We start from the raw sequence: 72,089 nt of genomic DNA, 5'->3' as shown, positions 1-72,089 counted from the left end.
CCTACGCTCCCATGATTCCTCCAGCACTAACGGCAGCTGATACTACGACGTGCAATGAGACCTGTGGGGGGGAGGCGTGTGGGGGCGGCTCTCCCGGACAGGTAACAGTTAGTCCAACTCAAGCGGTGAAAGGGGACATCAACTTCACCCTGGCAGGAGGTCTTCTCACTGGGGTCTTTACGACTGGGCAGGTTCGTCACATCATCATCATCATCATCATCATCATCACCATCATTATTATCATCATCATCATCATCATCATCATCATCATCATCATCATCATCATCATCATCATCGTCATCACCACATCACAGTCTTGAGTACTAATTAGGTTCATAAAGCGGCAAAATATTCACCATCATCATCATCATCATCATCATCATCATCCCACCTCCTTTCCCACCTACATATCGATGAGATGGGAGAAAGAAAGCCAGGTTAAGTTGTGTAACCCCGGTCTGTCTGGCCGAGCAGACCCATCAAACGCAGGCAAGCAATCACCTCTGCAGGACCGCCCCTTGCTATGAATCGATCTTGCGTTGCAGCAGACAGCGCCTCGCCACAACAGGGTGTGGGAAAGAGTGTGGATGTTTGGTTACCTGATGGACGCCGCATTTGCGTCTCCACTAATTTAATAGGTGCATCATAGTAGGCTCCACATCACCCCGCCATTTGGTTATATGGTTACCACTCATCATTATAAACAGTTCTCTGGGTTACAGGAAACCATTATGATTGTCACTCAGTGTAGAGCCACCTGAAGTGGAAAGAAGAGTAATGAAAAGTGACAGGAACAATGGGAGAAATGGGAAGAGAGGAGGGGAGACAGAAGAAGAATCAGAAAGGCGAAGGATGAAGAAGACAGCATTACATAAAGTGAGTGGATGATGGTTGCCAGTACCTACCACCAGAACAGGATAGTGGAAAAACTAATCAACAGCATGTCCAGTGAAACAAGCCACACGTCCATTTTGCAGACTGAGAGAACACCATTTCTCAGGTTATTCTTGCTAGGACCACTTTATTTCAGAGTAAAAATAAATAAATTAATTAATTAATAAAAACAAAATAGATACCAATGCACCAGTCCTGAATGCTATGAAAACCAACAACCGAGACGTTACTGTCCTAACCTTCACGGCTTCCTACAGGTGTTCCAGGTGGAGGTGGGAGCGACGGGAACATGGCTGGTGGAATGGGGTGACCAGACACAGGTCGAAGTCAACGGCACAGAACACATGTACAAATATCCTGGGGAGTTTACGATTAAGGGTGAGTAAGTTGCCGTTGTTGTGGCGTAAGGTTCGTGTGAATGTGATCCCAGTGGAGTGCAGGTTAAGGATGCCCCAATACTGCAGTTAACAATCCTACTTTTACAGGGACAGAAAGACCTGGGAGACGATTGCATTTCCAGCAGTGGTGTTGCCAGGTCTCCAGAGATGCAGGGAGGAGGCACATGGTGTGGCCAAGCCTTTTTATTGCCCACACATTAAATAATAGAAATAGGGGGCTAGTGGGAGGGTCAAAGTCTGACTGCGAGGCCAGGGCCCCACCACGCCCCTCCGTAGCTACGCCAGTTGGTACGAGGGAGCAGCGCGTAACCCCCGCTCTTAATAGGAGGTACAACATGTCCTCAGTATTTTGATAAAGCCTGCTGTGCACCTCCACTAGTCGAATGAGAGGTACACAGTGTTTTGTTACATTTTTATCATATATTAGATACATCCTGCACGATCCCTGTTCACGTGAGGGGCCGGCTTTGCGCGTGTGTGTGTGTGTGTGTGTGTGTGTGTGTGTGTGTGTGTGTGTGTGTGTGTGTGTGTGTGTGTGTGTGTGTGTGTGTGTGTGTGTGTGTGTGTGTGTGTGTGTTTTGATACATTTGTAGCCAAACTTGGTGGAGGGTTTGAGGGTCAGCCAAGAAGTAAACCTACCGTTTCCTAGAACAACAGGTCAAAGGGCAAGGTCACAGGAGAATGTCAACTTCAACCCAAGTTTAACATGATTTAGGCCAAACTAGAGCAGACACTAATTCCTCTACCTTCCTTTCCACCCAGCCAGCCTCGAGGTGCTCCCCCACGTAGTAGTTTATATGGTGGTGAGTGTGGTGAGCGCCCCCAACGCCTCCTTGGAATGCCCCATGAACGTGACCGTGGGACAGGACCCCCCAGGTATATGCTGCCTTTGTTTTAACCTAGCATCCATACTCCTCCTTCATTTCGGCTGATGGCCAGGTGAAGTCAGATTGGAGGGTAAGGCTAGGTAAAGTTAGGTTAGGTTAGATTAGGTTAGGTTGGACTGGGTTGGGTTAGGTTAGGTTAAGTTAGGTTAGGTTTGATTAGATTAGGTTAGGTTAGGTTTGGTTTGGTTAGATTAGGTTAGGTTAGGTTTAGTTTGGTTAGGTTTAGTTTGGTTAGGTTTAGTTTGGTTAGGTTAGCTTAGGTTAGGTTTGATTAGGTTAGGTTAGGTTTGACTATAGTGCTTTAACTCTAACCTGGTTAAGATCCCTAGCCGATTTGTTGGTCAGATGAAGTTGATTTGGCAACAATGTGTTTCTTTTCACCTAGCAAAATATCCCAGCCTCTTTCGAGTTCGATTGATGGCCAGGTGTAGTCAGACTGAAGAGTTGATTTGACTGCGGTGCGTTGGCGCTAGCCTGGCAAAGATCCCAGGCCTCTTTCGGCTAAGTTAATGACAAAGTCAGCAATGTTCAAACTGTTCCCCACACCACACTGGAATTGGAACTCGCGTCCTCTCAGGCATCATGTCACTCCTCTAACCACTTGACCAGCCCTACCCTTTCTATCTTTCTCTCTCTCTTCAGGGCGGTGCAGCCTGATCACGTCATCACAAGGAGGAGACTTTACCCTCAACATCTCTGACATCGAACCTGGCACATCCGACCTTACCTTCAGTATTCCAGGTGAGATGATGATGCTGATTACTAATGACAATGATGGTAATTCTAATGGTGATAAAAAAATCAACCAGAGGCCCCCCCAAGCGGGGAATCACACCAGCCGCGACCCGATACATATCTAGCGTGGCACGGAATATGACCTTGACCTTGACCTACTTTCATCAATGTCGAACTCGTCCGAGATTTTCATCCCTACTGCACACCTGTAAAATTTTGTGATGATATCTTGAGCGGTTGCGAGGTTATCATGTTAACAGACACACACACAGACACACAAACTGAAAACAATACCAGCTTCTCTATCGCGGCTGGTAATAATAAAGACCACGATGCTGATAACCAGGGTTCTGATAACGCTCCTAATTAAATCCAAGCTTCTTTCCAGCTGAGCATCTCCACCACTACGGCTACCAAGTGACAGGCACAGGCACAGTGGGATCCTGGCCTGTGACAGTGGGCAAGGCTGTGTTACTAACCGGAAAAGGGACCCAGGCTGGCTATGTGAGCAGTGTGTGGACCAGCACATCCAAACCTGGCTGGATCGCTGTTTATGTGAGTGCGATTATTGTTTGTGTGAGTGTGATCGTTGTGTGTGAGTGTGATTGCTGCGTGTGTGAGTGCGATTGCTGTTTGTGTGAGTGCAATCGCTGTTCATGTTAGTGTGATTGCTGTGTGTGTGAGTGCGATTGCTGTGTGTGTAAGTGCAATTGTTGTGTGTGTGTGTGCGATCGCTGTGTGTGTGTGTGTGCAATCGCTGTGTGTGTGAGCGTGATCGTCGTATTTGGGGAGCGTGACCCTCCCAGTGATTCTTGGGGGGGGGGGTCAGTCTCCCTCTCAAAATAAAAACCATCAGAAATAGGGGAAAATGAGCATATGGGTTTCAACAAAATAGACATACATATCGCATACATATCTCTGAATGCATAGGAAAAAACTGCACATTTACATTATTATTATTATTATTATTATTATTATTATTATTATTATTATCAACACAGACTCTGACACCTAACTGCGACTCCGGATCCTTCTGTTCAACGGGGCTCGTGTGCGGCTCCTGTAGCCCAGTCCACCTGGCCCACACCTGCACCTCCACTAGCTTCCTCTGTCCTAGTCTCGGAACCTGCAAGTCGACAACTTGCGCTACAGGTGAGAATCATCCATCCATCAATCCATCCTTCCATCCTTCCATCCGTCCGTCCGTCCATCCATCTATCCATCCATCTATCTACCCATTTGTTCTTCATTCATCCATACATCTATCTATCCGTCCATCTATCCATCCAACCATTCATCCATCCGTCAGACAAATTTACTCAGTTTATAGGGGGCTTTCGAACTAGAGGGGTGGGGGGAGATCAGTTGTTCCTCTACGTTCCAACTTTTTTTTTTTTTTTGCGACCTCTGACGTATGGCCTTGTTATCGGTAGCGCGGATGTAACTACACACACACACACACACACACACACACACACACACACACACACACACACACACACACACACACACACGTTGGCCCATACGCTGCACAATGCCTCTTTCATTCTGCTGGGATATGTCTTTAGTCCTGAGGGAAAAGTTCATTCAGCGTTATCAGTATCCTGCATCATCATTTATTCACTTCATACTCTCATTATTACTCCCACACCATCAGGTTGAGCCGTTCCATAGGGGAGTTTCTAGTGGGGCGCTATTTACAGACTACCCTATCCCACACAGGCACAGTCCCCACCACGTCCTATAGCTACCGACTCATAACCAGCTTCTACGTGAGCCAGTCTGACTCTGCTCTTCACCCGCTGGAGGGGACGGACGCCAAGGTGAACCAGGGAGAGATGCTTGCCATTGGTTGTCTTTCCTTGGCCGACTGTCAGGATGGCGACGTGGCAGAGGTATGGAATTCTATATATATTCCTTTCCCTTTAACTTGGCCCAGATTTTCGTCCTCTTACAGCTTGTTTCACGTACCTCGGTGGCAAGACATTACTACGACTCGACACTCTTTTCATAGCACCTGTTTGTGACTGGCATCATATTCCAGCGTCAGTCTACTGTTACGACTCAGCATTCAAGAAGGGGAGATGGAGATTTTAGGCCAAGTTAGAGTATAAAATGAACATAGATTTTTTTTTTCCCTTTAATTTGTCTCTCTCTTGTGTTAATAGCTCTAGTAATTTGCTCCTGCTAACGCCAAATCTCTCGTTACAGTTCATTGAGAGAAGCAGACATTACTACGGCTCAGCATCCTTTCCACAGCACTTCTTCGTGACTATCCCCGTATTCTAGTGTCCATTATCTGCTTGTTACAGTTCAATATTCAAGATGGGAGAGACAATTTTACGTCAAGTTAAAATGAACGGGGTATAGCATCCTATTCCAGTATCAAGCTAAAAGAAAAAAACACAGTTGCAGCTGTTCTATCATCTCTCTAAATCAAACTAAAAAGAGCTAAATTTACAGCTGTGTTCTTCTTCTTTCTCAGTCTACCTAATAAAAGAGGCTAGATCTACAGCTATATTCCATCCTCGCTAACGAAAGCTATAAAATACGCGAAATGGCAAGTATGTTGTATCTTGTCTCTAATTCTAGCGAATGAGACGCTAAATCTGCAGCTATGTTTTATCGTCTCAAAGTCTAGTTTTAAAAATACAAGTAAAATTTGCAAATATGCCCTATCTTCTCTCAACATCAAGACGTACACACACACACACACACACACACACACACACACACACACACACACACTACAATAATCTCTGCCTTTCATCCACAGCTGAATACCAGAGACGCTCATTCTTCAGAGACACCCACCTACATCCTTACCCTCGTAGATGGCAGCATTGTAGTCACGAACTCATCTATACCAAAGTAAGATTATTATTATAAATCCTACTTCCCTGTGGAAAGTTTTCTTCTTTTTTTTTTTGTCATTATTATTATTATTATCGCTGATTTTAAAATTTCGAAATTTCAAAGGCTATTTGGCTTAGAGCCTTCAAACTTTGTTAACTTAATGGGACAGCTGTCTGCTTCTTTAGCCAAATTTGGTGTAAATCCGTCAACCGGATCTCGAGATATTTTCCAGAACAAAGAAGAGTGAGTCGGCCACGCTATCTCAAGAATCGCGTAAGCCAGGAAGCAGAAATTTTACTACAATATAGCCTTAAGGCGGACGCAGTGCGGAATGGAGTATGGTTTCAAACGGTTGATTATTCTGTGAGATAAGAAATTAGGACTTTTCCGGGTATTCCGTATGTCATCTAATTTTCCATGAAGAATTAAAACTAGAGTCATCAAACTTGGTGGACTTATAGACTATGGTGACTTAAGGTGACATGCACACGATCAGTGACCTTGGCCTCCAGGTCCCTTTATAGCTAGTCTTATTGTGGGACTACAGGGAGAACCAGAGGCCGTGGGAGGTTTTTCTTTATCAATATTGTCCTTACACAATTTTACGGTGCTCTACTTATTGTTATTATTTTTATTATATTATCCATCCATCCATCCATCATCCAATCCTATGTTGCCCCATGAGAAGCGTAGGAGCCCGGGGCTAGGCAAGTGGGTCCTGACATTTAAGATTATTATTAGTAGTAGTAGTATTAGTATTATTACTATTACTATTATTATTATTATTTTCATTATTATTGTTATTATTATTATTATTATTATTATTATTATTATTATTATTATTATTATTATTATCAGTAGTCATCCACTTCCTCCTCCTCATCATCATCATCATTATTCATCTTAATTTACCCATTTCTAATTATTCTTGTATCATTTACTGAAGTGGGGAGCGGAGGGCAGTGAAATGGCAAGGGACAGGGCGACATGGTGGTGATTTGTTTGTGGCCCTTACAGGATTAGAAAGATAGACAGACATACAGAAAGATACATAGATAGAGTTTTTGTTTATTTATTTGTTTATTTCACAGCGTATTAGCAGACGTGATGGTGAGAGAACATGATGTGGTGGACATGGGATATGATTTGCTGTGTCAGGTGGCCTCCTCCATCCCCACAACAGAGGTGCCCCAGCCCTTCACAGCAGACACAGCCATCTACGCACTCACTGGCAACTACACTATTGCGTATTCGGTGAGGAGAGAGAGAGAGAGAGAGAGAGAGAGAGAGAGAGAGAGAATTAATGCAACCAAATCCATAATGATGACGATGATGATGGTAATGATTTTGTGTGTGTGTGTGTGTGTGTGTGTGTGTGTGTGTGTGTGTGTGTGTGTGTGTGTGTGTGTGTGTGTGTGTGTGTGTGTGAAATACGAGCGAAGAATAACAATAACGATGATGATCAATATTCTCTCTCTCTCTCTCTCTCTCTCTCTCTCTCTCTCTCTCTCTCTCTCTCTCTCTCTCTCTCTCTCTCTCTCTCTCTCTCTCTCTAACAGATGGAGAGCACACTTTTCGGCGCAGGTGACAGGTGGAGTCAGGTGGCCCAGGTGATGTGCCAGGAGGTGATAGAAACCCCAGGTGTGCAGGTGTCAGATCTTTGGGTACCCCTTCTCATCCCCACCCCCTTCACCGTAACGTTCACCAAGGTACTGTGCAGTGGTATTTGTTGTATCTTTAGGGTACTGTGCCAAGGTCTTTGTTATATGGCTAGGGTACTGTGCAGTGGTCTTTGTTATATAGCTAGGGTACTGTGTTTTGTCCTTGCTACATCACTACGGTACTGTGCATTAGCCTTGTTATATCACTACGGTACTGTGCTTTGTCCTTTTTTTTTCCCGAATCATCCGTGGCATCAGAAGCACCGTAACACTTCTCCCTCAGCGATTTGTTTTGCATATCATACCTTAACATCCTTTTGTATATATTTTGTACAGTTTTCAGCCTGAAGGAGTGTTGTGGTGTTGATGTGGACATGACTGAAAGTGGTGAAGAAATACATTGAGATGATCCGGCCATTTGGAGAGGATAGAGAATGAGAGACTGGCTAAAGGAGAGTATGTGACTGACGTGGTAGGGAAGAGGAGGAGGGGCAGACCAAGGATGAGATGGAGGGATAGGCTGGAGAGATGTATGAGAGAGGAGGGTGTCGGCTAGAGGGAAGGAAGCCAAACTGCTGAGGACTGAGTGGCGTGGAGGCGATCTATATGTGACCACCTCTTACGGGATTAAGGCGTCTGGCAATAGATAGACAGATAAATTTGACAGACATAATTGCCATCAGTAACACAAAAGAGCTTATCTAGGTGCAATGTGGAAAATAAATCGCTAAGGGACGAGCGCTACGGAACCCTGGAAGTAGCTTAAAATGTGACCTCTTTTTTCATCTTTGCAGGGAGCTCCAGTCTTCTCAAGTCTGGACACCGGCGAGGAACAGTTCTATGTCTACTACGACTGTGAGTGTTTTGATAATTTTGATGGAGAGAGAGAGAGAGAGAGAAATCTTTATTGTGCAATGGATGGATTGTTTCAACTTATTAATGTGGACTCACTAGACTTTCAAATCATTATTATGTAATGAATAATGGAGAATGAAATCTTTTCAGTCCTAGAGATTCTTCAGTAATTCTCAATAAACCTTGCTCCACCTCTCTTGAGACCCTCTTGAGCCCCACCCCCAGGAGATGGAAAAGGAATATGATCCAAGTCACGAAGAAGTGCTGTGGACAGGATACGGGGTCACAGTTTTGTCTTATTCCGTCACTTAGCAGTATGAAATGAACCGAAAAAAAGGGACGAAAATCTGGGCCAAGGTAAGGCAAAGAAAACGACTTCGTGCTGAGAGGGGTAACTTGTCCATTTTCTCCCAAACAGACTCGATGGGGAAGGTATGGAGTGTGAACCTAACGTATGCTACAACTGGCAACTTTACTCTCAGTGGGATCGCTACCAACGCACTCAGTGGCGAGGTGAGTGAGTGTGTGAGTTACCGTGAGAAAGAGGCGACATGAGTAGAGTGAGTGAATGAGTGAATGAGTGAGTGAGAGACAATCTAATTCACCCTAACCTAACCAATGTAAATCTAGTTCAACCTATTCTAATCAGCACTAACCAAATCCAACAGTATTAACCCAGCCTAACTAATACTCTCTCTCTCTCTCTCTCTCTCTCTCCTGCAGGTGGCCTACAACGCAAGCATTCACGTGGTGCCTGTAGTGACGGACAATTGGGTCGTCACAGCCCTCTGCCCCTGCCTTTCTGTGACGGAGGGGTTCAATGTGACGCTCCATCTCCCTGCAGCTCCCAATCCACCCTTCACAGCTCACCTCAAAGCACTATATGAGAGCGGAGAGCTGTTTCGTAGGTCTCTTGGAGGTATAGTCTGCTCCTCTCGTACTTTTCATTCTCTCTCTCTCTCTCTCTCTCTCTCTTTCTCCCTCTTCTAGCCCAATCTAAACCTAGCCAATAATAATCCAACCTAAGCTGACCTCATCCTACCCAACCCATCCCAACTCAATCCATCCCAACCCAACCCAACCCCACCCATCCAGACCTAGCCAAACCCAATCTAACCCCGACCTCCCTCAGCCCCTGTGGACTTGGACTTCGGGACGTCAGAACATGGAGGGACCGCGGAAGACCTCACCCAGACCTTGCACACGGCCATCCTCACCCCGGGTATCTACACACTCATCTTCCACCTTGCTAATCAAGTCTCCCATACCACCGCCACAACACAGGTAGGCCCGTTTCTATCTGTCTATCTATATGTCTGTCTGTCTGTCTATCTGTAGCCAGGCACCTTAATCCCGCAAGGGGTGACCACAAACAAATCGCCCTCATGTCCCCCTGTCCCCTTCTTCCTCACCAATCATTTCCCTTACACCACCGTCACAAGACTGGTAGGCCCGTTTCTATCTATCTATCTATCTAACTATTTATGTCTATCTATTTATTTCTCTCTCTCTAGTCTGACGCCTTAATCACGTAAGGGGTGGCCACAAACAAATCACCTCCATGTCGCCCTGTCCCCTGCCATTTCGTTGCCCTCCCCCCAACTTACACCCCCATCTCTCATATACCTCTCTACTCCATCCCTCCATCCTTCCTTCCTTTTTTTTTTTTTTTTTTTTTTTTTTTGACAGAAAACCATGTATAATACGCCAAAGCAGGACTGAAGAGGAAGCCTTCACGTGGTGGCTTTGATATGACCGGCGAGGGAGTTGCCCAGATATCTCAAGTCCCACACGGTTATAACCAAGTCCCTTAGTTCCATCCCTATCTCCCAAAAGGTGAATTGTGAACTGTGGTAGAATGGCGGACTGTGGCATCATTGTGTAGTAGCAGCAGTAGTAGTAGTAGTAGTAGTAGTATCGGTGCCACCACGTGAAGGCGTCCTCTCCAGGTATCGATATGTCATAAGATGAAATAGACATACACTCTCTCTCTCTCTCTCTCTCTCCCCATATCCTGCACATCCCTTCCATCTCTCTTTTTCCTTTCCGTTCCCCTCATCCCTCCTTCTCCTTCCTCTCTTACCCTTCCTTCTACTTTCTCCAACGCCTCCTTTTGCTCCCTCTCTTCCTTTCTTCTTCACGCACTTTCTTTTCCTCATCCTTCTCTTTCTCCTCCTTCTTTCTCCCTCTCTTCTTTTCATCCCTCTTCCTCTTCTTCCTCCTCTCACCCCTCCTCCCCTTCCCCCTTTTACAGGTACAGGTAAATGAAGGACTGAAGGACATAGGCACCCCCAGCATGGCCTTCCTCGTAGACGGCACACTTACGCCCGCCATGGGACCTGAAGGCAATATGGTTATGGTGAATTCCTCCATTATCTTCACACCTACTGCTGCTTCAGGTTAGAGTCATGATTCTCTCTCTCTCTCTCTCTCTCTCTCTCTCTCTCTCTCTCTCTCTCTCTCTCTCTCTCATTCAACCTCACCCCAGCACACTACAACCCCAATTTTTCTTGCTTTTTTGGCCAACACATCTTATTACCTGCACACCTTCTGCCTCTTCAGGTGTGCCCTACGATTTCCTCACCTGTCATCCCATTCTAACCCCCAATTAACCCCATGTCACCTAAGTCAACCTCATTTAAATCAACTGCCCAACCTCCTTCACCTTTATTTCAGTGTCGGGTTAGGTTAGATGATGATGATGATGATGATAAGAGGGAGGAGGAAGAGGAGGAGGAAGAGGAGAAGGAGGATTGCTGACTGATGATAATGATGATGACTGATGATAAGAAGGAGGAGGAAGAGGAGGAGGAAGAGGAGAAGGAGGATTGTTGACTGATGCTAATGACTGATGATACTGATGATTGTTGATACTGATGATAGAGATGGATGACATGATGATGATGATGATGATGATAAGGATGGTGACGATGATGGCAATGGTGAATAATGACGGCAAATGCAAAGAAAACCAACACCAATAATGTAAACAAATAATAATAATAATAATAATAATAATAATAAAAACTACTATTCTTATGGCAGGAGCTGAGTCGGTAACCCAATGGAAGTTAACACTCTGGCCCTCAGGAGAAATCTTGGACACTGTAGATGCTTGGAATGGAACCCTCACTTTTAACTTCAACAAGGTGGGTGTCTGTCTATACTCCTTTTACTCCAAGTTGACCTAAAAGTATCCTCTCTCCCCTCCTTGAATACAGTGCCAGTCACGAAGAAGTGTAAAGGATGCAGAGCCGTAATGCTATAGTTTTCTGTCTACCTCTAAGCTTCGTGAAAAAACATGCAAAATTATGAATATCTGGGCCAAGTTGGGGTAAAGGAGATAATTTGGCTGTCTGTCCGTCTTTCTGTCTTCCATTATTTCTTTCTGTTTGTGCCTGGCCATCAAGTTGGCTATCTCCCTGTGTTTCTATCTTCCTTTTCCTACTCTGTCTATCTACCTGCCTTAATTTCTGCTTGTTTTTATACCTACCTAACTATCTGTCTCTGTATGTGTCTACCTCTTCCCTCCCAACTTCTCTGCTCCTACCTCATTTTCTCTCCCCCCTCTCTCTCTCTCTCTCTCCTCCACTCTTATCCCATCTTCTCTCCTCTACCCACACTCTCATCTCTCCCTCTCTTCTCTTCCCATCCCGCTTCCCATACTCTCACGCACACTCTCATCTTCTCTCCTCTACCTCCACTCTCACCTCTCTCTCTCTCTCTCTCTCTTCCTATCCCATCTCCTCTTCTCTCACACTCTCTCCGTCTGCAGTCCATGTCGGGCCCCCAAACTCTCATGGTCTCCGGATACAATTCAGTGCAAGGCTGGATCCGCTCAGACATTTTCACGATCGAGGTGGTGACGAAGGTGGAAGGCTTCGAGGTGACGGACGACGGAGAGATCATTGAGCCGGTGAGTGGTTCCGTAACACCTCTTCCTTAGCGATTTATCCCGTGGTTATTTGAAGATTCCGTCGTACCTCCTATTTCTCGATTTTTTTTTCTTTTCTTACGTTTGATCTGTGTGCTGAGATCATGGTTCCGTAACAGCTCTTCCTTAGCGACTATTACACACACACACACACACACACACACACACACACACACACACAAATTTACTTCTCGCTACCTAACATACCAGCAACAGAAGCACAGTCTTTCCTGTTACTATTTCTTTATCAAACAGTACGTACCAACAAAATATAATATCCTAACCAAACAGAGTGCAACAACAATCAATAAAATCCCTTCGATATTTCCACCAATAGAACCTCCTTTACTCATCTTTCCTTCCACAATAGAATCTCCTTTAATCCTTCCCCCCACAACAAAATCATCTTTACTTATGTTTCCTCCCATAACAGAATCTTCTTTAGTCTTTCCCCTACAACAAGAATCTTTAATCTTTCTTCCCGCCACAGAAACTCCTGAAGGCGATCAGCGTGAGTTTCACCGTGCTGCCGCCCTTGTCCTGCATCAAGGTGGACTACGGGGATGGGGCCGACTGTGAGTCATACGGCTTCAAATCTACCTGCGACGAAACTTACCCCGATGCAGTTTACATGGGGCCCCACACCAACCCCAGGACCCTCTACCACAATTACACGTAAGCTAAATATCACCTGAATTTCTGAGGTATAAATCTGTAATGTGGTTACCTCAATAAATCACTTAAAATTATCTCGAAACCATGAAACCGTATCGAACCCCAATGAATCCTTGCAAAAATGGACCTCTACACCAACCCCAAGGTCCTTCATTGCATCTACACGTAAACCAAAGAACTTCTGAATTTCTGATATATAATTCTAAAATATGGTTTCCTCAGGAGTTCACTTAGCTCTGTCTCGAAATTATAAAGCCCTATCGAACCCTAATGAGATCTTGCTAAAATGAGCCATCACATCAACCCCAGAAACATTTACCACAACTACATGTAAGACTAAATAACATTAACAGCAGCAGCAGCAGCATCAACATCATCATCGCTATCTTCCATTTTCTAGTGAGGAGGGGAGGTACCAAGTCTTAGTGGCGTTCAAGGACTCTGATACGACCCTAACGAGAGACCTAGACGTGGTTATTGCTTCCCTCCCCTGCAAGATGCCGGAAGTGAAGATAATCAAGAAAACCTCCCTGCAGACACCGGCGCAGAACCTTCGCTCCATCGCCTTCATCGTCAACACCGTGACCAAGATGGATTGCAAATATATCGTGCCTGTAAAGTGAGTCTCTCTTCTTCCACCTCTCTCTCTCTCTCTCTCTCTCTCTCCGTTAAATCTCTCCTCATATTCATGTAAATAGAGAGTAAACGTAACTCCAGACGGCCTCCTTGCGGACTGCCACATCCGTACCCTCCATATAACTTCCACAGGCGCTGGTGGATCGTCACGAAAGTGGATCCAGTGACGGAGGCGCCCCTGCAGGACGTGGAGGTGGAGGGCGTATTACGGTCCTGGAACTACTCTCAGCTGAACGTGATCCCTCGCTTCCTCGGAGTCGGAACGTATCGACTCACTTACTGGGTCAGGCTCGAGGCTTCAAAGATCTTCCCCCTTGAGAGATCAGACTCTACTTACGTCCGTATCATTTCTGTAAGCATTTCTTCCTAGTTACTGCTCATTTTTTCCTTATTATTCCTAATTTTCCTGCTTTTCCACCCTCCACATCTGCCTTTTTCTGCTTTCCCCGCGAGGCTTCACAGATCTTCCCCCTAGAGAGATCAGACACTACTTCCGTCCGTATTCTTCCTGTAAGCATTTCTTCCTAGTACTGCTACTTTTCTTCCCCTGCTTCCATGTTTTTTTCCACTTCCCACCTTCGCCTTTTTCTGCATTTCCCTCTTCTGTTTACATTTTATTATGTTTTCCTCTTCTTCTTCCTACTTCTGCCTCTCGCTGCTTTTCCCTCTTCTAATATTTAAATTTTCCTGTTTTCTCCTCTTGTTGTTCCTCGTTTTCTTCCTGTTGTTAATCGCCCTGGTACTGCTACATTTTCCTTTTTTCCGCATTTTCCTACTTTTGCACATCCTACGTCCGCCTTTCTCTACTTTCCCATCTTCTGTTTTAATTTTCCTGTTTTTCTTCTTCCTGTTCCTCTTTTTCTTCCTGTTGTTTCCTCTTCTCATGTCTTCATTTCTCTCTGCTTCTTCCTACCTCTTTTTTTCCTTCTTTTCTTCACCTACTGAACCAGGGTCGAGACTCGAAAATATTTCCCTGTTCTCCCCTCTTCTTGTCGTTCGATAGAGTAACGTAGGTTCGATTAGGACAGGTTAAATTAGACTAAGGTTAGTTTAAGTTAAGTTAGGTCTGATTAAGGTAGATTATATTAAGTTAGGCTGTTAGTTTAGATTAAATTAGATGAGCATGCCATTAACTAACCTCACTTTCAGTCCTCCCTGCAAGCCGTGATGCTGGAGGGGTCAGTGAGCAGTATCAGTCGAGGGTATAACCGCATCGTAACACTTAACCCGGGACCCCTCTCACTTGACCCCGATGAACCCGAGGACAAGGTAGGTCGCCGCGAGTGGTTAGAGAAGTGGTGTGCTGTTTGAAAGGACGCGAGATCGATTTAGAGAATATTTTTGCTGTTTGAAAGGACGCGAGATCGACTTAGAGAATTTTTTTGCCGTTTGAAAGGACGTGAGATCGATTTATAGAAGTGGTTTGCTGTTTGAAAGGACGCGAGATCGATTTAGAGAAGTGGTCTGCTGTTTAAAAGGACGCGAGATCGATTTAGAGAATTTTTTTTGCTGTTTGAAAGGACGCGAGATCGACTTAGAGAAGTGATTTGCTGTATGAAAGGGCGCAGTTTCGATGCCAGACTTAAATTAACCCCTTTTAGTACGAGATGCGACGCTGAAGAGGAGCGCCGTCGAGTTCAGGCTGAGATGGGGAACTTTCTGGTGATTTTAGGGGGACGGTCTGTTGTTTGAATGGCTGTGAGATCGAGTCCAGGGTGAGGTTGGGAACAATTTGATGATTTTTGAGTTTCTTTAAAATTATATATACTTATCCACAAACCCACCTATGTCATTAGAAAAATAATAATGTCACACTATCCTGAATGAGACAGCTCTAGTGTGTATTCAGTGTGGATGGTGGGTTTTTAGTGTCGAAGTGGTGACATGTGAAGTTTGTGGCAGCTAGGACGGCTATTGAGAGAGAGAGAGAGAGAGAGAGGCATGACAATCACTCTCTGTTAATCTAATCCATCTATCTATCCATCCATCTATCTATTTATTTATCATTTCAGAACTTCAACTTAACCTGGTGGTGTCGCATCATCTCACCCGTGACAGAGGTCCTTCCCCTAGACGCCAAAGGGAAGCCAAAGGTAAAGTCTATCTATCTGTCTATCTATCTATCTGTCTATCTATCTATCTATCTATCTTATCTTAGGGCTACAGATAGTTTAGCATTCAAGGTAGAGGGGTGACAATTGCAGGCCATGTAAAGCGAGTATGACAAGCACCATATATATCTTGCTATCTGTTTATCTATCTATCTATCTGTCTGTCTATCTATCTATCTATCTATCATGTTGTCCTGTCTCATACTACGCAGGTACCATGATTTGTAAAGTATTTTTTATCTCACTTCTGAATATGATTTCTTGGATGTAATACTTTCACCCATACACCTGCCATACACGTCAAACAATACCAAGTTAGAGTATCAGGGAAGCTTCGTAACACCTCTTCCTTAGCGATTTATCTTTGTAGGTGACACAGGGGACCTTCTAGCACTGTTCCCTTCCAATATATACCTACACCTGGCGCTCAGACATTGGCATTTTAAAAAGATATGTAGCATAGAAGAGTACAGTACGCTGGGATGTAACACAGAAAATTAATCGCTATAAAAAGGTGTGCTGGGACATAAGAGTCAAGATAAATCGCTAAAGAACAGGTGTTAGGGAGCCTCCTGTCCTGACGAAAATGGGGACCTGGAAGTTTAATAAGATCGTTTTCACAGGTACACAACATCCACTCCATTCCCGACCCAGATGCCCTGAAGAACAACAACAATGGGTGTTTTGGGGATGGGCCAGGTAGGTAAAAGAGAGAGAGAGAGAGAGAGAGAGAGAGAGAGAGAGAGAGAGAGAGAGAGAGAGATTCGTTCCTAGCTATCAGTATACATAATCCCAATAATGCACTCACACATCATCTTTCTCCCCGTGCGTACGTGCGTTTGCGTGCGTATAGGGACCCTGGACATCAGCGGAGGGACCCTGGAGCTAAACACGGGCAGCTTTATGCTGAGGAAGGCGACGTATGAGTTTGTGGTCCGCATCAGCAAGGACACGAGGGAGGCGTATGCTGAGTTGCAGATGACCGTCGTTCAGGACCCATCCCCTATGGTGCAAATCGCGTGAGTAGACGGGAAATAAACAAGTATTGTCCTCGTACTCTCCTTGTTCCGTAGGCTAGGTCAGGAGCCTTGTAATACCTCTTTCATGGCCAGGTGTAGTTAGAATGGATGGCTGTTAAACTGAAAAAAAAAAAAGTCTTAACTCGTACCTAAAAGTGAATCTCGTAACTAAAACATTTCAATCTCGTAACTAAAGAAATTCATTCTCGTAAGTAAAGAATTTCAATCTCGTAACTACAGAAATCGAATATTCTCGTGACTAAAGAAACAGAATCTTATCTCGTAAATAAGACCCGTCAGGTAGGAAGAAAATAGTAACCAAGGGGACGCATTCCTACCTCATATCTTTTAGTCTTTCAAGTTGCAGGAGTGGCCCAAGTCAGGTGAAATTAATAGTATACTAGTAACCAAGGAGTAGCGTAACTTTCGTCCATGGCCCACTACAGGTGCGCCAACGCTCACCTGTGCAGCCCCCACCCTGAAGGCCAGCGCATTAACCCCTCCTCTCGCCTGGGCCTCACCGGAACATGCATCCAGGACTGTAAGGACAACATGACGTTCCTGTGGACTATTATGGATGGGTAAGGTCAATCTGTCTGTCTGTCTGTATATCTGTCCTCTCTCTCCCTGTAATTACCATCCCACATCTGTTTGTCTCTCTACCTGTCTTCTCTCTCCCTGTAATTACCCTCCCACGTCACACCACACAAAATCAGCCTCCCACACCACACCTCACTAAATCAGCCTCCCACACCACACCACACAAAATCACCCTCCCACACCACACCACATAAAATCACCCTCCTACACCACACCACACAAAATCACCCTCCCACACCACACCACACAAAATCACCCTCCCACACCACATCGCACCACACCATACCACGGGCATTAGCTGAAGTGCCCTGAAGCTCCCGCATATAGTAGTAGTAATAATAATAATAATAATAATAATAATAATAATAATAATAACAATAATAATAATAATAAAAGGACTGAGGGGAAGATGAATGGTGAAAAAGAGAAAGTAAGAAAATGGCTCTGGGAAGTTGAGGACACGAACCCTCACTCTGACAGAACCAGCCCACCACTGAGAGAGAGAGAGAGAGAGAGAGAGAGAGAGACAGTAATTAAAACTGCTTAACATAATTTTCATGTAACGTTATTACTGCCATTAAAAAAATACTCATTAATTTTAGTAATGTTAAGTATTTATAGTTACTCTGAAAAATGGAAATCATTATCACCACCACCACCACCATCATCATCATCATCATCATCATCATCATCATCATCATCATCATCATCATCACCAGCACCATCATCATCATCATCATCACCAGCACCATCATCATCATCATCATCATCATCATCATTATCATCACCACCACCTCCACCACCACCACCACCATCCTCCTCCTTCTCCTCCTCCTTATCATCATCATCATCATCATCATCATCATTATACACTGCTGCTGTTAACAAAGGATAAAAATGCAACTGAAAGATGATTTTGCATGTTGCAGGAAGAGAGGCCCGGTGAGAGAGGCAATGGATCTGGCTGTCTGCCCAACCTGCAAAAACCGTAAGCTATTTCCCTCTCTCTCTCTCTCTCTCTCTCTCTCTCTCTCTCTCTCTCTCTCTCTCTCTCTCTCTCTCGCTTTTATATTATTGATGCAAACTAGGCCGTCATTAAAACTACATAAGTAAAATACAAGACAGGAGAAAAACGCAAAATAAACCACTTAGAAAAAGATGCCACGGAGCTTCCTCTATCACTTCAAAAACGGCCTTTTTCTTTTTTTTTTCAGTTTATAGGGAGAAAAATAACCATGGGACTTTTTTTTCTCTTTTACCTTTTTTTTTTTTTTTTTCAATTTATGGTCCTTTTTTTGGTCCCCTTTTCCTCCTTAGTGTTCCTTTTTTCTCTTTTTTCTCTTTTTTCTCTTTATCTTTTCTCTGTTTACTCTTTTTTTTGGTTCAGAGTACATTCGTTCTCTCTCTCTCTCTCTCTCTCTCTCTCTCTCTCTCTCTCTCTCTCTCTCTCTCTCTTTCTCCTTGCTTTTTTTTCGTCCACAGTACATGCAAAATACTAACTCTTTTCCCTCCTTTTTTCCCTTCCTAAGCCTTCCTGACCTCCAAGACAGACATAGACCTCGCTGTGACCTCTGACCTCTTCCGCCTCAACCCTGGCGTCGAGAAATACCGCTTCAAGTTGACCATGACCACCCATACCGATTCCAAAGGGTCAGTACTTATTTAACTATCTGTCTATTTATCTATCTATGTCTGCCAATCTATCTATGCCTCTATTCATCATCTACATATCTATTTACCATTGTCAGTTTCGTCATCATCATCATCATCATCATCATCATCATCATCATTATCATCATCATCATCATCATCCACACCTCTTTTCCCACCCTTCATGTTCACCAGTTCTTTCGCCATCATTTTCTTTCCTTCTCTTCTGTACCCTACCTCACCCCACCTGTGAATGCGACGATGACGATCATGATGATGATGATGATGATGATGATGATGATGACACATGTTCAGGCACTTTCTTCGTTGCCCCTACAGATTCGCTGAACTGACGGTGATTCTGAACAAGAGACCTGAAGGGGGACGATGTGCGTTGTTCAGGACTGAGGTGATGGCGCTAATCCAAGAGACAAAGGCGGCCTGTGTAGACTGGAAGGACCCTGAGAATATGGGCATCAAATCTTACGCCTTCTACTACCCCAAGGACGGTAAAAGTGTAGTCATGGTGGCCTCATCATTCAACACTGCCAGTCTCATCTTCCCCACAGGCGTGTTTGAGGTGTGGGTTAAGATCGATAACTTGTTCGGTAGTTCCACGAATGTCAGAATGGGGCAGGTCAACGCCACCATGATCTCAGAGTCCAACTTCACCAGCTACAACGTGTCAAATAAATTGAAGTATCTGGCGGCCGTCGGCGACCAAGGAAAGATGGGCATGACCCTGGTTGCCCTTGCGTCCATCAGAGAGAACGCACCTTGGCTGTCCCTCAACTTCAGCGACACTGAAAACATGTCGCAGGAAGTGGTGAACGAACGTCTCACTGAAGTAGCGGGTATGAACAAAATGGCGCTCGTATTTGGCATGAAAACAATGGCCTTCGGCACACTGGACCAGCTCAACATGGGTGTGGGGGTGCTCACGGCGACGGCATGTGGAATCTTACATCAGGAAATGGCCGCTTATACAATTGACTTTGATTTTAGGGAGAGGGCTCTTTTCCTCCTCAAAAAGATGTCGAAAAAGCTTAAAGAACTTCCCATCAAAGCCCCGCAGGACCTTGTAGAATTTACCTCTGGTTTTGTTGATGCTGTTGATTGCCTTTTACGGACTATGAATATCATAATAACTAACCCTGGGATGGTAAGCCCAACAGACTTGGTAGCTTTTGAGGACTACGAATACGAAACAGGTATTGATACAGAAGACATAGAGTTTAAGCCGCCTGTTAGTAGAATAGAACAAATGAAGCTGAACATCCTCGAAACTACAAGATTCAGGGCAAAGACAGTAGTTCAAGAGTTGTTCCAATTGATCAACAACGTGACTTACGAAATTTTGAGCAGGACTGTGTCTGGTGAGGTATTTCAAACGAAATCAGAGGGAGGCGCCGTTTGTTACATCCGCAAAGTTACAGGTAAGTTCCTCCAAAATGGCCTTGAAGTTAAAGCCAACGATGACAGGAATTCGACCGTACAGTTCCCCCCAGGTTTTTGTCCCTCGCTCTATGTCGACCCAAAAGCAGAGTGTAATGGTAGCATGACAGTGAATGGTCTGTCAGTCATGGTCTGGCCTTTCCTGACTCATGTATACCCAGATAACCACGTCTATCTCTCCAACAAGACGAGCGTTGTGGTCGTCAGGGCATATGTCAAGAATAAGAAAGTGGAGGTGACGGATGAAAAAACTCCACTGGTCATTAAAATCCCCAGGGTATCTGAAACCTTACCCAACACAAACCATGTGGACGCCAAGGAATGGATGCACAGCAGGGTTCCGTTTGTGTACCATGCATTTAATGTGTCCCAGCCGGGCTCAGCTTTCTCCATTGAAATTGATGTACCCCAGGTGGCACCTCCCAATTTGGTCTTTCTCTTGGATTACGAGAGGCAACCAACGCCTTCGAAATTTGAGAAGATCATCTATGTGCAATCTCTGCCAGAAGATGAAAATGGAACAAAATTCTGGTTCTTGGACAGTAAGGAAAATAGTGACAGAACTGGGAGATTTTTTCTAGCAGTTGCTGCGCTAGTGAAGAACAAAGACATCACCACAGTCAATGAGAACAACACCCTCGATCGAAGTGACTTTGTTAATACTCTTGACTTCACGTACGATCTGCGAGTGATTACATCCAGCTGTTACTACTTCGACAGTATCAAAGAGAAATGGTTGGGAGAAGGACTGAACACCTTTAAAATCACACCAACACACACCTATTGTGAAGCTTATCATCTCACACCCTTTGGATCCGGTTACTTCCCTATGCCGAATAAGCTTGACTTTGCCTATATATTTACTCATGCTGGCTTTATCAATAACTGGATCATATATTTTGTTTTAATAGTTACCCTCTCGTGCTTTTTAGGATTGCTCATCTTTGCACGATGTAAGGATAGGAAGGATATCGAGTATCGAGGCATGGTACCCCTAGATGACAACGTGGTGGAAGACAAATACTTGTACGAGATTATTTTCACCACTGGGCCAGATAAGGAGGCTGGCACTGACTCCAACATCCAGTTCATTGTGTCTGGAGAATATGATGAAACAAATGTCAGGTCTCTCCCTCCGTCAAAAATGCGTCACTTCAACCGCTACAGTGTTGACGGCTTTGTGATGAGCACACCTGGACCCCTTGGCCACATCAACTACCTACGCATCTGGCATGACAACAGTGGTAAATTTCCCTTTGACAGCTGGCAGTTGGAGAGTGTGGTCATCAGGGATCTGCAAACACGAGAGAAGTTTGAGTTTTGCCCCAGCAGTTGGCTGGCCTTTGATCGAGAACCGTATAAAGTGGACCAGACATTCAAACCCATCGACAAGGAGTCTGACAGATCCTTCAGTTCGGACTTCTATTACAAGGGCCACAGGAGCGCCAATGAGGATCACATGTGGCTCTCTATATTTCTTCGTCCAACAGGCTCTAGGTTCTGTCGCGTGGAGCGTGTGGTGTTGGCCATGACGTACCTGTACCTTGTCATGTTTGTTGCTGCTGCCTGGTACCGCACCCTCAGTGACTCCCCTCGGGAGCCCATCTATCTCAACATAATCCCTTTATATTTGGAAGAAATAGTAACTGGCGTGTTGTCCAGTCTCTTAGTATACCCATTGGTGATGCTTCTTGCCTTTATGATGAAGAGAGCAAGACCCTACCGGCTACGAAAGTGTCGGGCACTGGAAGCAGCAGCCAGACAGCGACGAGAACAAAGGATGAACAAATCACTAGAGACTGGACCAGATGACTTGCGCAACTCCTATGATGAGCAAGATGGGCCATCAGGAGACCAGCCCAAGGAGGCGAGTGCAGTCCCTTGCCTGCCTTGGTGGACACGATGGCTGACCTGGCTGGTCATGCTGGCTTGTCTGGGGGCTTCAATCTTCTTCGTGTGGTCGTATGGCATCATGTGGAGCGAGAACAAGACCTACAAGTGGTTTTACTCCTTTGTCTTTGCCTTCTTCATATCCCTTCTGGCGACACAGTGGTTGCGAGTGGTCCTCATCACGCTTTTCAGCATCTGTTGCAGGAAGGCCAACACCATCTCAGAGGACATCGACTGCGACGAGGAACTACCTGAACTCAGCTACGACGAGGAGTGGAAAAATGTCGAAGCAGCCGATCCACTCACTACACGCAAGGCAAGTTGTCAGCAACCCCATGGACGTATTCTAGGTTGCGTAGGAGGCTTCGTGGCACCTCTTCCTCAACGATTTATTCTGAATTTGACACGATTTTAGGCAGACTGGGCCACAACTAGAAACACATAAATAATCTAATGATAATAATAATAATGATATTAATAATAATAATAATAATAATGACAATAATAACAATAATAGAGACATGATAAGCATAATAAATCGCTAAATAAAAGGGATCACGAATTCTCCTGTGTCATCTAGAATACGAACGCATGTCGTATTCTCGTCATCTTATAATTTCATGACCTTCGTGCACTCGACAGGCAGATACATAAATAAACCTAACGATAAATAACAAGTCTAACTCTTATATTTAAATGTACTGGCTTTCTGAATGACCCTTGTGGAGTTTATAGGCAAAAAATGTTATCTTTCTCTTTCTTCTTCGTTTTGTTTTGTTTTCCCCCTCCCCCTCCTCCTCCTCCTTATCATCATCATCATCATCATCACTTTTATTATTATTATTATTATTATTATTATTATTACCGGTATTATTATTATTGTTATTACTACTACAACTACTACTACTACTACTATTACTGCTACTTCCACCACTATTATTATCATTATTATTACTATTATCATCATTCTCCTGGTGCGTGTCTGGCCAGATCAAGGAGGTGGGCGGGGTGGACAACACCGAAGAAGAAGTGGCAGCACTAGTGACCCGACTGAGCAAGAAGCGCGACATGAACTACATCCTGAGGGACATCGGCGCCTACTGCCTCTTCCTGGCCATCCTTTTCGTCCTGGCCAGCGACAAGACGGACTTCAACGGCTTCCTCCTCCAGCGGCAGATGACCAACACCTTCATCAAGCCTGGCCATCGGGAACTTGACTTCAGCACAAAGGTAGGGGATGGATACACCTGATTTTCTTTTTATTTTTTTGGTTACACGTCCTGAAGCTCTCCTTGCACTCTCCTGAACTCTTCTTACAGTCTTTCTAATTCTCCTCAGTCCCATACTCCCCCTTGGCCAAATATAATCAATATCTTTATCAAGCTTGGATCCAGGGAACTCGATTTCGGCGCAGAGGTAGAGTATGTCTGATGTCGACTGCCTATGTCAGACCGTCTTCAAACTCGCCTAAAGTTTTCTAATCTCTCCACTTTCCTCCTTCAGTAAACCGTGTCCAATACTTTTATACACACACACACACACACACACACACACACACACACACACACACACACACACTCACCAGCAATCCCAATTCCCTCTCTCTCTCCTCACAGATCATCACATCAGACCACTTTTGGTTCTGGGCACATTCGGTGATCCTGCAGGAGCTACGGGCGCAGCGCTGGTACAACAACGCGCCCCCCTACGGCCTGCGCGGTTTCCTGGACGACCGTAGCAACCGCATCTTGGGCTACAGCATCCTGAGGCAGATAAGGAGTGATCCCAGGCGCTGCAAGGTGCCTTCTGCCATCAGGGGCGGGCCGAGGCAGTGCTCTGGCCGAAGGGGTGTTGATGACGAGGAAACCAGGTGAGTGGTGTACTTACTTCACCTCATTCTTGCTACCTACAGACGGTTCTTCTCAGTCTGGTAAAGATTTTTGGTAATAGAGGGGTTGATGAAGCCTGCATCTAACGCTTCCAGCTCGAAAGGTTTCCCTAAACAAATGAAATCGTCTAAAGAGAGCAAGAATAAAATTGGAAAAAAGGTCATGAGAGTAGAGTGGCTAACTACTATGAAAATTTATCATGCACAAAATTTAATCATGTATTCTATTAACGTTTTTACTCAGCTCATGACAGCCTTTTCTAACCGACGGGTGTTAGATCATAAGCTTAATATTCCCTTTAAATACTAGAAGCCGTTGTTAAGTTGAATAAAACTGCATGATGTCGGCAGGAATACACTAAGACGGCCACCACCAAGACATACAAACGGCCTATTTCCCTTGAACCAGGGTGACATTTTTTTTTCTTACTTCATTCTTGCTGCCTCCAGACGGTTTTATTCAGCTTGAGAGGGGCATCTCGCCTTGAGTGGACTGTTGAAGGCTGTATCTAACACGTCCGTTTCCAAAAGCCTTCCCTAAGCTGCATAAAATCATCAGGAAATGGCAAAAATTTAACGAAAAAGAAAAAAAAAAAAGAACACCCCCGAGTTCAAAGCGTGTAAAGATCGTCAGTAAGACCCTTCCCCCTCCCCCAGGGACTTCTGCGCAGGATGGAGGCGCCTTCCGTACACAGACAGCCTGTGTTCACACCCTGAGTTCAACTACACGGATTCAACTACACTTCAGACCTATTCCATGACTGGTCGCTTGGGTTCCTACAGCGGCGGGGGCTACGTCATCCACTTGAACGGTCGCCAGCAGGATGACATCGACAAACTCAAACGCATGCAGAGGCTTAAATGGATTGATAAACACACTCGAGCAGTCATATTAGAGTTTTCGACCTATAACGGCAACGTCAACCTCTTTACCATCTGTACCATCATGGCGGAGTTTAGCGAAGGAGGAGGCATCACCCCAAAGTGGCGGTTTGATCCTGTACGACTCCTGAAGACCCCTAGCTTATTCGGAAAGGTCGTGATGTTTTGTGAGGCTCTTTTCCTCGTCGCCACAGTGCTCTTCACCCTGATGGAGCTCTGGAAGATGAAGAAACAGAAATGTAGTTATTTTTCCTCGTACTGGAACCTGGCTGAGGTGTGTATTTTGCTGGCTTCGTACGCAACAGTCGGTATTTACTTCTACCGTGACTACCTCACCCAGGAGGCCTTAACGCGGTTCAAAGAGTCGCATGGCAATGACTACGTAAGGATGGATTCTGCAATGGTCCTGGATCAGTGGTACCTTTATTTCCTCTCTTTCATCATCTTCTTCAGCACACTCAAGCTCATCAAGCTGCTACAGTTCAACAAGAGGATGGATGTGTTGGCTCTCACCATAAAGTTTTGTTGGGACGAGTTGTCAGTCTTTGTCATCGCCATGACCATTGTTTTCTTCTCTTTCTGTTGTCTCTTCTACTTCATGTATATCTCATCTCTGGAAGAGTTTTCTCGTTTCCTTAGTGCCGTAGAAACCAGCTTCAAGATGATGCTTGGGAAGTTTGACTTCGAAGCCATGAAAAGGGCCAACCCTCTGTCTCCTCTAATTTTCTTTGTGTTCTCTGTCACCAACAGCATGATTCTCATCAACATTATGCTCACAATCATTCTCCAGGCATTCAATCAAGTCAAGATCGACCTTGAGCATCGAGCCAATAAATACGACCTCATTGACTACGTGTGGAGTACGGTACGACGTTTTATAAGACGGGAGGCAGAACCCGACGCCAGCGTGGTGCCTCGTGTTGATGCCAATGGTCCCGGTGCCAAGAAACTGGACGATCGTGATTCCAGCATGGACCAGCTTCCTAATAAGGTAATACTGACATAAATGACGCGTAGTCTGGTTACCATAAGTGACTTCAAGATAATACTAACATCAGTGAGGCATATCCGCATTGCTGGAAGAGACATGACAATAATATTCACATCGGTGCGGGGTGATCTTTTTCAGCCCCCTTACAAGTAATATAATCAACCTGAGGCATATTTGGGTCGCCATAGGAGACGTCTTAGCACTTCCTCCTGACTCAGTCTGCATGTGACACTTTTACCCCGTCACCACGATGTTTTCTGATAAATTCCTGCTACCACCAGACGATTTTACTGAGCTTAAGGGAGACTTCGAAATGAAGAAACAGCTCTCACATTCATCCTCAGTAAAATAGCCTCCCCTAAACTGTAAAATCGTCTGGAAGCAGCAAATGAGACGTCACCGCATTGAAAGAGGTTAGTATCCTCTTGCGTGACAGAAAGATAGATATATATAATACTAAAATGTTTCCACCAGCAACCTAAATGATGATATTAAGATCTGTTAGGTAAAAATAAATTGCAGAGGAGTTCAAAACGGCAAGGTTATGACCCAGTTAGTGTTAGCCCCGTCAGTGCGATATTGGTTTATCTTAAACACACACACACACACACACACACACACACACACACTATATATATATATATATATATATATATATACACACACACTATATATATATATATATATATATATATATATATATATATATATATATATCCACACGACTTACTGAACAGCATATCTGTGGTGGTCGAGCTGCTACATAGCACCCATTATCGGTATTAGCATCCATCAGTAGATAAAAAAGTAATAAAATGAAATAAAGATTACAAAAGAAAAAAAAAAGGAAAAGAGAAATAGGGAAAAATGAAAAAAAGTGGATCGCACAAACATGTAGAACGAAGACCTAAAAAAAAAAAAAACGAAAAAAAAAAATCAACCTCTCTCTCCTCCGGCAGGTGAGCCAACTGATGGAGTATATAAACAACACGTATTTCAACGGACAGCTGGACATCAACACCAAGACCAGCAAGAAACGCATGATGCACTACCCCAACACCACCGAAACCGACACCAGCACCTTTAGGCCCAGACCAGTCATCTCAAGCGATTAAGACGCAGGTAAGGTTTTCAGAGGCGTGCTGAAGGGGAAGGATCATGGTTAACTGTCTGATGAAAATTATTCCTATCTTGGTTTTCTTCATAGTTGGGAGAGGATGGAGGATGACAGCTTGGTGCGGAGGGTGAGAGGTGAGAACGTTGATGGTCGAGTTGCAAGATGAAGACAGAAGCACAGAATGTGACCTTAGGGAAAAGGAACTAAATAGAGAGGCTGTTAGAGATCGAGCAGAATGAAGAGCCGCCATTAGGTGACCAAGACCGACGCATGAAAGCACATTGGAGCCACTAGGGATATGGAAGTAAATAGAGGCTGCTAGTGATCGAGCGGCATGGACAGCAGCCATTAGGTCACCAAAATCGATGCATGAAATTATATTGGTGCCTTTATAACTGGGCAAAAAATTCTCTCCCGCATTAGCTGCTAAGGCCATAACCGTGTGTGGGAAGAGGAAGGGGAAGGGGTCATCAACCATACACTCAGCTCTTGTGGGGATTGTGGGCGCCAACACAGCTCTTGTGGGGACTGTGGGCACCAATACAGCTCTTGTGGGGACTATCGGCACCAACACAACTCTTGTGGGGATTGTGGGCGCCATCACAGCTCTCGTGGGGATGTGGGCACCAACATAGCTCTCGTGGGGACTGTGGGTACCAGCACAGCTCTTGTGGGAACTGTGGTTACCAACACAGCTCTTGTGGGAACTGTGGGCACCAACACAGCTCTTGTGGGGACTGTGGGCACCAACACAGCTCTTGTGGGAACTGTGGGCACCAACACAGCTCTTGAGGGGACTGTGGGCACCAACACAGTTTTTGTGGGGACTGTGGGCACCAACACAGCTCTTGTGGGGACTGTGGGCACCAACACAGCTCTTGAGGGGATTGTGGGCACCAACACAGCTCTTGAGGGGACTGTGGGCACCAACACAGCTCTTGTGGGAACTGTGGGCACCATCATAGCTCTTGAGGGGACTGTGGGCACCAACACAGTTCTTGTGGGGACTGTGGGCACTAACACAGTCTTATAGGGACTATGGGCACCAACACAGCTCTTGGGTCGAGCCATAACCTTCCTAGAACTCTCAGCATTCTGCCACTCACTAACAATCTAGTAAGTATACATTGTATAAAGTACGGGTCAACCTAGCGTTCAGCGCCTGCACAGGTAAGCCCTTTATAAGACTTTGACAAGTTCCTTCAAGTATCTGAAAAAGATAATCATCATTCACCATCATCATCTGGACCTCCTTTCCCACCCTAGGGCATGGTGAGGAGCAGCAACGTCCAGACAGCCTAAGTTTGCCCAATTCAATGGGCCACACTTCCATTCACTCATCATTCAAGCCCACAGAATCCTGGCTCCATCAGATAGGGCAAAAAATTTTCACCACTTTCTTTATACCTATCTGATACAGTAAATCCGAACGCTGTCACGTTTAAATAGGGGTACCAAATCTCTGGTTATGTGCTTCGCACAAAATTTATCCAGCCAGCTCGGTCTCTTGTCAGTCCCTTAAACTCACCAACTTCCATACCTCTCTTCCTCACACACCCATCCACCATATTCCTCACCTTCTTGGGTTACCTCGCCTCCTCCATCCTTCAGATTTGCTCAGATATGCCTTTTTCACTGCTCTATTGACATCCATTCTTTCCACATAACCAAACCATCTCAGTACACTCTCTTCGATTCTGGTGTCCACAGACTTCCTCAATCCGCAGTTCTCACGAATCACATTATTCTGTATCCCGTATTCCGTATTCTGTACTCCACATACGTTGCTCAGCAGTCCCACCTCCAGTGCTCTTACTCTAGATTTCTCATGTTCATGCCACACCATAGTCTCCCATCCGTATGTCAAAGTTGGCACTAACACTCCTTCATGTAAACCTCGCGCAGCTGCGACACTCAAGCCTCTGTTTTTTTTATCAAGGCCTTCATAGCACCAGCTAATTTCCTTCCTTGTGTCATTCTACTTTCCTCTTCTTTTGCACATTTTCCTCTCTTTTCTATCACTGTACCCAGTATTTGAACTCTCACCAATTCCAGTCTCTCTCCTTTCACTAACATCACACCGGGACTCACCTTCTCTCTCAATAACCCTCACTTTACTCTTTTCTACATACGTCTACAAAATTCTGCGCTAGTCTACCAAGCTCTTGTCCGGTATTTGCAAGCATAACTGTATCATCAGCAACAAATTTGAGATATTCCATCCGTCACCATTCATTATCAGTGCCATCCCTCTCCCCATTACTCGTGTTTTTACTTCTCTCATCACCCCATCCATATAAATAATGAACAACCACGGGGACATCACACAACCTTGTCGCATGCCCGCACTGATCGTGAACTAATCACCTGGATGCCCAGTTACCCTAACACATGCCTCACTACTATCATAAAAACTCTTGATGGCACCTACAGTAGTGCAGCTTACCATGTACACCGTACATGCGCAAAACCTTCCACAATCCTCCTGTCTACTTTGTCGTACGCATTTTCCAGATTCATAAATGCCATAAATATCTTCTAGTCCTTCTCAAACGCCTTCTCCACTATTTGTCTTACTGCAAATAATTGATACACACATCCTCTGCCACTCCTAAAGCCGCCCTGTTCGTCACTCATTAGGACTTATGACCTCTCTCTTACTTATAATTGTTATGCTGAGTGTTTTTAGGCCGACTCCTCGTACTAAAAACACTAGCTACTGAGCAGGGTCCTCTTTCCGGACCGGAAGTAAAGCACCAACAAAGGAACAGGACATAAAAACTAGGCAGTCCACCTTTAACACATCTATTACCTTAATTCTAACACCGTGACAATATTACATAGAATGATATTCTGGACAGGGGATACAGATATACAAAGTTACGTTAAGATAACACGGGATATTCACACATACTATACTTACACTTTACAATGGGTTAAGGTTCCATAAGTGAATGTGACTGTCTTTCATTAAAGTCCAAAAGGTCTTAGTGCACTGGTACAATAGGGATTTATAGGCTTGATGAGCCAGGGGAGGAATATTACTATAAAAGAACAGGGGGAGCAGATCACTATAATTTACTGGCTAGGCTCGGCGCGGCGACTCTCGCCCGCGCGTGCACTGGTAAGGGGGAACTCCTCTATTCTGGGCTGGGGAACAACACTAGATTCACGGGCCCAGAATTTATAGTCTTTAATCAAGGAAAAGTAATCACGGACACTTATAGATGGGAGCCCTCTTATTCACTCTGTCACTGTATCACTGTCCCTGTCTCACTGTAGGAGGGAAGGTCACTAATCTTGCCCGATTTTCTGGGGCGATATCACTCTGTCACTTTAAGGGGACCTCCGGGGGCTCTACCCGTGGCGGGAATCACCGTACCCGCTGGGGGGAGACGACCCGGGTCCGATCCACTGAGGCGTTGCAGGGAGACCCTCTTGCCTGGGGTCTCGACCCGTTGTAGACCCTCCTCTCTGGTCCCGTCGTCACGGTGCAGGGAGACCCTCTTGCCTGGGGTCTCGACCTGTTGTAGACCTTCTTCTCAGGGTCCCGTCGTAGTGGTGCAGGGAGGCCCGTCTATGTGGGGCCTCGACCTGTTGTTGTGGCCCTCAGGACTGGAGCCAAACAGGTGAAGCAGTCATGTCTGGCGTCGGAGGGTCTGCGGCAGGAGGGGGACAGCGTTGGTAGGCTGCTGGGCTCGCCTAGGGATCCGGGGACTGTAATGGTCTGTCAGGGGACGCGCCGTCAGGTGTGGGCTGCGGCCTCGTCTCCTGCTGGTGCCTGGGGAAGACAAGAATCTCCCGGGAGTGGGAGGTAGGTCCCGACTGGGACCGGGTCTTTGCTCGGGGGACTCCTTCGGGGCAACTCTCTCGGGTGGTGTCCAGCTACTCCTACAGGAGTTGGCTGAATATAGAGGACACACGGAGGCCGTGTTCTCTCTCTTACACAGGCAGGGTAACACAGAGGCGACTCTCTCTTGTCTCCGACACAGCCGTGGCGCCAGGTCGATCGGCCCTGGGATCCACTTTTGGCTTTATACAAGGGGCTCTTACCCTTGGGGTGGCTAGGGGTGTTGGCCCCGTATAGCCCACTATTGGGCCTCCTGCCCTGTTTGTGATAGAGGGTATTTCTCCCTCGTGTTCATCAAAGGACCTCCTGTCCTGGTAGTGGCAGAGGGTATTTCTCCCTCGTGGCTCACTGTGGCAGAGGGTACTGGACCCTCGTGGCTCACCAGAATAGTGGCAGAGGGTGGTGTTCCCTCGTGGCTCACTGTGGCAGCAGATGCGAACACCTCGTGGCTCACCAAGGGACCTCCTGTCCTGGTAGTGGCAGAGGGTATTTCTCCCCCGTGGCTCACTGTGGCAGAGGGTACTGGACCCTCGTGGCTCACCAGAATAGTGGCAGAGGGTTGTGTTCCCTCGTGGCTCACCAGAATAGTGGCAGAGGGTGGTGTTCCCTCGTGGCTCACCAGAATAGTGGCAGAGGGTGGTGTTCCCTCGTGGCTCACTATTGGCAGCAGGTGCGAACACCTCGTGGCTCACCAAGGGACCTCCTGTCCTGATAGTGGCAGAGGGTATTTCTCCCCCGTGGCTCACTGTGGCAGAGGGTACTGGACCCTCGTGGCTCACCAGAATAGTGGCAGAGGGTTGTGTTCCCTCGTGGCTCACCAGAATAGTGGCAGAGGGTGGTGTTCCCTCGTGGCTCACCAGAATAGTGGCAGAGGGTGGTGTTCCCTCGTGGCTCACTATTGGCAGCAGGTGCGAACACCTCGTGGCTCACTGTTGGCAGCAGGTGCGAACACCTCGTGGCTCACCAAGGGACCTCCTGCCCTTCTGGGGTGAAGCTGTGGTCGTCACCACAAAACTACTAGAGACTGATATTAGATCAGTCCCACCCCACTGCTGTCGATGGTCAACCCGCCGTTGAAGTTGTTGCGAATCTAGGCTCACCTGGCGTTGGGGCAGTTGCGGGGAGAAGGGGCACAGGTCAGTGGTGGTTGGGTGACCCTTTTGCCCTGGGTCATTAACCTCCCCGTTATCTCTTCTCGGGTGGTGGGGTGGTGGTGGCCCGGTGGTGGAGTGGGGGGTGGCGGGGCGGAAGGACCGGCGGCGGGCATTGTAATAATGTTCTTCCATATACCTTCCCTACCACACTCAATAGACTTAAACCACGATGATTCTTGCACTCCCTTCGCTCACCTGTATTTTTGTACAGGAGTACAGTCACTGCCTTTTCCCACTCTATTGGCACTCACTCATCCATGCCTTCTTACACATCTCCAAGAACTCCATTCCGCTCTCTTCACAACACTTAATCGTCTCTGCATACACGTCATCAACCCCAGCTGCTTTCCCATTTTTCGGTCATTTCACAGAGTTCTTTACCTCTGCGAGTGTCACGTTTCCTGGCACTGCATTCCTTCTCTGTACACCCCCCAAACCAATCATGTTAACAGTCTCTTTGCTCTCTCCATTCCATCATACTTCTAAAATATTCTATCCATCTGGTCCTTACTTCATCCCCATGGGTTAATAATTTACCACTTACATCCTTCACATTTTCACACCTCGTTCCACTGTCACTTCATTTCCGCACCTCATTCCAGAATAACTTCCTTTTTTAAGAGTAGTTTGCATTCATTTTTTCTTCATAGATTTCCTAGATCATCATTTACCTCCTTTTTCCACACATCTTTCCAGAAAAAGGAAATGGTCCCCCGAGGCAGACCTTATTAGATCATATAGCCCTGCTGGGTGACAGGAGGGAGCTACCCCTCCCGGCATGGCAGCTACCAGGCGTGGCTCAAATTCACCACCACCTGGTCCCGAGTCCGACGCTATGCCACTGTGCCACCTTGCCCCCACTTCTTTCCGAAATAACTTTTTTTTTTTGCTTCATAAGTTTGCATTCATTTTTCTTCCTAGATCATCATTTACCTCCTTTTCTTTCCACTTTAGTCTCCTTATGTGCTTCTTGATCTCAGTATATTCAGTCTTTATTTCAACAGAATCCCTTTACTGTATCCACTCGTCATTTCTTCCTCTTCCTCCGCTGCTCTCACAACCTCTTCATCCTACCATGACATACCTTTCTTCTTTGTTGTTACTCTTGCCACACCACACACTGATCTAGTATTCCTAACCATGTAATCCCTATATACATTCCACAAGCTGTCCAGATCCATTTCATTCAAATTCAATGATTCTTAACTCCTCCCGTACTTTGGCCCTGTATTCATCTGCCATTTCTTCGATCTTCAGATTCTCGACTTCCAGTCTCTCTCCCTGACAGTTCCTCTCTCTCTTGGTCCATCTTACTCCTCTCAGCTTGATCTTGCATACCACAATCATACGATCTGACAAACCTCCACATCTTCCTCTCACTGCCCTTGTATCAGCAACATTACACTGAGCAGAAAAATGCGAATCCAGCAATTTACTTCCCCTCCATAGGGTGGTCGCAAAGAAACCTGGGCACATTTTCCATATTGTAGTAGGTGATGCCTCAGCTCAACTACTTCACTTTCCCTTGAGTTGGAACCGCAAGAAAACAGACATACAGTATGATGCACACAAACTCAGCCAGGGAGTTTCATGATACCATCACTAAACTGTCACTGATTTTTTAACCAGTCCAATACCTTCTAAGCCATTTCACAGCAATATACTGTAGATTATATATATATCGTTTCGTTTTTAAAGGCTCCAACATGCTTGCATGTGTCGGCCTTGGTCACCTAATGGCGGCTCTCCACGCTGCACGATCCATTGCAGCCTCCCTGTTCAGTCCCTTAACCCTAAGGTCACACTTAATGACCTCGTCCCATTTCTTTCTCGGCCTACCCCTCATAACCCCACCCCCAATATTAACACTTCTCACCTTCCTCACCCAACTATCATCCCCCATCCTCTCCACATGTCCAAACCACCTCAATCTACCTCTCCTCATCACAACACCAATACACTCCAGTCCCATCCTACCTCTCAACTCTTCCATTGTAAACCCAGCCCCTCCAGGCCTTGGACGCAGGGACGCACTACACATCCACCTAATCACTGTCATTTCTGTACGTCTGAGCCGGCAAATGTCTTCCTCCTTCACTGCCCAGGTCTCACTGCCATACAGCATTACACTCCTAACACACGCTGCATACAAAGACCCCTTAGCACGTAGGGAGAGCCCCTCAGTGTCAGGAGAGGCAAGAGCTCCCTGAACTTCTTCCAACCACTTCTCACCCTAGCCACAGAGCTAGCTCCAGCCCCACCTCCAGCACACAACATGTCTCCTAAATAACAAAACTCTTCCACACACTCAAGAGATTCACCAGCAAGTTCAATTCTTTCACGTCTGACGATCTCCACCTGCTCACCCCGGCACGCCGTACACATAAAATCAGCATTATCTCGCAGTCTACCTCTGATACCACTACATCTCTTATGCACCCATTTATCACACACACCGCACATTGTGTGTGTGTGTGTGTGTGTGTGTGTGTGTGTGTGTGTGTGTGTGTGTGTGTGTGTGTGTGTGTGTGTGTGTGTGTGTGTGTGTGTGTGTGTGTGTGTGTGTGTGTGTGTGTGTGTGTGTGTGTGTGTGTGTGTGTGTGTGTGTGTGTGTGTGTGTGTGTGTGTGTGTGTGTGTGTGTGTGTGTGTGTGTGTGTGTGTGTGTGTGTGTGTGTGTGTGTGTGTGTGTGTGTGTGTGTGTGTGTGTGTGTGTGTGTGTGTGTGTGTGTGTGTGTGTGTGTGTGTGTGTGTGTGTGTGTGTGTGTGTGTGTGTGTGTGTGTGTGTGTGTGTGTGTGTGTGTGTGTGTGTGTGTGTGTGTGTGTGTGTGTGTGTGTGTGTGTGTGTGTGTGTGTGTGTGTGTGTGTGTGTGTGTGTGTGTGTGTGTGTGTGTGTGTGTGTGTGTGTGTGTGTGTGTGTGTGTGTGTGTGTGTGTGTGTGTGTGTGTGTGTGTGTGTGTGTGTGTGTGTGTGTGTGTGTGTGTGTGTGTGTGTGTGTGTGTGTGTGTGTGTGTGTGTGTGTGTGAGTGTGTGTGTGTGTGTGTGTGTGTGTGTGTGTGTGTGTGTGTGTGTGTGTGTGTGTGTGTGTGTGTGTGTGTGTGTGTGTGTGTGTGTGTGTGTGTGTGTGTGTGTGTGTGTGTGTGTCCTTTTTACATACATAATCTACCAAGATGTGTGTAACTAACCATGACTGTGTAAATGATCTCTATCCTGAGAAACAAATTGGGTTTAGCTTTCCCAAAACTAGGCTCTCCTACTTAGAACAAGTGTCTAGTAATCTGCTGTGGTGCTGATAAATATATGCACTGAACTTCTGCATCTGTCCTAGCTGGAATGGTAGAGACAGCCAGAAATGTCAGTCATAATTTTAGATATTTAACCAATCCTTGCGTGCATAGTTTTACTTGTACATTACCATTAGTCCGACAAGATAGCAAACTTGTAATTAATCAGCAATATAAATTCTGTTGTACAGTATTTACTTAATAATGGACAGAATATGAAGCAGCAGGAGGACTGCATGAAGTTGTTGGTGCCCACTCTGATGTATGGATGTGAGACTACAGTTTTTCTTTTTTCTGTTACTGCTAGATGTTACTCAGTTCATTGGAGATCTCATAGTGCAAGGGGTAGTGGTTTTTTAATTCCTTCACTACCAAAAGCCTGTCCTAAGTTACATCAAATCATCTGGAGGTTGTAACAGTAATTACAGTCTGTCCATAGAACTGATTAATATTGATGCATCCATACAGACACTGTATTAACATAGGCAGAGGGGAAAACAATACTCTATATTCTTCAAAAAATGTACAAATGTAGTAGCTATTATATGTCATTCAAAACTGATGGTAACCAGGTCATTAGTACATTTGTTCAACAAAGAAAACAGGTAAAGTATTACTTTATATTTTGTGTCAAACTGGAAATACAAAGGAAGCAAAAAATGCTTTACTGATTCCTTGCTCACATCCAATATATATCAAGTTCTTCCTACATTAATGCTGTTGTGGTGATCCACCAAGAAATTTAAACTGGCAAATAGGAATTTTCATGATTTAAAAAAAAATATATATATATACAATTCAGCTCCATAGTTGCTGTCCTCCAGCCTGGAGGTGGTTGTCATGGCCATCCACCATCTGCAGGTTCTGAGGAGGGAGCACTGATTACTTAATACCTTTGTTATATTGTAGTAGACAAATTTATCATTACAAGAACATGCTAATTTCTGTGCGAGGTATCAATCAAGGCATCATCAAATCACCATTACTATCATCACTGCTATCATCATCATGACCTACTTTTCCACCTAGGACATGGTGTTGAATAATCACAGTATGTAAAGGATGAAATAAAAGAGCACATGTTTTATGTTTGATTTTTGACACATTAATTCCTTGCCTTGTACCTAATGGTGTCTTCTCCATGCAACAGCAAGCTGACCGCCATACCCTCAGTTATATAAAAAGCTTGCAGCTACACTCACCCTAAGCCAACAGACACCACCAGTATCTCCCATCACTAATACTCAGGTGAATCACATTTTCTCTTTTCCTTGCATAAAAAATACAGTTTACACTACTGCAGTTACTCCACTTAAAAAACAAGTGCCCTGAGGACCAAAACAATGAAAAGAAAAACTATGAAACAACATCCACATCTTACATTAGTATTTAACACACAAATATTAATTATGTAATGTGTCATCTGTTAATTTTACTATCATGTTATCATTACCAACAGGGCTGACCATCTCCTGGGAAACAAAGTGGGGACATCTGGAATCCAGGGAGAGGTGTGTAGCGGAATATTACTCTTGGAAGGGACATTCACCGTCAGGTTAGAAAAAATGAAAACTATTTGTGTCTACAGGATAAAAAAGTTCTAGATCAGACTGAACATATCTGATGAACAGCAAGGCAGGCCTGTGGCTACCATAATCAATTTTGTAGGGGGAGGAATATCTGTAAGTATGTGTTCCATATACCCTTAGAATATCTGCATACGTCAAAGTCTGGTACTGCTAAATTTACCATAGTGCAGAAAATATACATGTAACATAACTAATAAATGTCATAACTTATCATGGGAAATATAATTAATATGGAAATGAGTATGTCTGTTTCAGATTTTTTTTGGTCTGAAAATAAAATATGCTAATTATGCTATATGAAATAATTATTTATGAACTTACAGTACTGTCTACGTAAAGCAGTACAGCATTTGCATGAAGAATGATATAATAAGGCAACTATCAAATGCTCCTTTACGTATTAACACTAAGAGGGGAGGGCCCTCCCTGGGTATTTCAGTCTAACTACCTCTAGATTTTTGTTTGCTCTGGTAAGCCCATGTATTCTAAAGGGTTATTGCATATTTCAATTACCCCTTTAGAAAAAAAGCCTTATTTCACATTTTACTTTGGTCATTGCCATGATTTTTTTCAGCTGAGAGAAGCCCCTACCCTCTTAACTTTTACTTTAGATGCTTAGGATGCAAAATAATTGACTTCATATTTCAGATCAAGGTGTTTCTGTGGTGCTTCATTACAAAAAAAATCAGTAGTTATCTTTTCACTTGCCAGTTATTAATAATGAAACATTCTGAAACTGAATAAACAACGTATGAAGAAACTAAACATTCTGATACTGATTAAACAATGTATGAAGAAACTGACTTCTTGGTTTTTGTCCTGCTTTCTTAAATGATGAAGACTGCTACATATTTTCTGGGATGTGTGGTGGGCAACTACTGCATATATTCCAGAAGGGGAAACTATTATTAACTGTTCTGCAGTTAAATTTGGACTGAGATCTTGTTATCTAATTATTAGTAATCTCTTGGTGAAGGATTATTTTAGTGCCTCTCAAAACTCAAACTCTTTTATCATTCACTCTAGCCATACTATAGCAGATACTGATGTAAAACTGGCATGTCCATTATTTTTAAAAAATTGCTTCGTCTAATCTTTTTTTTTAACTGTCCATTCTGAAAATAAAAATTATATATTTTTATGATTCAGAAGACAAATCCTGGAATACGGCTAACTTATGAAAGTTTTTGACCTCAACTGGAATACTTAAGCTTTACTGTTTCTGACCTCAACTGGAATACTTAAGCTTTACTATGTTCCTTTTCATATCAAGAGAGTAAAAGAGGCTTAAAATAAAGCTGATGAACCCGTTTTTTGTGTACCATGGGATGGGCAGGAAATCCTAATGCCACAGGTTAAGGATTAACGTTACATGAAAAATTTGCAACCCGAATCTTATTTCTTCTGACAGAGAGAATAGCAACACTGTGATTTTCCTTTTTTGTATCTCAGACAAAGTTCAACAAAATGTCCCCTTCATGGGCTGAGTTAGTGTTCACCATCATGCCAGCAGTCTGTCAGCCACAAACAAGTATCACAAATAAATATACAAATCTGTACAAAACATATCCAACTATGCTATTTCACTGGCTACCTTTTTCTATAAAAAAATAATAATTACATTATTTAAAAAGTTATTCCTAACATAAATTAAAATGCACACACATTCATAGACAACATAAGAGTTATGCTATCCTAAAAGTGCAAGAAATGAAGATTAAATCATCACAGTAGCACCTACTAATACAACTAGCTTAAAAGAAGAACAGAATAGATTACCTACAGTACCTTTTAACATGCATTCTCGAAGAGTTCACAAGAGCCACATCCACAACACAAACGTTAGACAGTATTTCCTTACTAACTGCTGTCACACTGTATACTCATACACCATGCAGTATTTACTGCTATCACACAAAACATAAATGAAGAAAAACATTGGTGTCAACTGAGTATGTTCAAAGTTTTGTCACATATCCTTCCTATTTGGCTTCATTTTCTTATATGGGGCCATAAATAATAAAGGATTATAAGGCATATATTTAAAAGATGAAAACAGAAAAATGGTTTACCCCAATACTGCTGCTTACTTACACTATCTGTATACAACTATTATAATGATTCAGATGTGTGTCTACACTGCATCAGTAAAACGCCTTTGTCGTCAAGGTACAAGCAAGGCCATTTAAATCCGAAAGCATTGAACTGTTGCCTTACACCCAGAGGATGTCTAGAGCATATTGATGGCTATCTGCTTACCAAGTTTCATGCCTTTCCAACAAATTGTCTGGCCTATGGCCCACTTTTGAAGATTTTTGACATGTTGCACTTGGCATGAGGCACGTGCCACATGCACCGCCTGGATGTGATGAAACCTGTCAAAAACAAATATTAAAGAATTGGGCTATCATATGGTGCAAACCACTCAGTGATTGAACCTGTGGTTGCTGAAATATAAGCTTCTCAAAAGCGTTACAGTCGGGCCGCTCATATGTGAGAAAATGCCACAACTTGACGAGAGACTTGCAAGGGCTTCAGCCTCACTCATAATCAAAGTCTAAAAGTCCCTCCCAGAGATTATTTCATGCACAGTCAGGGACAAAAGTTCACTAAATGTTTCACTTCCACATCTCACTTCGTTCAGCTGGCCTACATTTTTTAACTGAGGGAGGCGTGCTATGTTTTTCTGTCCAAGGTGATTCTCATTCATATGATCTGTCAAGGAGGACAGTCATGGACATATGCTAACTTTTGCAAAGCTGCAGACCTCATATGAAGCACAATGAAGGTCGGCACAGGCCAGGCTTCAAGCCTCAAATGAGGTAAATTTACACTGATTATAAAACAATGACCCAGGAGAGGTTACAAAGACTCACTTTGGCAAAGGCTAAGTGTGAAGTAAACGTAGAGGAAAAACAGGCCAACTTCTGACCTTGACTGTACATGCCTTAAACTAAGTAGTAAGAAAAAATAAATAAATAAAATAAAAATAAAAGTTACATCACCTGACATATCCGAGTTACTGTACTTGAGAGTAAATTAACCAGAAATTAGTATGGTCATGAATATTAAACACTGTCTGCCAACCTGAGTTTCTGTTCAGAACTTACGACTACTGTAACATTAACCAGAATCTCCAAAATGATTAACATTTTCAATAACCTCAATCTTAGTTATGCCACAATACAAAATATACTAGGGCAATAAAACTATACTGACCAGAACAAAAAATAAACAACTAACAACTTGCTTCAATGCAGAAATAAGCAATGACTAGGGCAAAGATCTGGGATACTGCCTATTACTATCTCACAAAGTTTTTTTTTTTTTTTTTTTTTTTTTTTTTTTTTAACAACCTGTCTTTGCACTGGAACTGGCATTTTCTGTCCTATGGCAGAGAATTTTCAGGAATTGGTAAAACTCTAAATCTGTATTCTGTACTGTACATTAACAACGGGTGTTTTAACCATCTGAATTCAAGTGACGTTCCCTCTATCTCATTCTCACCGTTCCCAAATTATTTTATTCAACTTAGAAGAGGCCTCTCATTACTGAACTGGTTTAAGAAAGCCATGTCAAGCCCCATCCAATTCGAAAAGGTTAACCTAAATTTAATAAAACCATCAGGAGAAAATAAATTAAATGAAAATGCTGTCCCAGGGTTCAATGGGTTAATGACACATCTGTACAGTAGGTCTTTCTTTTTTTCCTCTGCAGCTCTCCACACTACTCAATCTCTGGCAACTTCCCTATTCAGTCCCTTATCTCTGAGTGCGACCTCAGAGATATGGGACTGAATAAGAAGGCAGTCAGAGACTGAGCAGCATGGAAAGCTGCAATTAAATGACCATGGCTGATGCATGCAAGCATGTTGGAGCCTTTATAAATGATGTGATATGATGTTCAGATTATATCACATAAAAACTGCCCACGAAACTTTCAATGCTATCTATAAAATCGATCTGTGATGCTGTTTTTTAAGTCTCCTCCCTTTTTTGGCCATTTTGTTTACAATATATTACAAAGAAATTGTCCACTAAAGGTCCTATCATTAACACTGATTTCCAAAGTCTCCTAATTTACAATGGAAAAAGTTTATATTTTAAAGCTCATTCCTGACTGATGATGGGAACCAAGGAGTATACAATTAAATAACACTGATTTGATACCAGATAAAGATTCACTTCAAGCAAATTCACATTCATGACTCCCAGTTTTCCTCAGTCCTCTAAAGTATCAACTGAGAAATTGAGGCTTAGAAATATAATATTAAACAGATATATAAGGTACTGAGTTATAGAAAGCTTCTGACATGCCTTAATTTAACATTTATGATATGTCAACATTTCAAGCATATTCCTTTACACATACAGCAAGTGTTCAGGCAATTATTTCTTCATAGTGCAATTTCTTTCTAGACAGAGTATATATACTGTGTACACCTGTGACTTGTATTATTATGACAAGTTAAAAATAAGTGAAATAAAAATAAGCAAATATTACAAGGTATCTCCATGTGGTAATAACAGCAATGTCTACACCAAAGGGCAGAGTATGTTAAACAGCATTAGCATACAGTATTAGGTTTTACCTTCCCTCTGCTCATCACTGTTCCTCATTAGCTCAAACATGATGTCTTGAACTGACTTTAAAATGCTTCAGGAAACCTTGCATATTGGTAATGAAGCTTATGTATGGAAATCTCATTTGCTGGAAACTGTGAGTTCTAATATATATATTCCTCTATGTATGACGCACTTAAATACAGTATTCCTACTTTCTTACACGTGGTACCAATTAGGCATTTTTCTCCATATACAGGATGTCCTGGGAGGAAAGAGCATAACTATGGCATGTGACAGATGAGGGAACTTTATGTAAAAATTATATTGACATGGATCTTAATCTCAGCCATTACAAAGCTACCATTACTGATGTCCTAATGAACAAAAATGGTCTTCATATTTCACCCATAGGGTCATCAGTAACTGTAGTGCAACAACTGCTGATACTTGAACCCATGTTGATAAAGCATTTTGAACTCACAATTCCCTCATCTCTAATTTCCCAGAATTATGCTCTTTCCTCCCAGGACACCCCATATAGTGTCTGGATTCTGTGTGTCTGTACCAATCCATATTTGGTCCCCTGCAGTACTGGATCTTCTTAGTGGAAGAGTGATAGAAGTAACACTCCCCCATGCTGGCAAAGTATGAGCAGGGAAGGAGTGATGTAAGTTAAGGTCAAAATGCTGTAATGGCTACTTGTATGTCTGAGTGTGTTAGTCTGTACTTGCCAGTAGCAGAATCACCAAGATGTAAACATATGCATGCATCTGAAAGGGCATACTATCAGTACCCAAATTAAATATCTGTCAAGACTTGTGTTTGAACCTTAAACTTAAGGCACACACACACTATGAAATGAATATGCTACTGAGCCACTGCAGCTGCTGGCCATATAAACTATCATTTATCTGTCCGCGAATCATCCAATAGGCATCAGTCATAGCAAATGGAGCAGGGTTTTTTAATTCCGCAAGAAGCCCAAAAATCAAAATCCACACTGTTCATCAGGAGTCCCACCACCAAAACAATATGGCACCGTCAGTCTCACTACTAAAACAATGCTTTTGATATTGCCAAATTTGGCAAGTTTCTTGCTATAGTAATTTGTTACCTATATGTCCCTTTCTCTTAATTTCTTCTCATGCTCAGTATTAAATACAGCCACTGTATGTGTATCCCTCTGCTTCAATACATTCCACACTCCTTTTTCCTTATGTATCTTGTCCCGCACAGCTATTGTATGTGCATCTTTCTTGAATACATTTCATACTCTTTTCCTTATGTATCTTGTCACACACACCTACTGTATGTGTATCCCTCCTCGTCAATATTTTTCATACTTTTTTCCTTATGTATGTTGTCCCACAATGAATGATGTGTCAGTCTCCCCCCCCCCCCCCATTCCCCACGGTTGCTGTTCTGCACTTTCTCTCCAGTACTGTACTGCCATGTGGCTGCTGTGCATATGATGGAGTTCAATGCATTTTTCATCATCCCTCTCTTTCTGCATGTCATGATGCCTTCTACTGGCATGTGTCACTGACACCTCCACCTACCCAAGCACCCTAGGAAGGTCCTACCTCTTAAAAATAAGTGGGAGATTACTGGGAAACTGGATGAGGGATGGAGTACAAAGGAGTACAAAGGAAAGCAAATAGCAACAGACCTTACAGTCCTTTCGAGGCTGTTTGTTTGGAGAATAAGTCGGGCGGCTGAGTTTTTTGTTGTCCCTTGTACAACAATGCAGGACGCCAAGAAGGCACGAGAACAAATTTTACAGCACGGAAGTGAATATGCGCAGATATCCCAACATTCATGGTATGGACAGTGGAGCACAAGGATGCGACAGCAAAGTCTGCTCAACACCTGACCATAACCACCACTAACCACATGAGATTTACTGCATCAAGAAATTCTCCTGCTACTCTCTGGTGATTTACTTCCCCTAACATCTTCTGTTTTATTATTGTCACTCATGCATCACCCACCACTTTCTCCCTCTCTCTCTCTGTGTCTTCTCATGCTTGGTTGGGTGTAGCTTTCCTCTTTTCTCTCTGTCTTGATAACCTGCCTAGCCCTGCCTAATCTACCTCTGGATGTTGAGTATACAGTGTGGGTACTGTACATTACAATCATATTCTATCATGCTTATTACAGGATTCATGGGTGCTTTTCTATGTTTGAACAGTTATACAGCACAGTAATAGAATTTTATAGAGGGTTACACCTTGTGTGGGGGATTTGGGGAGAGTTTTACATCAATTTCCATCAATACGTCACCTTCCGACATCCCTCTAGCCAGATAATCAAGTAAAGACAACTTATGAATATGAACTGACCAGAGAAAAAACAAATACTTACAAATAGTTTGGTTTTCTTGTTACCCTGTCACTGCTTCTAAGTAATATAAGGGTACACTGTACTTTCTATTTTTGTACATCTCAAAGATTGGTAAACTATTAAAACTGAAAACAACAAAGTTTAGACAGGCCCTGCATTGTTATGGATACTTTCTGAAGCATGTGACAATGATGACAGACCATGTCTGACCTTTCCGTATCAATGCTGACAACAGACTGTAATGCAAAATGCAGACTGATCATATTTAACAAGAACAGGTGTTCCATGGTGCAGAAGAGGAGCCTACATGTGGTGGCACTGAGACTCTGGGTGGAACACCCAGCAGCCAAACTTCCTATTTCCCTGCTCCTTGCTATGGGAAGGACCCTGGTCTGATCATGGAGAGGTGCTCTCTACCACAAGGAGATGCCAGTTCCCTGCATGGTGTACATACTGTATTGTATGTGTAGGATGACACCATAGTAGGTGCTTACATGCAGTCAACAGGTCTGCTCAGCCAGGCAGACTCGGGTTAAGCAACAAAAACTACAACAGGTGTACCATACCTGACTGTCATACATTAGTGGACTGCTCACAACTTCACACACTGTTTTAACAATAGACACCAGTGGCAGACTTTCACAAAGCTTAACATAACACGTACAGCTGCATACAATATAGAACTGTAGGTCTGAGCTTCACTCACTGGCATACAGGGAGCCCCAGTCAAAGTTTCACTCCTATCATAATTATCACTATGCATATTGTATATGCAAAGACAATAACTGATTATATTACATTACTATTCTTGTCACTGACATTAAAATTTCACAATAAGTACTTTGCCCATCCTAACAGAAGAAACATGACCTCATAACAATTACAGGTATTTGAAAAACAAATAAAAAATTAAAACCAAAAACTAGAAAAATATTTCATATGACACCGGTACCTCATCTGTCACAGTAAACATGTGATTGACTACATATGTGTTGCCTGATCCTTGAGAGCTGCAACTATATCCAAGATTGACTGCGATGTCACTGTGCTCTTAGAAAAGTGAACATATATCTTCCCAAAACAAGTGTACTGTGAAAATATCAGCATAAGGAACAACTTTGCTGTGAGAATCAGCCCAGTAATGGAATACTGTATCAGCATATATTAAGGGCATATGTACGACACTGTGCATGACAGAGTGATACTAACACAGTTTACAAAGTATCTACCATCTACTCTCTGACAAGTTTTCAATGAAATCTGAAGAGAAATATTTCGTGTGTTCACTACCATCAGATTATATTCAAACATAAAAATTCACATGACTTTCTGATCATCATCATCATAAAAACAACAACAATAATAATAATAATCATCATCATCATCATCATCTGGACCTCCTTTCCCACCCTAGGGCAGGGTGAGGAGCTGCAGTGTCCAGACAACCACAGTTTGCCCAATTCAATGGGCCATGCTTCCATTCACTCATCATTCAAGCCCTCAAAATCCTGGCTCCATCAGATAGGCCAACTATAAATCAAGAGCCCCCAGAGGTGACAGTAAAGGACTGGCTGTTGCTGTTGATACAATATACAGTATACTGTACTTTTCATTTCAATCTTGCTATCCTCAGACAATATTATTCACCTTCAGGAAATGAACTGTGTGAGTTGGATATGACCATCATTAACCCCTTCAACACAAGAGGCCTTTCCTATGTTGAAAAATCATCATATGAAATTAAAAAGAGTAAACCACAAAAAGCCAGCACCTGATTCAAAACAGTTAAGTGACTAATACCACTTCCTATCTATCTATCTATAGCCCGACGTCCTAATCCCGCAAAGGGTGGCCGCAGACAAAACGCCTCCAAGTCACTCTGTCACCCACCATTTGACTACCCTCCCCCCAACTCACCCCCCCCCTCCCTCATATACCTCTCAACTCCATCCCTCCACCTCATCCTCGGTCTACCCCTTCCTCTCCCTCCCTCCACCTCACCTACATACACCCTCTTAGTCAGTCTTTCATTCTCCATTCTCTCCACATGTCCAAACCACCTCAGTGTATTTCTCCTAATCTTCTCAACCACATCCACATCTACCCCACAACGTTCCTTCACTTCTTCATTCGTCAACCTGTCCCTCCATGTCACTCCACATGCTCCTCTCAAGTAACTCATTTCCACTGCTCTCACTCTTGACTTGTTCCCCTCTTGCAAGGTCCACGCCTCGCTTCCAAACGTCAGGGTAGGGATCACAATACTATCATGCAGTGACTTCTTAACTTCCATACTCACCTCCCTATTTCTCATCACTGCTTTCAGTGTACCAACAACCTTCCTTCCTTGCTGTACCCTTTCACGTACTTCATCCCCCAAAGTTCCATCCTTACTCATCACAATACCCAAGTACTTGAATGCACTCACATTCTCCATATCCTCACCATCCAACCTCACTGCACACTCTGTGACTTCATTCCTCTCAAACACCATAACTTTACTTTTGTTTACATTAACTTTCAGCTTCCTCCTCCTACACACTGTCCCAAATTCATTCACCAAACCTTGCAGCTCCCATTCATCTTCACTCAACAATACTGTATCATCAGCAAACAGCAACACCGGAAGCTTCCAAATCTCACCCTCATTCATTAGGGCCAGCCCCACATCCACTGCCCTACCTTGCACCTCCTTTACAACCCCATCCATATATATATTAAACAGCCATGGAGACATCACACACCCCTGTTTCAGTCCCACATTGAGATCAAAGAACTCACTCAGCTCACCATCCACTCGCACCGTAGCCCTAGCTCCCTCGTACATACTCTTTACAGCACTCAACAATTTCCCCTCCACTCCATATATTCTTAATACCTTCCACATACCTTGCCTATCTATTCTGTCATAAGCTTTCTCCAAGTCCATGAAGGCGGCATACACTTTCCTTCCCTTCTCTAGATACTTCTCCACTAAACATCTTAGAACAAATATCTGATCTACACACCCTTTTCCCTTCCTAAATCCCCCTTGTTCTTCTCCAACTAGCTCCTCTGTCATATGCCTAACCCTATCAATGAGTATTCTACCATATATTTTACCAGTCACACTAAGAAGGCAAATACCCCTATGGTTACCACATACTTCTCTCTCCCCTTTTCCTTTGTTCGGAGGAACAATTATACCTGATTTCCAGTCCTCTGGAACCCTTCCCTCTTCCCAAGCCAATCTACACAACTTCCATATCCACTCCACAACAATCTCATCCCCATACCTAAGCAACATATCTGGTACAGTCAGGAAATGAGTGTTTTCTTAAGGTTTGATGAACACTTTGCAGGAAAGATAAACCATCACACATGCTTTAGTCCAGGTAAGTCTGGTACCCAGGTACCGTATGACTGTTTGCTTAAAATAATAATCAGACAAACCTGTGATGATACTTGATGAAACTTGAATCCCTCACCCTATCCCCCAGAAGATGGATGATGGACTGCAGGAGCAGGGCAGCTTCAGCCCGCAGTCCACTGGTTTCACATCTAAATAAGTTTGGGGCAAAACAGCGACAACCTAATAGATCCCTTTTTGTTGATCACCAGCAACAAGCACCCTGACCAACAAATACTTTTCCTTCAAGTCCCAAAGTATTAACAATAATGAACCACTATGTTACAACAGAAACGTTACACAACCAATGAAAAACAGATATAGTTTTAGTGGAACTTTGTCCAAACATGCATTCACATATATACATACTCATACACACACATACACAAGCATACACATACACTCAGTAATGTTGGAGGATAGAGATCACATGCAATACAACAGCTGACTCAAACTCTATGTAACCTATCGACTAGGCTTGGTGTTTGGCATTACTCTCTTTCACAAAACATGTAGTGTATCTGGTACTTCGTGAAAGTTAAGTTCAATGACTGGCAGCTTATATTAACTACAGGATGACTCTACTCCGTAATTTTCCTCAATACAACAACCCATTTTCCACTGCTAATTAACCCTCCAACCACTCTGAGCCCACTTACAGCAACTAATTTATTTTGACTGTACTGCCAGATGATATTATTCTGCTGATGGCAATTCCTATACGCCAAAAGGTTAAATTAGGACTGCCACTTGAACATACAGTCAGGGTAGCATGGAGGGGAGATGCACAGAAGAGGAGCACGGGTGGATGTACAGTCATCCTTTGTTTATCGCGAAGGTTGCGTTACATGGACACCTGAGACCAGTAAAAATCCACACGTAATGAATACCTATTAAAAAAAAAAAAAAAAAAAAAAAAAAAAAAAAAGCCTCAACAGCCATGATTTAACAATGTAATGGCCTAAAGACCTTTTGCAGTGTCCCCAAACACCATCAGACATTGAAATCCCTGTTGAAAGTGTATTTTTAGATGATTTATCAAACTTTGTCAAATCATCCTAATATACACAAGCATACTGTGATGTTTACTCATACAAAAACACTGGGTAACTGGGGCTGACAAGGTTGAAACTGCAAAAAATGTGGGATGACTGTAAACAGGAATAGTGGGTAAACAGGTAGCTTATGATAAGAGAGCTATCAATGTAAATACTGATAACATAAGATGATGTTAACACTAATGGCCAAAAACCAATGCTGACTGAACAATGCGTCAGTATCAATATGGAGTACTTAAGCATGGAAAATCAATGACAAATACATATACAGTTGTGGACAAAAATACCAATCCACTTCATGTGAGACAGAGTAGTAACTTTTGAAATCCAGTACTGTGATCTTTGGAGTCCAATGAACATTTCAGAATACTAAGAAAGTTCCATAATTGCTCGTCTAAAACTAAGTGAATCAATATTACTGTCTGCAAGGGTACATGAATCAAATTAAGTGCACAGTATACCTGTGTTCATAATGCCTAAAATACATTTTGCATAATCTCTGCCAGTCTAGTAACTGTATCCCACACTCACCTACTCCATTTCTTAAACTAATGCCATTGTTATTATGTTCCAGTGACTAGGAACCTCTCACTTTTTGCTAGTCTCATAAAGCTAAAAAGAAGAGGACATTGGGCAAGTGACACACTGCTATAAAATAGTACAGACAGGGTGATATTCTCAGATACAAATACATCAGCCATTTGGATGAGTACTGAAACGAATCCTTTATAGAAAAAAAAAAAAAAAAAAAAAAAAAAAAAAAGTGCAATGAAAAAAAAAAAAAATCTATCTTTTATCTAGACTGTGGAATGGATAGGTAGACGTGAAGTACTGGGTTCTCAATAGAACTCTTCAGAGACTAATGCCATTTACTAAAACATCAGGAAGGCAAAGAACACTTTCCCAAATCAAAAATTATTCTGATTCTTAAACACTCATGTACTGCCCTGAAAGCCTGCTATGATTTCTTTAACAATGCAGAGTAATACATTCACCTTTAATAATTTTAGTGACAAATAGCAAGGCACACAACAAAAGGCTCACAACCATGCTTCTAACATTCCCATTATTTTGATTTGGGATAGCAATTATGTGCCTTCATTACCAGTTTCACTACAATGACATCTTTTGCACTTTATTCTTGCTTCCACCAGGTGATTTATTCAGTACAGACTTTTCAAACTGGGGAGGGTTAGATGACAGTCTTCATCAACCCCTTTACTACAAGAACTCTCTCTTAAACTCAATAAAACCATCCACTGATAACAGGAGCAAAATAACCAAGATGTCATTGTAATGAAAGAGTTAAATGAAAAATATAACAACCTAGTATTAGCCTACATCAACATCAAAATGCATATGTCTTTCACTTCCCTTTGACTTTTTCGCTACACTGCTCAAGGCTGAATTTACGACAGCTATCTAGAAATGGCACTAAAAAGCTCTCAGCCTTCAGTTAGAGAAGAGCTCATGCATACAGTGCATCCCAGGAGTCGAATGGGACCAGACTGCCCATTTGAGGAAGGGAGGGAGTAGAAAGTGGGCAGACAAGAGAAGTATTACGATGGATGGTGGGGAGTGAAGCAGCAAAAGGGTGGGAGGGGTTAAAATATAGGGAGACGAGAAGTGTTAGGGGAATAGGAGGAACTGCTAAGTGTGAGAAGAGATGGTGAGGAGTATGGAGTGGAGTGAAGTGTTGGAAAGTGGGGACAGGAAAAGGAGTGTTACTGGCATACAAGAGATTAGTGGGTGCTGAGGAGGGATGGTTGGATGCATGAAGTACAGTAGACAGGGTGCCAATAAACAGGAGATGAGGAGAGGTTGTAGGAGTGTAGGAATAATAGCTATGTCATGAGAAGGGATGGAGGGGAGTGGGGAGTAATGTGGGTAAGGGCAGCTTGGAATAAGAGCTGGAACATGGCAAAATGAGAAGAATTAATGGAACAAGGGGGATTGCTAGGTGGTCAAAAGAGATGGAGGGGAGAGGAGAGTTGAGAGCAAAGCTGTAAAGGTCGGGATGGATTACCAAGTACAGTACTGCTACAATAGTCACACTAATAAGAGAGTAAGATGCATTGTCTGGTGGTAAGCAGTGAAGGTAAAGTGTGGGGAAAAGTTGGAATATTTGTCAAGAAACAGCAGATGAGGAAAGTAGAGGTGTTAGGGGAGCATGTGAAATAATAACATAGAAGATGGGCATGGCAATGAATGAAAACTGGGGAAGGGTGGCAAGGTACTATCATGGACAAGAGTCTACGAACAAATCTCTGCCTTCCATATTTCTCATTCCTTTTCTAATGTCAGAGAGTATCCATCTTTCTCGTACTTTCATCTTGTGTACTTCATACTTCTATCATAAAATTATTTTATGTAACATCTTCCACTGCCACAGCCAGCTGGGATTGTTGGCAAACCTCTCATTGTGAAACTACAACAGAAAGTGGCATGGCATGAGGTGTGGGGGAGTGGTATGTATAGATGTAAAGAAGTTTGGGGGGAATAAGAGGGACTGTTATGTGGCAAGGATGTGTGTGACATAGGGTAGTAGTAAAAAATGGTAGTACAGAGCAACAGAATGTGGTGATGCTAAAGCAGAGGTAGTACGGGAGTCAGGCAGTGGATTTAGGGTTGGCAGGACTACAATATGATCAGGAAAAGTGACACATATTAGAATGAGGTAGGAAGAAGGGACAAATGCTATATACTGACGTCTTTCATGGCACTTGAAGGGGAGGAATGTTAAAATAATTGGTGGCAAACTGTTGATGGAATGGTGGGGAGTGAGGAAAGTGCTGAATATGGCAAAAATACAAAAAAATACATACAGTGCAATGGTGGAAGGTAAGGAAGGAAGGAAGGCAGGCAATGAATTTGGTGGGTGAGTAGGGGTGGGGCAAAGCAAAACTGGGGTACAAACAAGGAGTAAAAAATAATTTGGCTTCACAAAGAAGGTGAAATGAGAAAGGTATATTTCTAGTATGAACTGCAGGAAGAAGAGGTTTTACTGCAGGGAAGGAAGGAAAGGCAATGGAGGAAGAATGGGAATGACTATTACGGGAGAAAACATCTGGGGGGGAATAAGAGCTGGAAGTGGAGCTAGATGGGGGAAGAGTATTAAAAAAGGGAAACGAGATCTGTCAGGAAAAAATACTCGGTAATGAATATTAGGATGTAAGAGCGAGTGGGAAGTCAAGTGGGGTTGGCGGATGATTAGTGCCCCTCCCTGTAAAACAATTAACTCTAAGCCATTGGCCACCCCGTCTGGGATACATGGCGTCTGGCAATGAATGAATGAATGAAAAAGAGCGAGTGGGAAGTGAAGGGTCAGTGAAGCTGGAGATGTATGGAAGATGGAGAATGCAGACTGGCATTGATCTGGTCAGTAGGATGAAGGCTGACTGTGAGAACATGAGTGGAATGCATGCCAAGGTAATGGGAGTGAGTGCATGCAGTGGGAATGGGAATATATGCAGGTGGTGAGAACAAGACTAAGTGCTGGTTGTGGGTATGGGGAGTGGATATGCAGGATATGGGAATGGGAGTACTTGCAAATGGTATGAATGAGGAGTAACTGTAAGTTGAGGCAATGGGGAGCAGGTGCAAGTTGGGAGAATGGGTAAAGATTGACTGAATGAGGATGGTGACGTGTTGAAGCTCAAGTCTTAGCCTGATTGGTACTGATATGGTACAGGAGGGAGGAATATGAAAGCCTGATTGACAACTGTGGGAACTTACCTAAAGTAGTATCAAACTGCCTTGATTGTATTCACACTATCACTCATGTATTGTCACAAATACATCACACTAGCAGTGAGAAGCCATGTATAAGATACAAGTGTGTAAAAATATGTTCACTTCCTTGGTCTACATACACAAATAAAAAGGCATTCCTTTGTAGTATCAACCACAACTTTTTCTATTAGAAAAAGTAAAGCTAATGTCCACTCAATCACTGCACTGACCCAAGACACACTGGCCTAGACTATTGTTCTGAGTGCAACTACATGATAAACAATGCTTGCCTGCTTATTACTAGTCTGCTTGGTTTGCATGCAGCTGCCAGCAAAACACTAAGGCCAGCTAGCTCAGCTTACAGCTTCTAAGCATTCTGGAGTAAATTAATATGCCACATATTATGCTCATTTCTTCACTCTCCAGCACGGCTCTCTCAAATGCATTGTGCAGAGACTACCAGGCAGATTGAAAGTTTTATTAAAGAGGGTTATTAGCAGTTCACATTTTCACTGGCGTGCAGTTTGTCAAGAAAAGCCCTGAACCACTACCCAGGGTGACCTCTTCTGCCTCTCACCGGGCTATGTCTTTCTTCCCAGTCTGGGGAATGTTGGCCTGCCACTCAACACTCACTTTTTACATACAACTGGGGTGGAGAAAGAGAAAAGTGTAACTACCTGGTGTTTACAGTGGACAAATATGAGACAGGGCAAGGATGGGCAGGCCAGGTTGGGGGATCACCAGATGAGCCCAAGTAGCCTCACAAACCCCATATACAACATCCACATCCACAGGTAGGTTGAGCACAAGTAGAAAATATGGCGAACCACAAACTCTAGAGGATCGTGGACCAGCCGTGTGCCAGGCAAGCGGCGCACACTGTCAGGAGGGTTTGCGTCTGGGCCATGGATGGTGTGGATGTCGGGGAAGCTGCCCGTGTCATAGTAAGCCTGCAGCATGGATTCCTTTTCCTGGTAGCGTTTGTACAGCCACTCAGTCAGTGCTTCTTCTTCACGGGGAATCTGGGAGGTAGTAAAGTATTAAGTATCATAATTTAATTCATTTATGTGCATCCAGTCCTCTTTTTAAGCTACGAACGCATTCCAAAATATAACACTCCTCTTCAAGTACATGGTAGCTACTGTAAGAAAACAAAGCACAAATGTAAGACACCTACTAGCAGCATGCCAAGTCACAGAATAATAAATCACTTATGTGGGCGGTATGTCGGCCACCTTCTCCTTACCTCCTGGATTTTGTAGCGGCGATAGTGGAAGTAAGTATCACAAGACGGTCGCCATCCAGTAAAGATATTTAACAGATCCAGTGGTCTACCTCCGGGGTATGCTATGGTTGCATCAATCACATACCGGATTCCATCACCTCCACCTGTAGATACATGGGCACAGCAAAAGGGAGGGATTACAAACAAACCTAAAGCAGACTTTCCTGGAGCATTATAACACAGAATGGCACACGCAAATTGCCACCACAGCCATCCAAAATCTGCCAAACAGCATCCTTCAGGATCCCCCAACAGATACTCATCTCAGAAAATGCCCTCAACAGAGGACAAGTTCATTTTGCTGGACTAAATGAGGCCCCTCACTCTTCTCTGTTTCAATACCAACAAAAAATACAGCTCATAAACAAACCACTATTCCCAAACTTTAATGCAGCTCCTCAGAGCACAATACATGTAGTAACCTCACTCTTCCAACAAAGACAATCCTTAAACACAACCATAGCAAATGATCTCTGGAAGTCCCTGAATGACATGGCCTGTTTCCTACATTCCACCCAGCATACATCCAAATAAACCTAGAGTCACAACAATGGCACATTGTTTGCATTAAAATTTGCAATAATTACATACTGCAAGGTTTTATGATACCTCTGCCTCTTTCACATCCCTTTTGCAGGAAGTACTGTATGTGTGAACTACAATATCATTTCTCACCTGCTCCAAGGAAAATATGGTACACTATTCTACTCTATTAGTTACCTGTTACTATGCAGTTATAAATTAACCAGAGGAATATGAACCATTTTCTTGTATAACTACACCAGCAAACAACTCTCCACTCAACTTTGCTATAGATTATTATTTTTTTTTAACATGGGTTACTGATATGTTGCTGATAACCTTATAGATACACATATATCTACAATATTTATATCAAAAGACTAAAAAAAAATTAAAGCAAACAATATGGCTATTCAATACAACAAACATCATCATCATCATCACCATCATCATGACCTTTTTTCCCAATCTAGAATGGGGTGAGGCAAGATCCAGAAATAAGGAAAAGGAAAGTATGAAGCAGAAGAACTGTCAACAGCAGCATGTCCACTGAAATGGGTCAGACTCTCTCTCAACTCACAATAATTCCAACCTTGGGAATCCTGGCTTCACCTCAACAAGCCTAACCATCAGCATATATATATATATATATATATATATATATATATATATATATATATATATATATATATATATATATATGTATATATATATAATATATATATATATGTATATATATATAATATATATATATATATATATATATATATATATATATATATATGTATATATATATATATATATATATATATATATATATATATATATATATATATATATATATATATATATATATATATATATATATGTATATATATATATATATATATATATATATATATATATATATATATATATATATATATATATATATATCTCAACTCACAATAATTCCAACCTTGGGAATCCTGGCTTCACCTCAACAAGCCTAACCATCAGCATATATATATATATATATATATATATATACACACACCGGTATATATATATTCTTTTTTTTTTTCTTTTTGTCTCTCACTTACTGTCATGCCTCTCTGCAGCAGCATTGTCTAGTATGACCTTGAGAGCTCCAACACGAGGAAGGGCCACATTCTCCAGCATGGGTAAGTTGTTTTTTGCTGCATAACGCTGACTGGAGGCTTTGCGGTTCCTTAAGAAGCCTCCCTCAGGAAACAGCACAAGCCATTTGCGTTGCAGTGGTAGGTAGACCTCTCGCAAGTGCTGCTCCAGTTGCTTCAAGGAGATATCACGGTTCTCCTTTCCCTGTCAGTATAGTACAGTAAAGGATAGTTACTCTGGTGAATTTCAATTATACAGCAGTTTTCAATGTGACAGGGATATGTACCATAATACCACAACCATATCTAAACAAATGATGCTGTACACTGGGGGAAACTGGTAGTCAGATTTACAAGAAACAATTGGACAATAATTGGTAATTCTGAAATTTACTTTGGCTTCATAACAAAAAGGAACACAAACAGTAACTTGTAAAAACTCAATGCATATAATAATGACAACCTCAGCAGGATACAAACCAGGCTCCTATTTAGTTTATCCCTTCAATCCAATGGTGTATTTTTTTAGTTTATTTTTACTACAGCATCTACCCCGCTTACTTGTCATAACGCAGCCATGGCTCAGTCATAAAATGCATTTTTTTGCATAATCCCGCACTATCCCCAACCCCTCTACAGGGGATATAACCCTTATGTAATGCAATACAGGTCTCCCAGTCAATATGCAAAACCTGTCTCAATACCAATTTTCCACTTGCATATATAGGGTACTGCAGCGTCGGACAAAAGGGATTACCGGTAATGTATTTTCAAGTAGTTTTACAACACTGGAGAAACCATTTCTTGTGTCTGGGTTTGAAACTCTTAATTAGCCTCTTAACAAACTGACATTTTTTCCTCAGCTGAATAAAATTACCTGGAGGTCAGCAAGAGTTATATAAAAAATGTCTTGTTGGAGTGAAGTGGTTAAAAGAAGAAAATGATTGTGATAAACACAAAATCATTATTCATCATGGAAATTCATGAATACACTGCTGTAAACAAGCCTTGCCAAAGTGGACCTGACTTTTCTGTCAAACAATGCTCTAACAAAGCAAAGTGTACTATGGTGATAGTGGTAAAAGAAGAAGAAGAAGAAAAAAAAAAAAGTCTGTTGCTGATGATCTCAATAAATATGAAAGCTCACAGCATGAATGAAGAAATCTCCATGAGCCCAAGAGACTATGCCGAAGTTGGTGAGACGGAAAACATGGTCCATGATCCACATTATGTTGTTAGAAAGGTGTGGGCGGGAATTGAAGGCAGCCATGATGAGTGGGACATCTGAAGTGGACTGGTGGTTGAAGAGTATCAGTGTTCTCTCTCGTATTAGGTCCCACACCTGTGGAGGCAAGAAATACCACCATGTACTGAAGCAACCAGATAGCAGATGGCTTATCTGTGGGCAAGTAGTTCTACTACATACAAACTAACAAAATATGACAGTGTACAAACACAAATCCAGCAAGTATATACAGAATACTAGTGACTCTTGACAATCAAGGAAGTGTGACTTACATCATCACCCAATTCAACAACATGGTATCCAGCACTATATGACCAGAGGGCCACCATGGAGAGAAGCCAGCGGAACATGATGCCTTCTAACATCCAGTAAGTTCCTTCTGCTGTCCATTTGAGTGGCTGCAACACCAACAGCCAGCAGAAGTGCACAGGGATGACATAGAAATTGTTGAGTGTCCACACGACAAAACGTATGCATGCCCTCACACACAGGTACACTCTGGGGAAAAGAATAAAAAACACATGTTAGGGTGTTTGCAGAGATAATTAAGTGTAGTGGAGAGAGTGGAGTGAAGCACTTATTGAAGATATGTAAGAAGGCATAGATGAGTGAAACTGTGCCAGTAGAGTGGAAAAAGGCAATGACTGTGCCCCTGTACAAAAATAAAGGTGAGCGAAGTGAATGCACGAATTATCGTGGCATAAGTCTAATGTGTGTTCAGGGATAGTACAGGTATACCTCGATATATGATACCCTAGATGCAATACCCGGGCTTAACAATGGTGGTAGAAATACCACCATACCCTACCTAACGAAGTCCAAACCCCAGTTTAACGATGGGTTTTGATTTTCTTTACCAATTTTGATAACATTCTAGACTAAAACTGTGTGTTTTGGTTGATTTATAAACTGTATTTAAACTTACTGTGTTTTAGCCATAGGTGGGGTGAACATTGTCATTTTGGGGTACAGTTTACTAAGCTTGATTTTTTCCAGACTTATATTTGATGATTTTCAGATTTTATTTGTTGGTTTTAGTGAGTTATTTACAGGTGTTAGGCTAGGGTTAACTTCTTTTACAGCTGTTAGGTCATTTATATTGGCTTTAAATTTGTTCTGGGGTTCATTTGGGTGGGTATTGGACTTGGCTGGGGGGAAACCCAAGGCTGAAAAGTGCATCCCATTACTTTATATGTTAAATCTACCCCAATACACGATAGCCCGCCTAACGATAGGTTTTTACCTAACCAACTGCGTTGTTAAACTAGGGTATACCTGTATATGGAAGATTTATTATAGAGAAAGTAAGAGTGATATCGTAAGTCCTAGTGAGTGACGAACAGGGTGGCTTTAGGAGTGGCAGACGATGTGTGGATTAAATATTTGCAGTGAGACAGATAGTGGAGAAGACTTGTGAGAAGGGCAATCGGGTGTTTATGACATTTATGGATCTTGAAAAAGCATACGACAAAGTACATAATGAAGAACTGTGGAAGGTTTTGCGCACGTACGGTGTACGTGATATGCTGCTAGGTGCCGTCAAGAATTTTTATGATGGTAGTGAGGCATTTGTAAGGGTAAATGGGCATCTAAGTGAATGGTTCACGATCAATGTGGGCATGCAACAACAAGGTTCTGTGATGTCCCCATGGTTGTTCGATATATACATATGGATGGGTTGATGAAAGAAGTAAAAACACAAGTAATGGAGAGAGTGATGGCATTGGTAATGAACGGTGATGGATGGAATACCTCACACTGGTTGTATGCTGATGATGCAGTGCTACTTGCAAATACTGGACAAGAGCTTGGTAGACTAATGCAGAACAGTGTAGATGTCTGTGAGCATCGTACCTTGGGGGTAAATATAGAAAAGAGTAAAGTGATGGTTACTGAGAAAGAAGGTGACTCCCAGTGCGATGTTCCAGTAAAAGGAGAGAGACTGGAGTTGGTGAGAGAGTTCAAATAGCTGGGAACAGTGACAAAAAAAGAGAGGAAAATGTGCAAAAGAAGTGGAAGGTAGAGTGACACAAGGAAGGAAAGTAGCTGGTGCTATGAAGGCCCTGATAAGAAACAGAGGCTTGAGTGCTAGCGCTGCACGAGGTTTACATGAAGGAGTGTTGGTGCCAATTTTAACATACGGCTGTGAGACTATACTGTGGCATGAAAATGAAAAGTCAAGAGTACAAGCAGTGGAGATAGGACTGAGAGCAGTGGAAATGGGACCGTTGAGGAATGAACATGGTGCATAGAGAGTGGATAGGATATGGAATAATGATTCATGAAAGATGGCCCTGGTGAGAGAGGATAGTGTTTGGAAACTCCCTGTACTGTTGTTTGCAGATGATACTGTGTTGTTGAGTGAAGACGAAGGGGAGCTGCAAGGCTTGGTGGATGAGTTTGAGAGAGTGTGTAAGAAACAGAACCTAAAGGTGAATGTAGGGAAGAGTAAAGTGATGGTCTTTGAGAGAGGTGAAGTCAGTGAATGTACAGCGAGGTTGGATGGTGAGGAATTGGAAAATGTGAGTACGTTTAAGTATTTGGGCAGTGTGATGAGTAAGGATGGAGGTTTGGAGGGTGAAGTGCTTGAAAGGGTACAGCAGGGAAGAAAGGTTGCTGGTTCCTTGAAAGCAGTGATAGGAAACAGGGAAGTGAGCATGGAAGTAAAAAAGTTACTACATGACAGTATTGTGATACCAACTCTAACGTACGGAAGTGAAGCTTGGACATTGTTGGAAGGACACAAGTCAAGAGTGAGAGCAGTGGAAATGAGTTATTTAAGAGGAGCCTGTGGAGTCACGTGGAGAGACAGGCTGACGAATGAGGATATAAAGGAACGTTGTGGTGTGGATGTGGATGTGATAGGAAGCGTTGTGAGGAACACACTGAGGTGGTTTGGCCATGTGGAGAGGATGGAGGGTGAAAGACTGACAAAGAGAGTGTATGTGAGTGAGGTGGAGGGTGGAAGAGGGAGGGGGAGACCGAGGATGAGATGGAGGGATGGGGTGGAGAGGTATATGAGAGAGGGGGGTGTGAGTTGGGAGCAGGGCAGTGAAATGGCGGGGGACAGGGCGACTTGGAGGCGATTTGTTTGTGGCCACCCCAAACGGGATTGAGGCGTCAGGCAATAGATAGATAGATAGATAGATAGAAAGATGCGCAGTGAGGAAGTCTGCGGACGTCAGAATCGAAGAGAGTGTACCGAGATGGTATGGTCATGTGGAGAGAATGGATGACAACAGAGTGGTGAAAAAGGTATATCTGAGTGAATCTGAAGGAGGAAGGAGGCGAGGCGGGCCAAGAAGAAGGTGGAGGAATACGGTGGATGAGTGTGTGAGGAACAGAGATATGGAGGTTTGTAAGGCAAAGGGACTGACAAGAGATCAAACTGGCTGGATTAATTTTGTGCGGAGAAGTGCATGACCAGGGATCTGGCACCGTCTTTTAATGTGACAGTGTTCAGATTGGCTCTATCAGATAGGTATATGTGAAGCTATAGAACGTGGTGAAACTTTTTGGTGGCCCATCTGATGAAGCCAGCATTCCGTGGGCTTGAATGATGAATGAATGGAAGTGTGGCCCATTGAATTGGGCAAACTTTGGCTGTCTGGACGTTGCTACTCCTCGCCCTGCCCTTGGGTGGGAAAGGAGGTCTGGATGATGATGATGATGATGATGATGATACTTATTTCATAATGTCCACATTACAGCACTGTATACACAACATAGAAAGAGATTATCCACAACAATGAGCAACCCTGTTTGTACTGTATATCAAACACAGTACAATCAAAACCCCTCTCACATCTATTATAACCACCAGATATGAAAATTTTCTTGTGATATTATGACTATCATTGTTCAATGATTAGATGATGAATGAATGAATGATTCATTACTGAACCATAATGAATATTACAAGGTGATGCCTTATTCCATGATGAGTATTACTAAATAAATGGTAGTACCGGTGAAAAATTGAGAATTTTGTTTGCCTCATACAGTATATGCACTGGCATATCATGAAATCTACTGGCACATAGTGCTTTACATTATTTATCCTGTTTACATCTACAGTTGTTCTAAAAATGCTAAGTTCTACAGTATGCCACCTTCAAAGTTATTTGCCATTCACTGCCTAAGTAAAATCCCCACGACATTGCAAGGAGGAGCAGAATATCACACAGACTGTCTTTTCCACTTCAAGCTAACCATTCTAATTTTTAGAATACTAACACATTCTTCAACCACTCAACCTCCATAATTTGACTTCCTTCTTCCAGTACTTACTGCACATTATAAAACTACTATTGACTTAACGCCCCCCTCCCCTCCATCATTATCATCATTTTCACTTTCCTTCTTGGGATTTTACAGTTACCCTTTTCCTGTGAAAAGCCTCAAGTCTGAATACCATTATATCAGCTAGCAAAGTCAAAGTGACAAAAATAAACAAAAAATAAGTAGAGCAAACAATAAAATAAAATAAATTAAGTAACAGGACCAAGGCCACAATGAGGACTTTCTCCAAAATGCTTTACAACAAGATACAGTGCTCGTCAGAAGTATTCAGCGATGTCCGCCGGGCGCGCAATACTTATGGCCCAAAAAGAATCACCCCATTTTTGGGGGTAAGAATTGAGCCACAAGTTTGAGCTCCGAGCATGACGTCACGGTAGCCTGAGGCCTTCTGACGCGCTGGTTGGTTCCCGCCTCAGTTGCCCACGGGCTGCCTGAGAGAGAGGAACTCCGCCGAGTGTCCCTCTCAAATTGCGCCATTTTTTACCGAGTGTCCCGCAGTGTTTTGGCCTTCAAAACTTTGTTATGGCACCTATCCGTGAACTATCGAGTGAAATCATATCCCAGATCATTGCTCTAAAGGAGGCAGGCCACCAGACAAAGGAAATTAGTGAATTGGTTGGTGTGGGACGATCGACAGTGCGTCGTTGGTGTGCGCGGTTTCGGGAGGAAAACAGTGGTGAAGTTCCCACAAAGAAACCGAGGTCTGGTAGGCCTAGGAAAACTTCCCCAAGGTCTGTTAATGTTTTAAAACGTGCAGTGGAGTTTAATCCTTGTGTGAGTGCAAGGATAATTAAGGAGAGCAACCCAGAAGTGTTTGGTGAGGTGTCAGTGAGAACAGTGTCTCGTAGGGTGCATGAGCTTGGTTACACAAGTCACAGGCCTGTGAAAAAGCCTCTTCTCTCTAGCAGCCAGAGAATTCGTAGGCTTGCCTTTGCTAATAAATATCTAAATTGGGGTGAGGAGCAATGGTTGTCAGTGTTGTGGTCTGATGAGGCAACGTTTAGTGTTACCTGTAACAGAGGAGCATGCAAAGGTAGTGACCCACTTGACCCACGGTATGTAGAAAGCACAGTTAAACATCCTGATTCACTCATGGTATGGGGTTGTTTTTCAGGGAAGGGTTTGGGGAAGCTTGTTGTACTTCCCAAGAACCTCAGAGTGAATCAGGATGTTTACCTGGAGCTTCTGTGTGATCATTTACCAGACTCCTTCGAGCTAACAGGTGCACGAGTGTTTCAGCAGGACGGTGCACCTGCTCACAAGGCCAAATCGGTCACCAATTGGCTTCGTGACTGCGAGGTATCATTCATGACAGACTGGCCAGGAAATAGCCCAGACCTCAACCCGATTGAAAACCTCTGGTACCTCGTAAAGAAGAGTCTCCAAGGGAAGGACGTGAGCTCTCTGCCTAAGCTGGAAGCCGCCATTCGTGACTCCTGGGACAAAATACCCCTCCAGCACCTCAGGAGCCTCGCCCTTTCACTTCCAAGACGTCTCAGGTCCATGAAGAAACGTAAAGGCTACCCTACGAAGCACTAAAGGTAAATAAAATGCATTATTTATATGTTTTTTCAATGTTGAAAGGTTTGTTTCTCAGGAGGGACGCAGGGCGCCCCATACTTCTGACGAGCACTGTATGTCTCTTAAGCAGAATAAGCTTGACAGTAATCAGTGTAATACAGGAAAAAAGAAATAACTCTGAAGGCTTAGACCTGTAATAAGCAGAATGTAAGTTTTGGTAAAGATTAGGAAATCTATACAAATAAACACAGAACCTGGACCTATTGTGGATTACATAACAACAATCATTTAATCATCATCATCCGGACCTCCTTTCCCACCCTACGCGAAGGTCAAGATTGTAAATCACAAGTACTATACAACAAAAACTAAAGGCAACAAAATTAATACAGTTACTGTATATACTGTATTTAAATACTCTTCAGTTTACCTTGTACTGGCAAGAGGCAAAAGAAGTATGAAAATGTGCTAAGGGAGTATGCAGCATGGATAACAATCATAACAGAAAAGCAGGGAAATCATAAAGCATTTTATATAAACAGGAAATTAAAGAAACATAAAGAACATGATGTGCATTTCTCAAAATAAGTTTCACTGTAATTCACCACATCAGGCATTAATTTCTGGACAATAAACATGAACTACAGGATACGTTAAGATTAAAACACTAGTAATTATCTTTCTCCAGTGAAAAATTTAGCTGTGCAGGCTCTCATTGAACACATCTTTGGATAGCTAATGTATATTCTGACGATATATTCAACTGTCCCGTAAAAATACCTGCATTTATGCATTACAGGGCAGCTAGTGAAATATAAGTACCACCAGTACACTATAGGTATTTCTGCAATTTGTATCTAGCTACAATCTAATTCACACTGCAATTAAAGTTCCTGGAATGGAGCATGAAATGCAAATAAAGCAATAATGTAAACCAATACTGTAATCCTCTCCACCACTGTTAATTCTACTTACAGTTGGCACACTTTCCAGCCAAGAGATGGACTGAAGAAACATTAATAAAAGAGATACTATAAACCTGGAGTTGCTTATAATTATCATTTATTACTCATGTAAAAACATTTCATGAAATATAAATATGATGTAAACAAGAAGTGGTGCCAAGGCACAGGAAAGTCATTTTAGTGCTGACGTATAAATGCAACAGGATATCTAGTCAAAGATATCACATAACAAATTTGAAGTAAATCGGGTGAAAACTGATTATTTTATGCCCAATTCAAATTTTAGGCTTAACTCACCTGACACTGACCTCTCTACCACTAACCGGGGGGTGACCCCCCTGATGTAATGAGGCATGTTAAAGGGTGCAGATTTGAAAAATGCACCATTAGGTTTTGGTTTTATGTCAGTATGATGAATCTGAAAGGAGTTATGGCAAAAAAAACGATCTTTACCGCATCCCTGTTCTTTTTACACTGGGGGGCCTACAGTCTGGGCCTTGGCCCAATTTGGCCCATATTTTAAATCAGATGATCAGAAGGTCATAGCCCATCACCCCTGTAATTTTAGTCTAAACTGCACCAGTAGTTTTTGCATTAAGTTGTTAACAGACAGACAGACAGACAGACAAGCAAACAAACAGACAAACCATGTGAAAACAATACCCATCCCCGTGCCCCTCCATGGCGGGGATGGGTAATAAAAGATAATAATTATTATACTAGAATGTGATACTTACAATTTTATATATCTCATGCCTGAATGGAAAACAACTGATTATCATATTCTTCATAGCAATACCTGTATTTACTTTGAAATACATTGTATGTAGACAGAATTGCAAGGAATGTGTTGCTGATCACATACAGTACCACAGGGCATTAAAATATACACTCAAAGATTTATATACTGAATGTCATATACCAAAAGGTCAGTGAACAGAATTTCATTAGGCTAGGTGAGTATAATTTTCCACTTGAGTGGTTCACAATTGTAAAATAAAGACGTTCCTGTGCTACAGTTAAAAAATTATATAGCAAACCATTCTAAATAAGTCTGAAGAATAATAAAAATTTTGAAGGAAAATGTCTCATTTTATCTGCAGAAAAATATTTTTCCATCAGTAACAAAACCCAAACTGACAAAAAGATATCACTACTTTTGACTGAGAAGAGCTTTAAGATATGCTACAGCAAGGTACCTGAATGCACAATTATACTCAGGTTCCCCATATGTAAGCATAACATTCCAAAACAAACACTTGGAAGAGTCTATCTATCTATCTATTGCCAGACACCATAATTGCATAAGGGGTTGCCATCTGACTCTGGGTTATTTGTTTTACAGGGAGGGGCACTAGCCCTCCACCAACCCACTTGTTGACACGTAGGGAGCACATATGGTTTGGTTATATGGTTACCACCCAGGGTTGTAAACGGTTTTTTGGCTTACAGGAAACCATTTCGCTTGTCACTCAATGTAAAGCCACCTGTAACGGAAAGAAAAGCAATAAGAAGTGAAAGGAAAGATGGGAGAAACAGAAAGAGAGGAGGGCAGGCACAGAAAAAGAATGATAAAGGCTAAGGAAGAAGTAGGCAGCACTACATCAAGTGAGTGGATGATGGTTGCCACCACCTACCACTAAGAGTGCAGAGTACTAATTAGCCTATTTTTAAGGAAAACTAAACTGTACCTCACATAACATGATAAAAATGAGTAAATACAGAAATACATCACATGCAAAGGAAGGAATATTTAGCTGCTAAATGTCTTCTAAACTTATAAAAAAAAATTACGAAATCAAGTTTCCCTAAGCCATATTACTATTTTCCCAAAACCATATTACTATCATTTGGTGGTGTCAAGAACACAAATACACAAGGCATCATTATACTAAGGAGGTTAATGAAGACTGCTACTAACCCCTTCACTCAATGAGGTCCTTCCCAAGATGAATAAGGGAGCTTGGTTGTAGCAAGTGAAAAACTCTAGAAATGTATTTATACATAAGAGACTGATCTTGAATCTGATGAAGCATTTTTCCACTTTCTACTTGCTATTTTCAGTTGCTTCAATTCTGTTTTGGAGACTTTCTGAACCGGAAGGTTTGATACAGTACAATATAATCCTTATTATCCCTACTTAGATGCTTTTCCAAAATTTAATGCATGTAAAGGTAAATTACAAGATAAATAATCGTGCTTAAGGGGTAAAACATGCTCACCTCTCCGGATCAAGTCGCATACGAGGGGTGTTGAGGGCCATGGTAGGGTGGTGGTGAGGGGCATGCAGGGAGACTGCGATGACAGTGGTAGTAGAGAGAGAAGTGACAGAAGACAGAGTACACAGGTCAGGAGGCTTGGACACGCTCACCCAGTGATCACTCAAGCCATTATCTGTGGGGGAAGGCAGGCAGATAAGGCTTCATTACCAGTACTAAGCAACATCTACTGCCTCTGGCAGACATTTCATATTGGGAAGATTCAAAACTGTACAGTATGATTAAAAATATCTAGTGTAAAGGTATGATAAAAAATTAAGTAGCTACACTCTACTACTCCAAACTACATACAGGTATCAGTAATTAAATATATTATTTTTAATGAAACTAACTGAAACTCCTGATTAGTAACATGAAAGACAGAGATAATACCACAATCTCAAGACATGATCAGATGTAAAGTACACATTACTAGCCCTTCTGATAACATTACATAACTGTATCTAATCTCAACAGGTCAAGGACCTTGACTAGGACAACTTCAGATAAATAGGTAAATACATACAGATACAGAATGTAGATATAGAGGATCCATAAATATTCTGTACACTTTTGAGGCTAATTTCTCTGCCTAGCATACTGTACAAGAACAACGAACAGTATGATAAATTCATGGTCAAACTGGTACCTAGTATATGCACCAGTGCTTTTCCAACAGAAATAATTATCAGTAACAGAAGCATTATGAAACTACTGTATATCATATAAGAAAAGCATATGCTATCTTTGCAATATTGGCAGATACCTTTCTGGGTTTTAAATACTACAATCTCACCCTACTCCATACCTAGTAATTAACATTTCACTCCAGTAGCTACCAGGACTAAACTATAATAATATACAGCCTTCATATCAAGTTCATCACCTGACCTACCTCCAAAGCATGATCAACAATCACTGACACTGGTTGTCAGAATGCCATGAGCTCCACTAGTTTAATATATATGCTGTTAAATAACTGACAGCTATAGCTGAACAAATCTATGTTGGTTAAGTATAGTAGCTTAAAAAGTTACATAACTGGAAATGGTGCCTAGGAGCACATCAGAAGGGATGGCTTTCTCTCTCACTAACTCTCTCTCTCATGTCTCTGGTTACTCATCTCATGTCATCTTTTCACCATCAATCAATCCATCATCCAATCTAGTACTGCCACTTCTGGAGCAGCTGACCCTGGGCTACACTATTCACAGCTGTACTGTACAGCCATAATGGACTCAGTAGCTATGCTGATTTTAACACAGTCTATTTTTGGTATGACAGTTATATTCTATTCACTTCACCTTGGCCAAAAACTGTCATCCATCCATTTTGAAGGCTAAGTTATGACAACAGATCAACACTGGAATATGATGCTAGCCATGAAGAATTGATACTGAAATCGGGCCACAGTATTGTCTTTTTGTGCGACTCAGCTAGGTGAAATAAGCTGCAAAAGGATGAAAATTTGGGCCAAGTTAAGGTGAATGAAGAATAGCAATGTCAAGTTACAGTGTCATGAAGAAAGTTAACAGCAGCTTCTTACACTGTATTACTCTGCATGTATCCCTAGCTTAACAATGTACCGGTACTGGTTAACACTACCCATTACTCTGTTTTAATTATTCTGATTTTTTTCACAATTTTTTTCTCTAATTTGCTTTAATGATCACTTGGGGGGGGGTAAAAGATTAGAATTAATACTTTCTGAGCTGTGAAGTGAAAATAAGTGGGTGATATACGGTATGCATAAAACAGCAGCATTACCGCAAGTACATGAATGGCTGCTTGGCCTGTCAGTCTTTACTGTCACATTACTTTAAGTGTCCTGATGTCTTTTATCATCATTATATTATTTAGATTTCTCTGGAAAGGTAGTATGTGGTGCTTTCAGTGGCTAAAAAGTTTATCTAGGCTTGAGTTAAGTAAAAGTTTCCCCATCAGGCCAGTCTTGGAACCCTCCGCAACATATCCCCATTCAAGCCACGTTATGTGCCTGCTTAATAATTCACTTGACTCGTTGAACATGGAGATTTTTTTCCATTGCCATCTCTTGATGGCTTCTTTCAATTCAACATAAATTTTTCAAACTGGAGAGGTTAGATATAACCTTCATAAACCCCTTCAATATACAAGGTCTTTTCTAACTGAATAAAAGCACTTGGTGAAAAAAAAAAGAGCTTAAAATTACCTCATCCAGACAGAAAGGATTAACAACATAGCTTTGGGCAAAGCAACCCAATCATTAAATAAGGGATGCTTGTATGAGCATCCTCCAATGACGGTAATAATTTAAAATCCATACAAATGAGGTGAGCAACTGGTAGGCTTCCATAAAGCAGAAGTCACCAAGGTGTTGTTGTTACTGAGTACCGGTAACCCCAGTCCGTCAGGCCACGCAGACCCATCAACTGCAAGCAAGCAATCGTTCCTACACAGCCGTCTTGTGCAATAAACCTATGTTCTCTTGTAGCAGACAGCGCCTTGCCACTGTGAGCCATGGGTAAGAATGGAAGTTTGGTTGCTGGATGGACACTGTATTAGTATCTCTCCATCCAGTTAAGTGACACTACATCACCCCTTTATGTGGTGGTTATATGCCAGTAATTAGCAATGTAAATGGTTTCCTGGGTTACAGGAAACCATTAGGATGTCAGTGTACAGTCACCTAAGGACAGCACTACATCAAGTGAGTGGATGATGGGTGTCCCCACCTCCCCAAGACATAACTGGAATGAAGTTAACTGTCCTTTTAGGGTGCGCATCCCTGTTATACTGTAAAAACATTACACCATTTTCCGCCAATCAACAGCTTCAACACAACATCAGGCAAATGAGGATGCAATAATACACCAAAGTTTAAGCTTCTGAAGTGCAACAATGATTTCATAGCTACAGTACAATGTCTAGAGAATAATGAGTGAAATCCGAAAACTAAACTTCTGCAGCAGGTTTTGTTTGCTGGATGGATAAGGGAATGAAGGCTTGAATGACTGTGGCTCACTTCACAGGGAATGCTGTTTGATATTCCAATTCTGTGCTTTGTATTTCCTTGTGTCTAGATCCTACCTATGTACTAGGGCTATGACGATGATGATGATGATAAAACTTACTGACCTGAAACATTATATGATAAATGAGAGTGGCAGAGGAGTGGCAAAGCTATGGAATGAATTCAATTATTAGTAAGCCACTACTAGCATACAGGCTGGTCATATAAGCTTAATCCTATCAATACTGACATGGATCTAAAGGAACTATATCTGACACAACTGCTATATCCATAAAAACCCCAGCTTAAATGTTATGATCAAGAGAAAACAAAAGAAAAAAAGAAAAGATGTTGCATCACAGTCAGCTGCATAATACAGTATCAAAATCAGAGTTATGAAAAATATGTATTCTAGCAACAAAATTTCTAAAGACAGTCAATATGAAAAGAACCTGGAGATTTTATAACAGTTAATAATAAATAAAATCACCTCAAAGGTTGCCCATGGTACTGCCAAACCTAAATTATGAGAAAAATTGCTAGATGAAGGTCTTCAGATATGATATATTAAAGAAATAAATAATCACTTCTACATATATAACATAAAAAGCTCCAACAAGAAAAAATGTACCTCAGTTATATAATATGCCCAGGCCTTCTCTTGTATTTGTAGGACTGGAAGAAACAGTGTATCAGCAGAAAGGAACATTTACATGGGGCCACTAATGTGGTAAAAATACTCTCAGTGATAATCTCACTATGATGTGTCAATGCCAATTTAACAAACATGGACATTCTATGAACATTACACTCAGCTGCAACGAAAAGTGTCGAGACAGCTATTTTATTAAAGAAACATATTGCTCATTACAAAACTGCTGTCTGTGTGAAATTGTAGACTGACTCACTTATCTACCCTAGGTCCTAATTTAACACAAGAGAAATTACATGAACATAGGCATTTCCTCTAATCTGTTCATGTGCACTGGCTCATGTCACAAAACAATGAAGAAATCAGAGTTGCAAATGTTCCATTACATGTGACCGTCTATGATGCATAATATATAAAATATATTATGCATCACAGACAGTCACATATATTATATGCCTTTGAAAACACTGACGCCTGACCATCCCCGAAACTGGGCCTCTACACTTTCATCTCATCCTCCACTTATTACCGCATATAAAGGAAATTATTCATGGATCTACTTTTAAATATCATATGACATGATAACACATCAAGTGAAATACACGTGACATATCCACGCGCCTGAGAATTGTGAACAAGCAAATAGCAGGAAGCAGTCCGAAACTGGAGGAATTTGTATCTACCTATTTTCTGATGCTTATCCATATCAGTAAGTCATAATTTTAGTTGAAAGGTAAAGCTGACACTCTTACCTGCTTTCATGCATTATTACAAGCACGAGGATTAAAGGAGAGCTCCATAAAACGTCCATATGTAAGGAAGGAAGCGAGATGTAAACACTGACTACAATGTTTTCAGCTGACGGCGAGGTGTTGCGGAATTCGACACAGTTCGGCTCACTGATAATCCTAAAACCACCTGTTTCGGTAAAACCACTTTGAGTGCCATTAACGAAGTTCGGTTCAAATAATTTTGTTAATATGATCGCATAAAATGGGTTGACTACTCTACATTATTTCAAAGTGAACAGGCATTCGGACCGATGTAAGCCATGAAACGAATTAGTAACCGATAAATCTCTTCTATAACTGCTTTTAGGCTTTTATTTCACAATTTATGCGAAGCAGTAATGTAGAAATAAATTTTAATAGCTCCAGAAACATGTAAACGAAACATGTAGACATGAAGTGAAAATGACTGCATCAGGGCGCATACCACTGCAAGACAACGCCACGGTAAGGCGGGCAGTTCGAAACGCCTGAGACGGGGGAAGGGGTGCGACAGACGAGTACTTTCATGGTATGATGCTCTGAAGTGGAAAAATTGATATTAAAACGAAGAAGAGTATAACTTTTAGCAAGTCTGGAGCCTCTCTCTCTCTCTCTCTCTCTCTCTCTCTCTCTCATACAGTTGCATCCCTTTCCTCTTGCCCTTTAGACATATCTTGAGACACGCACTCTGCCCAGAATCCCATAAAGTTCTCCAGAGTTGGGATTCACTGAGAAGTTACTGTTTCTGAGTGGTTTCCTTCACTCCATTCTTCCCACTTCACTCAGCCTACCTCACCCAATGCTCTTAAATCCTTGACATCCTTTACCAGGCATCCTACAAGCTTCACAGAGTATACTCTACCTGGAATGCCTGAACACCCAACACTATCAAAGCCCATCCTGCCCAATCCCTTCCATCCATTTCTGCTCTGATGTGGTAGCTCTCAGTCATAGAAATTATTATCCTGCTTCCCGGGCGACATATAGCGCCCATCTTCACAGGGTATACTTCCCTCATTATCCCCACACCCATCATCACCACAGACCTGCACAGCCCATCCCACTAAGAAAGTCTAGCAGTTGTAAATCCTGTAAAAATAGATCCAGGTTACGATTGCGTACCCTTGGGAATAAAATAATGTCTCCAGAGTTTCTGACACCTTGACCGTAATCGGTAATCAAGATTAATATTTGTGACATAAGCTGTTCCTCTTCTATTTCTTCTCCACTATATATTTTCCCCGGTTTTATTTTTATTTTTGGTCAAGTTATGCGAAACGCCACAAGCATGAAAGTTTGAAGTTATCCCATACTCAATCCGTTTTCTGTGATAAAAAGTCTCTAGCAGTTTTCTTTGTATTTATTGGATAACCAAAAGTTTTACACATAATTTTCATACCTCAGATAAAATTACACTACTCGCGCACCAAACGTCCACTAAATATTGATTACGGTACGCTTAGCTTCACACACCTGTAATGACGCACGCAACTCACACTTGCTTCTCTCAGGAATCTGCTTGGTGCTAAAGGGTTTGATAACACCATTTCCTCAGTGACTTTTTTGCGAAATTAGAAAGAGGAGAAAGGAGAATATGTGTGTGTGTGTGGACGAAATAACTGAAACAACTTTAATCCATTTCTAACCAAACTTGGCGGAAGGATTCGGGGTCAGCCAAGGGTCTCAAGGGCACAGGGCAAAGTCTGATGTCCTGCCCTTAGACCAAACGGTGAGTGTACTGTAGGTGTTGCTTTCCCCATGCAATTGTACCTAGTTGATGGGAATGGCTTCGAAACTTAGAGAAACAGATCCTGCATTCATTACCTCCCACAACAGAGCTGTGGTGGAAGAGAGAGAGAGAGAGAGAGAGAGAGAGAGAGAGACAGACAGACAGACAGACAGACAGACAGACAGACAGAGAGAATAATTCGCCAAGAAAAATGGAATACCAGATCTCTCAAGGCAAATAGATGTGACGATACTCCTTCCATCTTAACTTGGCCCAGATTTTCGTATTTTCGTAGCTTATTTTACGTGGCTAAGTAGCAGACAAGACACTGCTAAGGCTCTACTTCCCTTACAAGCATTCTTTTGTGACTAGCAGCATATTCTAGCGTTAATCAATAGTTATCACTCAGCATTCAAGATAAGATGGCAATTTTGGGCCAAGTGAAAGTGAATAGGATATAACTGCTCAACCCTGTAGCCCAGTTTCTCTAAATTACATCATATTTTTGGCATTTTCAACAGTATTTCAAAGATTAGTTTATATATAAGAAAACAGCTTAAAGATCAAAGTTTACATCATCAACAGCATCATCATCACCATCATCGTCATCACCAAATTTTGTCACCATCACCAT

At 42.6% G+C, this 72,089-nt stretch overlaps 2 protein-coding genes across 2 annotated transcripts; one reads left to right on the top strand and one right to left on the bottom strand.

Moving 5' to 3' along the window:
* Positions 1 to 13,392: 13,392 nt before the first annotated feature.
* On the top strand, positions 13,393 to 28,167 carry LOC145397553 (uncharacterized). Its single transcript, XM_080270627.1, has 13 exons — positions 13,393 to 13,514; positions 13,664 to 13,883; positions 14,681 to 14,800; positions 16,266 to 16,341; positions 16,496 to 16,661; positions 17,108 to 17,202; positions 18,791 to 18,911; positions 19,251 to 22,572; positions 23,247 to 23,486; positions 23,924 to 24,126; positions 24,802 to 26,017; positions 27,025 to 27,104; positions 27,651 to 28,167. Exons 1-13 carry the CDS (start codon positions 13,393 to 13,395, stop codon positions 28,165 to 28,167), a joined length of 6,498 nt encoding a protein of 2,165 aa, XP_080126753.1.
* Positions 28,168 to 36,177: 8,010 nt separating this feature from the next.
* On the bottom strand, positions 36,178 to 70,625 carry LOC145397542 (acyl-CoA:lysophosphatidylglycerol acyltransferase 1-like). The gene is made up of 8 exons (XM_080270616.1): positions 70,523 to 70,625; positions 65,277 to 65,448; positions 56,539 to 56,764; positions 56,168 to 56,362; positions 54,985 to 55,225; positions 53,342 to 53,484; positions 52,773 to 53,117; positions 36,178 to 36,284 (listed from the first exon to the last, which is right to left on the bottom strand). Exons 1-7 carry the CDS (start codon positions 70,623 to 70,625, stop codon positions 52,833 to 52,835), a joined length of 1,365 nt encoding a protein of 454 aa, XP_080126742.1. The 3' UTR covers positions 36,178 to 36,284; positions 52,773 to 52,832.
* Positions 70,626 to 72,089: the final 1,464 nt, after the last annotated feature.

The sequence above is a fragment of the Coenobita brevimanus genome, chromosome 5, assembly GCF_032717465.1.
Source record: "Coenobita brevimanus isolate Jiangsu-jjx chromosome 5, ASM3271746v2, whole genome shotgun sequence".
NCBI classification, from domain to species: domain Eukaryota; kingdom Metazoa; phylum Arthropoda; class Malacostraca; order Decapoda; family Coenobitidae; genus Coenobita; species Coenobita brevimanus.
This window is presented reverse-complemented; position numbering and strand designations above follow the sequence as displayed.

Coding starts and splice junctions, on each gene's coding strand:
- LOC145397553 (XM_080270627.1), top strand. CDS start 13,393: ATGCCGGAAGTGAAGATAATCAAGAAAACCTCCCTGCAGACACCGGCG. Junction 13,515..13,663: donor AAATATATCGTGCCTGTAAA/GTGAGTCTCTCT, acceptor TAACTTCCACAG/GCGCTGGTGGATCGTCACGA. Junction 18,912..19,250: donor ACCCATACCGATTCCAAAGG/GTCAGTACTTAT, acceptor TTGCCCCTACAG/ATTCGCTGAACTGACGGTGA.
- LOC145397542 (XM_080270616.1), bottom strand. CDS start 70,625: ATGGGCTTTGATAGTGTTGGGTGTTCAGGCATTCCAGGTAGAGTATAC. Junction 55,226..56,167: donor GAGATTTCTTCATTCATGCT/GTGAGCTTTCAT, acceptor CTATACTGACAG/GGAAAGGAGAACCGTGATAT. Junction 53,485..54,984: donor TGCTGCAGAGAGGCATGACA/GTAAGTGAGAGA, acceptor ATGTATCTACAG/GTGGAGGTGATGGAATCCGG.